We start from the raw sequence: 52,150 nt of genomic DNA, 5'->3' as shown, positions 1-52,150 counted from the left end.
TTGTTGCATCTTTCTTATCTTCTTGTATCTCATTGCGATTAATGGCTTTCTGAATAAGTGTCTCTAACCGTATTGCCAATGTCGATATATCCTCGTCCATTTCTTGTTTGGCATTATAAAATTCTTCCATTACACTTTGGCCCGTCTTCATATCACCAAAATTTGTTTCTTATGTTTCAAGTATTTCTTGCAGGCTTGCATCAGGCTTCAAAGTTGTAAGTACTTTTCTTGGCTTTCCAGCGATGGAATTTCTTATTGCCTGTCTCAAGACATCTTGGTGATAAATGCCAGATTTCATCATACTTTCAATTTTAACTTTCCATTCATTGGAGGTTCGAGGATCAGAAAACTTTGGAACATTAGGCTTGATGACAAAAGGCACTTTAGGTGCACGTACTGCTTTTTTTGTCAATGTCCAAATCATCTGCACAATACTCTCCCTCTAGAGAACTTAAAGTGCTTTGTTTCTCCAACAGACTCTCTTCTAACTCTTGCTTTTGCTGCAATAGTCGTCTTATTTGTTGTTGCTTGAGCTGTCCCTAAGCTGCTTTTAATTTGTCTGTTTTATTTCTACTTTAAATTGCATTCATCGTTTGTATTTCTCTCTGTTTCATGTCTTCTATCTCCTTCTTTAATTGCTGTACTACTTCATTTTGAATACTGTACTCGTCATCTGAGTTCGTGTCATCACCATCTGTATTATATCTATCTCCCTCCTTTTCAATTCTGTCCTCAGAATTGTTTCCGTATTTATCATGCACATTTCTTTGCACCGTTCTTTGATTTGATATTTCCGTTATTATTATGATATTCATGATCATCATCTATGTTCAGTAGTTCATCATTATACATTTGTCGGTAGTATAGTTCCTCTGAACTTTCAACCTGTCACCACGATCAGGTACAATATGCTTCTTGGCTTTTGTGTCCAGCCATTTCAATTCCTTGTCAACGGAGTCTGCGGAACTATCTGAACAAGTCTCTAAATGTTCCAATTCACTTTCATGGTACTTACTGCCCCTGCTGATGCTACTTATATCATCTATATGTCCATACTCAACTACCGTTATTACAGATTTGCTCATCGTAGCTTTGTGTTTATGTCTCACGTCATCTCTTTCATATTCATTTGTGTTTATGTCTTTAAACTGTGTATCATAAACACATGCTCCTTCGTGTTCAAAGCTACCATCAGCATCTTCAAACGCATCAAATCCTTCGATTTCTAGAATCTGTCTTTCCAACTGCCTTCTTTTTTCTTTCAGCAATTCAATCTCTTTGTCTTCTCGTTAATTTCTGACTTGTTCATATTTGTTTTTCTGAAGGTCTTCATGTTCTTGACGAGCCTTTTGTCGCATTGCAACAACTCTTTTTCTCTGTTTTTGTTATTCTACTAATTGTTTCTCTTCAATCTCTTTGTCTCTTCGTTTAATGCTTGCGATCTTTGTTCTGCTCTGAATTTTACTTCCTTTATTAGCAATATCTAATTTCAATTGTTCCCTTCGCAAAATCTTTTATCTCTTTTAGATAAAGGATTATCCATGATTTAGCTCCTTTACAGCCAATTATCACTAAATATTTAGAAACTTCAATTTAATTTAACTTCACTTGACTTCAACACAACACTTCACTTGTACACTTCACTTGTACCCTTCAATCGAACACTTCTTTTGAACACTTCACTTCGCTTGAACACGTCACTTCTCTTGAACTCTTCATTTCATTTGAACACTTTAATTCAATTCACAAATCACTATTCACAATTCAATTCAAAAATCACAATTCACACATCAATTCACAGTTCAATTCACAATTCAATTCACAATTCAATTCACAATTCAATTCACAATTCCATTCACAATTCAATTCACAATTCAATTCACAGTTCAATTCACAATTCAATTCACAATTCTATTCACAATTCAAATCACAATTCAATTTACAATTTAATTCACAATTCAATTCACAATTCAATTCACAATTAAATTCACAATTCAATTAATTTAATTTAACATTATCTAATTTAATTTAATTTAATTTAATTCAACTAAACTTAACCTATTTTAATTAAATTCAATTCAATTCGATTTAATTTAATTTAATTTAACTTAATTTAACTAAACTGAACTTAATATATTTAATTAATTAACACTCAAATTTATCAAGTTCAATAAATGTTTTTTATTTTAAAACCTACTGAAATCAATACAACCAGATTTGATTTAAATCAAATTAATAAAATTTATTTTAAGCAAATTTAATTAAAAGTATCTTAATTATATTTTAGGTTAAAATGTTTTCAATATAATTTTAATCAAGATCCTTAAGTACAATTCAAAATCTTGAAGTCTTATCAAAGATTATTTAGTTGGCAATTGTTAATTATTTTTGTATTTAAATTATTGTTTTGTGATTACATAATTGAGTTAATTTAATTTGAAATTACTTGTATTTGTTCCATGTAAATTCTGTTTATGTATCACACGTTTTAAGTTTAACCTATATTCTATATCATGCGCCGCTAATATTTGTACAATCTAAACAAACATATAGCACACTACTCCAATTTCAACTTTGTACATACACTAAAAAGAAGTGCACATACAAAAATACGTAACGATGTAAAATATACTAGGTATATTTTACACAACACAAACGGTTTAAAATACGCGATATAAAAACAACGCGCGACCTTTCAAGGATTTGTTCGCAAATCTATCAAATTTATCATTGAAACAGGTGGATCAGACCTCAATCAATGCTAAATAATATATTTAACGTTCAGCACAACCCGTTTAACAAGAATATCAGTGAAACTGATGGATGCTCCCCGATGATGCGCTTTGTCAGTGTATGTGTTAATAAACACCTTAAAAATCTATTATTAGTCTTGGTAACCTTGACCCAGTGACCTCATCAAAAGGTAGAGGTCCATGCAAGGTACCTACATGCCAAATATGAAAGCGATTGGTAAAGTATTGAAGACTTATTGAAGTATTATTGAAGTATTGAAAACGGTAGCAAAAGTGTGACATAAGGAAGTCTATTATTAGCCACGGTGACATTGACCTTGACCCCAGTGACCTCAATCCTCATCAAAAGGTAGAGGTCCATGCAAGGTACCTACATGCCAAATATGAAATCGATTGGTTAAGTATTAAAGGCGCTATGAGAAATGGTAGCAAAAGTGTGACAGAAGGAAGTCTATTATTAGCCTCGGTGACCTTGACCTTAATCCCAGTGACCTCAAACCTCATCAAAAGGTAGAGGTCCATGCAAGGTACCTTCATGCTTAATATGAAAGCGACTGGTTAAGTATTGAAGGCGCTATAAGAAACGGTAGTAAAAGTGTGACAGAATGAAGTCTATTATTAGCCTCGGTGACCTTGACCTTGACCCCAGTGACCTCAAACCTCATCAAAAGGTAGAGGTCCATGCAAGGTACCTACATGCCAAATATGAAAGAGCTTGGTTAAGTATTGAAGGCGCTATGAGAAACGGTAGCAAAAGTGTGACGGAAGGAATGAAGTAAGGAGTAACGGAACTACAAAATGGCAACTATATGCTCCACCGAAAATATTTTCGGGAAGCATAAAAATACGCATGAATTTATACAAAGTCACACGTATCTCCTTTTTTTAATAAAGGTACATATCAATTAAATCATTCGGATATAAATTGCACGAAATTTCACCTTCAAAATGCCACTATAATGATTTTACAACTTACTATTGTGTACACAACTACGCTACTTGACCGATACTCCATTGTATACGGATTAGTTTATGAATGAAACACATTGAGATGAAACGTCAGTTGTCATGTCATGCAGGGCCAGATTTATATCCTATAATTAGTGCAGTGACCAATTTACACGTTCAGTAAAAAATTCCTGAAAATATTAATACAAAAACATATATAACATCATACAAAGGAATACGAATAATGCACCTGTAATTAATGAAAATATTACTTAAATAAAATTACTTAAAACACTAATTAATTAATCAAATCGAATTCACAATTAACTGTCAAATCACTCAACGCAGTAATAATACACAGTCTGATCTTCAATCCATCGACGAAAAGCGTGATCCTCGGACAAGTGCACTATAGCGTAGTGTAACCGATAATCAGGAATGATGTGTTTTGAGCTCAATTGAGCTCAAAGCATGCTATTTGTGGACACAATCTTTTCACAATAGTTTAATATATATATGGTCAGTCCATGGACAGAATACCTTCCACGTAGAAGTCTGTATTCTTCTTTTGGAGTGCTCTATAAACTCTCGCTGTCTTGGTGCTAGGGGAAGTCACGATGAATTCACGTTGGGCGCCATTGTTGCCGGCCTCGCCAGCCGTAGTTGGTGGATTATGAATACCAACAACGGTTGATGTTTCTATATGTAATTCCCCGTGCAGACAATAAATATGAATTATTCTGCAACAGTAGCATTGAATTATATGATGAAGATGAATGGATTAATGTTAAGGAATAGACGATAAATCCTTTCAATATAGCAAACATATAACAATGCAAACAATGCAACCGCATCGACATGTTTAACAACACAATATTATTTCAATATAATTATAATAATAATAGTAATAATAATAATAATAATAATAATAATAATAATAATAAATAAATAATAATAATAATAATAATAATAACAACAACAATAATAATAATAATAATAATAATAATGATAATAATAATAATAATATAATAATGATAATAACATGAAATACCTGCAGATATATGTAAATATAACTGCTAAATGCTGAGCACATAGAAATGGCGTCTAGCTATCTGACTGCCGCAGTCTTTTTTGAAAAGTGGCGCAACGGATTAAAAATCACGTGCTCGTGCGCATAAACGGTGCTAGCATGAACTATAACAATAGTGGTTAAATTCTACCAATACTACCACTACAATACTAATACCTCCTCATTTATTTCTGTGAAATGGGCTATTGACTATGCCTACTTAAAGGTAGTGGCTTGGAACTTAGAAGATTTCTAAGAGAGAACTTTTAAAATATTAAATCTATTTAATCACCCTATGACAATATAATCACCCTATGACATATAGATTGATCAAACAAAAATGTTCGGACCAAGTTCAAGTGAGTTGCACAATAACATGCATTCAAAAAAGCCCTTAGATTATATTAACATGCTTAATCATCTTCTGGAAATAACGATATAGGCCTGTGGTTCGGTATCCTTTTTGACAAGAACTGTGTGAATACGATTGTAAAAGATGGGCTATTTATAGAGTATTAATAAATTTACTGAATGCAATTTTACCTTTATACCGAACCAGGATATTGCCTTATGTTTATTTTATATAATGCTATTGTATAAGACTATTGCAACAGAATACATTGATACTGTATTCCTAATGTATAAATAAACTTAAATTACGCATTACTGTTTTAAAACTTACATCAGACTAAACTGAGTATATCCCTCATACACAAGGCCGCATAACTTGTATGCGCACCATGTTGTGTTTTTTCCGCTAACCTGACGGTGCGCCGATCCCGTAGTACATTTGGTGATATAAACGTTCTAATGGTTTATCCGTGTTAATATATTAGAATATACTCAATAACTTGCGATAGTGTTTACTACGTTATATCATATGAGTGCGAATACAATTTGTATTAAAACATAATTATTAATGCAAACAAATGGCAAATAAATATTGGACACATATGTATATGACCTGTGCTTTGTGAAAAGGGGGTTAAATACATGGCAGTAAAGTGTCGTTCCACATTAGCCTGTGCAGTCCGAAGAGGCTAAACAGGGACGATACTTTCCACTTGTATGATATGTTTTCGTTTAAAGAAAGAAGCTTCTTAACAAATATTAAGTTTAGGCGAAAGTGTTGTCCGCGAACACTGCGCAGTAAAACATGTATTATAATCAACATTATATTGGATTTAATGTGATCACTCATGAGATCTGTATATGATCTAGCACTTAATTCAAATTATATTTCATATTTAATTAAGCTGTTCATGTGTATTACATTTTAGAAATTAATGTTTACAACTTGCTGTGTTGAAAGTGTCATACCTGTTTCAATTAATAGCTGAATAGTACTGTTAGCTGTTAAATAAATTATGTGATGAATGTGCATGTTTTCTACAAATGTGTAATTTATATTCATAAGTAGCATTTACATACTGGATTGCAATACTATGTGTAAACATTTTGTTTAACGATATCACACAAACTATAATGCCTAATATAAGCATATATTGCTTGAATAATGCGTCTCTTAATATTCAGGTATGTTCGTTATTTCAGGAGAATATGGTGTCTTATATAACATGAACTCATCGATTTAACATTCCGCCAGGACGGAAATTAATGTATTCATTTGAGCTTACACAGATATTAATAAACGTTACTGTACGGTTACTTATGTTAAACTATAGTAGAGCGTAGTATAGTTTCAGCTTAAACACGGTATTGGTGCTCTCTCTCACTTACAAAATTTGAAATGCTTGATAGAACATTTCAATGAAGCTAATTATATACCCTAGTCAGATCAAGTTAAACAGAAGATGTAACATTACATCACATAAGATGGAAATTTCTATTGAGACAAGCAATGTTTTAATGACAAGTAGAAAAATACTCTTATCTTTCATTTTTATACCTGTTTGTGAAGGGTCTGTAACTTTTTATTGAGTTGCTGTTTTTCAATGGTGCAATACAGCACCACCAATTGTGGCCAACTTGGACATCACATGGATACACATGAGCCTTTGTAGGATTTATACGTTTCCATAATGAAACAACAAATTTTTGCCATATAGAAAGGTTACAGACACTACCAAATTTAGAACTGGAAACTACTGACGGTTTTTTGCGTATAAAATCCATAATATTTAACCAATTTCTTTAATTTAAGAAACATTGTTTGCAGTGTATAGTCCGCAAAGGCTAATCAGGGACGAAGACATTTGCTTCGATGCTACTTTTTGTTTCAAGAAAGCCAAGTCTTAGCAACAACTAAGTTAAGGCATAAAGTATCTACCCTGATTAGCCTTTTCGGACTGCACAGGCTTATCTGGGAGAACACTTTATTTACATGCATTTAATCCCATTTGTGGAGAGTACGGCCAAAATACGAAATACGAATACTGCGCTTGTATATGCTATTTGATTTTAGATAAGATTTATTTGTGAGATTGAGATAAGTTCCATATTTGCTTTAGAGAAGTATGTGTCAGTATGATTCCTCTATCATACAATGAAGACAATCCGTCACAAGAACCTTCTTCCTTCCTATATATTCATAAATGTCATCCAGTTAGACAATAATGACATGTGGTAATTAAAAATATGGAACGCAGTCATGTTCCTCACGTCTAATGTATCAAGTACATGTACAATGAACCAATGAATCTACACATAAACTGAGTGGTTTTGACGTTAGTTTGTGTGTATTGTAATGTGTGTATGTGTGTGTGTGTGTGTGTGTGTGTGTGTGTGTGTGTGTGTGTGTGTGTGTGTGTGTGTGTGTGTGTGTGTGTGTGTGTGTGTGTGTGTGTGTGTGTGTGTGTGTGTGTGTGTGTGTGTGTGTGTGTGTGTGTGTGTGTGTGTGTGTGTGTGTGTGTGTGTGTGTGTGTGTGTGTGTGTGTGTGTGTGTGTGTGTGTTTGTGTGTGTGTGTGTGTGTTTGTGTGTGTGTGTGTGTGTGTGTGTGTGTGTGTGTGTGTGTGTGTGTGTGTGTGTGTGTGTGTGTGTGTGTGTGTGTGTGTGTGTGTGTGTGTGTGTGTGTGTGTGTGTGTGTGTGTGTGTGTGTGTGTGTGTGTGTGTGTGTGTGTGTGTGTGTGTGTGTGTGTGTGTGTGTGTGTGTGTGTGTGACGTACGCAGCGATTTTGGGTATTGTTGCGCAAATGACGTTGTTGAGAAAAACGTGATTTTAAAATGTCAATTAGGTTACCGCCAATAACACACTTTTCATAACTGCAATTCCATCTAAAAAAAGATATGCATACCCTTAATTACTAATAATAATACATCACACGCACTGGCAATATTGTTCCATGACATTTAATGACCATAAACTACGATATCGACAACAGACCTTAAAATATTTGTCGGAGTATTTGCCCTTGTCGGATGTCCAAAATGGCGATGTCAACGAGTGAGAGCGAAATAACTGGCTTAGTGTTAATAATACGTACATGACACGGCTGATAAATGGAAGGATACATCGGCATACATCTCAGAAAGGTATTTATTGATTTTACGGCAGTTGTCACGTTAAAATTGTGTTTGAATTAGTTAGAAAATGAGCAAAATAATTAACCCGGAAGTGAAATTCTGATATTTTTAGGTCAAACTTCTTTGTTTACTTATCCATAGCAACATCAATATAAACGGAGGGAAATGTCAAAATTAAAAAAAAAATGTCACAACAAAGTCATCGCTCCACGATTCCTTATGAATATAGCCAAGACAGTATTTTTTAGATGAAATTAATGAGGTCGAATCTCTTTACTTTGGTGATAGTGACTTACAACCCCAATGCCCAATCAAAGCCATACATGAATATTCAGAATATTTAGTATCAGATGAAAGTGAACCTGATGAGAAAAGCGATGTAGGTGATGATTCAGATTATTCGGATGATGATGATGATGTTCCCTTAGATTTCCATCAACGTGATAACGCTTCTTCCATTGAATGTTCTGCACAAGACATCAATAACAAAAAACAAGTTGAAGAATTCTTTGACAAGTCATGTTGCTGTAAGCATCTGTACCAAAACCCTTGCAGTAAAGACATTAAGCAATGAACATTTAGATTTGGTTGTAAAATCAGCCATTCTATGTCATCGCAACACTGCCAATTCTACTTGTGACTCCTGCCAAGTCAGTAAACAACGACAACGACCTAGTCAAAAATACTTTATTAAAGGAAAGCAAGTCTGTAAAGCTACATTTTGTTTTGCTTATTCAATAAGTAAAAACAAATTGCAAGCCATTGCTACTTCACTTGACAATGATGGACTCATACCAAGAATACATGGTAACAAAAACAAAATGCCACATAACACCATACCGTTTAATAAAAAAGTGTATGTTGTCAAGTTCCTTAAACAATATGCTAGCGACAATGCTCTTCCATTACCTGGCAGGCTGCCACATATGAGAAAATTGAAAGTTTTATTGCTGCCCTCAGATAAACTAAGCTATACATTTTTCATGTTCTGCAAGAGTTATCCGAGGACTCCAGTGGCACATACAGTTCATTCTGCAGGTTATGGAATGAATTTTGTTCCAACATTATCATTGGTCAGCCAAACTCTGACTTATGTAATAAGTGTCAACATTTCTCTTCTTCATTGACTCAAAGTGGGATGCTTGATGATAATGAAAAATCAGAAATACTTAACTTGTATGAAAAGCATGTACATTCTGCAATAACTCAAAGAGAGGCGTATCGAGCAAAGTGTGCAGATGCAAAACTAACTTGCTCCACACACAACATATTTTTATTGTCCTAATATTTATTAGTTTCCATGTCAACCAATAATACTTCTTCTTTGATATTCTTATGATGTGATTTATACAAATGTTTCTGATTTGCAATGGCAATAACACACATATTACACATATGTTGAAATGTGTGGTCAAACACCTCAAGTGAGCATGTTATGTTTGTGCATTTACTGCCCACTCAAAAAACATGCTGTAGTATTATAATCGATGGTATACTCATGATATTTATGAAATATAAAGATTTTATGTTATTATGCCCCCCTTCGAAGAAGAGGGGGTATATTGTTTAGCACATGTCGGTCGGTCCATCGGTCGGTCGGTCCATCCATCAGATGGTTTCCGGATGATAACTCAAGAACGCTTAGGCCTAGGATCATAAAACTTCATAGGCACATTGATCATGACTGGCAGATGATCCCTATTGATTTTCAGGTCACTAGGTCAAAGGTCAAGGTCACAGTGACTCGAAACAGCAAAACAGTTTCCTGATGATAACTCAAGAATAATTAGGCCTAGCATCATGAAACTTCATAGGTAAATTGATCATGACTGGCAGATGACCCCTATTGATTTTTAGATCACTCGTTCAAAGGTCAAGGTCACAGTGACAAAAAACGTATTCACCCAATGGCTGCCTCTACAACTGACAGCACATATTTCATTCATTGTATGTGTGTGTCCAAAAACTTTAACCTTGGTTTGATAACTTTTGCAATATTGAAGATAGCAACTTCATAATTGGCATGCATGTGTATCTCACTGAGCTGCACATATTGAGTGGTGAAAAGTCAAGGTCAAGGTCATCCTTTAAGGTCAAAGGTCAAATATCATTGTATTTGTCTTTCCTAAAACTTTTTGCTATTTGGTATTTGAGTCTACTTAATGAATTATTAAGACGCGCAGTATGGGGCATTGCGTTTCTCAAACGCTCTTGTTTATTTATTTTTATATATATAATTTCAATACGCATTTTTTGGGTATAGTAAATTTAATAGTTACAGAAAAATCATTGTTATATCGAAAAAAAACATTTTTCAAATTCTGTTACCATGGAAACCATATTTATAAAATGGTATTACGGGACACAAATTTATTGCTTGTATGTGTAGAATTAAGTAAAAAATGCTTGTATGGAATAAAATATCATATATTGCTGCATATTGTTCATTTCCTAGTGTTTGTCTTATTTTTATTTTTAGGAAGCATATTTGCAGCAAATGAGTCATTTTGCACTAAACAGTGGTCTTACGTTTAGTTCAATACCTCGAAAACTAACAATAATAGCAACCTATTTTTTTGCATTTTGTTTCTTAAAGATAGCGGAACTGAAATATGTAAAAACCTGAAAATGTGATTTTTGAACCATAATACCCATTTTTGCAGCGACTGTCACATATATATATAATTCGCATACACATAATTAACAGTCAGCAACGGGAAACAAATATGACAGAAAGCGGTAATATAACAAATTATCATCGATTTTAGTACAACAACGTTCACAAACAGTCAGCGAGATGAAAATCACCGTGTGCATACATATGGAAAAAATGGAACATACTTCAAGCAGGAAAACCTATGCAGTTAGCACTCTCAGTAGGGAATATATAGTTTCAAGGAGTTTCTCTATTGGATCCTTCTCTTTTGCAATTTGTATCCGGGTAAAGAAAATTGTCTACGCCAAATGCCTTCCTTCCATTCCTATATACGTGTACGTATCTGTAAGCATCTCACTTGAGAGTAAGTACTTGATATTGCCTTTCTTGCTTTATAACACATCTCATCGACAAAATGCAGTTATTAACCAACATTAACATATAGTTGTTGAATGTGTCTAATAAAAAATATGTTTTAGACCTTTCTTATGCAAGTACCGGTACATGTATTACCTCTTTTTTAAACAATAACAATGACTTGCAACCCTAAAAATGATCAGCCACAATGATTTTCTTCCAAAACAAACGGATAAGACAATAATTCCAAAGACCAACAACAGTTCCAACTTGTCAAAAAATACTCCCGTTTAAGGTCACTCAGTTGATCGTTTTCTAAGCCCCGTTTTCTCGAGAGTTGTATACAAAAACTTTGAATAAAACAGTGTTATTATCGGGAACGGTATTTCCGAGAAAACATGCCATGAATTAAGCCACAAAGGCAACTTAACAAAACGCGCGATTGTCTCTATCAATTACGTGCAACTTGTTAGCTAACTTTTTCGTGTTGAAAATGCGAACAATAAACTCACATGTACACTATATATTCACTCGCTTGTGTTCTCGTTCATATGACATGAGTGTACTATATTGTATCAAACAACACGATTATATAACATCATCTTTAAATTAATAATCTCTAATTCCGTGTGCTTTTGTTAAAGGGGCATTTTCACGTTTTGGTTAATTGACAAAATAAAAAAAAAGTTTTTAAATCGCAAATTTTCGTTGTAGTTATGATATGTGTGAGGAAGCAGTAATACTGAAACTTTACCATGCTCTAAAATATACATTATATGCATCTTTTGACGATTTAAAATCCTGGAAATTATAAAGCGAAACGATTTAATAATTTGGAGAATTCTGTTGTTGCCTTTGTATTTTGTGATACTACGAGGACTGTAAATATAAAGTTTAAATTTCATCACTAATTGTATGAGCACGGATAGCCAAGTGGTCTAAGCTATTGACTTTTACTCCTGCGGTCAATGGTTCGAGCCCAGTTGAGGATTTCTTTTTTTCTTTCTTTCATTTTATTCTAGTTTTTTCACTGAAGCATTTTAGATCCAATGTTTACATTTATCAATATAAAGCATTAAATGACAAACTTTAATACATGCCAAAATCTGTGAAAAGGCCCCTTTAACACCCGAAATGTAGCAATTAGAAAAACACATGTTTACAACCGATTTCTTTAACACGCTTCTATTGAATGAAACAACTAATTAGCTTACTGTTAACGATTCTTCATAGAAGCAGTAAACGTGTCCGTGCTTTTAGAATTGCATGTTTTCATTAAATTAATCACAAACCCAGTCACATTTCTTAATAAAATCAGGATCGTAGCCGCATTAAGGCACGACGAGGCAGCTGTCTCGGCTTAAATTTGTCAAAGTAAAAACTCTTGAAACGCTTGGGATCTTTTTGTTGAAATGTATCAGTTGCCGCATTATCACATACATTTATTGATTAATGGTAACTTTGTATTTCTAAAATCCCAATAATTGTAAAGAACAGTTATATAAACCTTTCGACCGTGTCGAAAGTCCGTAGATGCAACAAATCATAGAAATTTACTGTATGTCATAAAGAATGTCGCTACAAAAAAGACTCGTGTCAAATCTGAATTACCACGTCATATGAGTGTAAAAGAGATAAATACATACATGTAGGTAAAATCATTGGTCGGACTTAAGACGCGCTACGAACGCACCCTAAACTTAGAGGAAACACCATTGTCGTATAAGGACAAAGAGAAACGGAATAAAGATTGAACAAAAGTGTGACAAACATTGTAGGGATGCAGGCTTGGACACACGACTACCAAAAACATGGGCGCTGTCACCGCAGTAAAATTTGCGGCAAGCTAATAGACGTATCGAGGACGAACTTTGGTCGCCGATGAGTCCCGAGCGTTCCACAAAGCATTTCTATGGGATTATAGGGTCTAAACTAAGTCCACACTGCAAGTGTCCCTTTGGCGTTTATTTACGTTCCTGACAATTTGCATCTGCAAAGACACTATCCGTTAGCAGAAAATCGGATTTGACTTACAGGCCTTCAACCGGTCCTATTTGTTCCTACTTTTCCTACTTTTTCCTACTTTTTTATTTGCTTCCTACGTTTTCCTATTTTTGCACTAAAACCTCCTATAATTCCTACTTTTTGCAGAAGAATTTTTTTTTTGTAAGTTGCATTTTCAGAATGTATACGCTGTAAAAATGACAAGTTTCTGGTGAGGAAGCATCTCCAGCCATCTGATGTAAACTGTAGTTTTTGAGGTCAGTATTGGAGTTATTGATTATATAGGACTGCTAGTTGTTATATGGGTACATCTCCAGAAGCATCCGGAAACACTTAATAATATATGTAATCCAATGATGCACTGCTGAGGGTATTTAGTTACTTTTAAATAGACAATTCTAACATCAAATATTATCAACAAAAATACTATATGATCAGGGTGACCACACATTCTGGAAAACAGGGAAAATTATCAGTTAAAAAAATCCCTGCAGAGAAAAATCAGGGAATTTCAAACAATTTCAAAATAAAGAGTTATTAGGGAATTATACACAAATTGGACTTCTGGTATTTTCTCTTCCTGATATTCAACAGATGTAAATCTTCAAACATCTCAGTTATTGGTGCAAGCTTGAATATATTTGCCTTTAAAATGTTCTGGTTCATCTGTAAATGTAACAAGTAACAATAAACAAAAACAATTTGGCCACTATGAAGATGCTTCCATTTAAGTTTAAACCGATATTATTATAACTAATTATCCGTTTGTGTGTTTAACATTTGAAAGCAATCAATTTCTTAAAGCTATGACCAGCACATGATGCAGCTTTATCGGTTTTTCTGTCACTTACTTGTAACATTATCCTGGTTTAAGGTGATGCAAATACTGCATGCTACTAATGTTCTAACAATAATTTTGTCCTAAGATTATTTAAAGGAATGCAAAATATAATTTTGGACTTATAGTTTAGTTTAGATAAGGTTAACACGAACATTATATGGTAGTATGGATTTAACATGCATTGAATATGCTCCTGGAGTTGACCCAACTTGATTTTTTTGTAGAATATTGTTATTTTGATAATGTGAACCTAAATGCTTGAGTACAGACTATTGTACGGCATGTGTTATAATTGAGTAAGCTGTGTGCTGTGAGATGATCTCTCAATAATGAAACAACATTATAGAAACATGACTCTGTAATCATGTTACTAATAAAATGAAAAACATTGTAGGTTGTGAGCATCAGATGGCTGCACCTTTCAACTACAGAAGCTTGTCATGCAACAGCAACTAAGATATCTACAACACATTAGCTTTCTTAATTGTGAGAATAATCATCTGTAAAGGTAAGAGTTGGTTTACACAGATAGATAAGATGTGGATATCCTTCCTATTAATCCTACTTTCTTTGTTGATGATCTTCCTACTTTTCCTACTTTTTCTTCAGAAAACCTCCTTGTTTTCCCTAATTTTCTTTCAGAAACCAGTTGAAGGCCTGGACTTACAAGTTGCCCGAAATCTGAAGTACTTTTTTGGCGCTGATGCTTTCTCACCACGCAGCGGATCTGTGGTCAAGTGGTGACGTACTAGCTTCACAATCAAGAGTGTAGGTTCGATTTCCGCAAAACCTAACCAATGTATCGTGAACAGCAGTATACAAGGTGCTTCACATCGGGCATTTAAGTCGGTCATCTCTGGAAAGTCTTCAGTATCTCTTACTATTCCCGTAATAAAAATGAAAATACTTGTGCTTATTTTAATAAAAGCGTTTTAAATAGGGGATGACGAATTTGAAATTTGAAATGCTGATAGATATGCTAGGAGTTCTAGGAATATTTGTTGTATTCATGGCTTTCTTTTAAGAAACGTTTTATGAACAGTGGTAATCGTTTGTTTCTAGCGTATGTTGAAACTAAAGACAAATAATTAAATTGTTATGAATCTTTACTGCAACAAATTAGTAAGGGGCGGATTTTCATAAACGTCACAAGTTTTTCCTCTTATTGAATGGTGTTAATATTGACGTCAAAGACTCACATGGTGACTTTGTATTCCTGACGTCCGAATTGACTGGCATCGTGAACAATAAACTGCATCAACCTAGTAGTAAACTTTAGAAATAACTTACGTTTTGTGTCTATTAGTCGATGCATGCCTCCTATCTTATATTTATGAGTTATATTTCACTACCACTACAACAACCAACTACAATTTCTATTTAATTACAAAACTCACTGAAACCACACAGCACCAATCAGTTTTCATTTTTTTAATCACTAAGGAAATATAATATCCATTTTAAATGGACACAAACTATTATTTACAGATGACAAGATGGTAAAAACCAATGCATCACACACATTAAAAATACACATTGAGCATTTATTTATTCACGAATTCTTACATGTTGCCTTACATTTAAGTTAAAATCAAGCGATTAAATATTAAAATACATTAAATAATTATACAAGAAGACTGATTGTACAGTACATAAAATATATATATTAAATAACTTTGAAGAATTATTACTAAACATATTATGAATATCTTATTATCCAGGCCTTCCTCACAAAGTAGTTTTATAATCATAAATATTTTCTTTTATTATTTTGTATTTGTCTAAAAACATGTATTCATCATAAGCCAAAACCAAAGTCACATTCAATATGTCGCAATCAATACTGCATGTTATAAACACATACATAACACTTACTTGCTTTTCTTACAGGCATATAATCTGTATACATGCTAAGTTACATTAGTTAAGAAAAATTCGGCTTTTCAGTGATATACGTTGACAAAATAGTCATATACAACAGAGAAATATGGACGGTCCGATATGATGATTATGAGAAATGGTAAATAATATGTACTCAACTGGCATCATTTTGATATATAAATTATGAATCACATTTTTAGAAGAATAAGTTGACACTAATTGGTATATTGCTCTTGACCTTGAACAGATATGTTTAAGCTGTTGGTTACTTTAACCTTATACGGATACTGATAGAAAAATATTTGATGCACTTACACCAATCTTGTTATCTTGAAAAGGTTGTTCATTTTCAAGTATTATATCAACAAAAGAAATGATATTAAAGTAAATATAATAATATTCCGGTTTATTCATAACCCTGATTTATTTATCTATCAGTTATACAGACATACCCGATGAAAAAAGAGCAACATAAATGTGTACTTCAAAATAAAAATGTTCAGAAAAACATTTTTGGAACACCATACAGGACAGTCAATGTGCCTTTGATATCATTCTCTTTGACCGCCAGTAAACATTATTGTGCTTTTTTCACATCACCTTATTGATTCTACAACTAATAAAACAAAACTAGACAAAACATATTTCATATATGTCAAATGAAATGTACATTGCACCTAAGGGGCACATTATGAAGGGTCTAGAGATGGAGACGGTTTTATACACGTCTATTGTTATCTGGCACAGCAAACATTTATGACGGATTAAGTAATTTTCTTTAAAAAAGCTCAATCCTGTCGCAAGAGCTAACAAACTGATTTTTGAAAAACGTAAGATACCGGTACTTCAGTGAAAACATGCTTTTCTTATGTTTTGGTTAAACCTGCATATGAGTTAGGAAAGCGTTGTTTAGGGAATAACTGCAGATAATCAGTAGATTTAGTCTCCAAAATCATATTTATCTGTACACAACGAGGATTATAATGTGACAGGTAAGTATATGAAATAACGTCTTTTTTTATGTATTTGCCTAAAGTTCATCCAAAACAAAGTTGTATTATATTCATTTAAAAAGTAATGTTGGCTGCATCCGTTTTATTAAGAAATGGCAACACATATCAGAGTTAGTTTCGAAATATTCGGTTATTTAAGTATTTGAATATTCGAATAATCAGGTATTCACTTTATGTAAACAAGATCTGAAAGTTTAAAATAATTGATTGTGAACGAAATTGCAACATATATTGTATGACAACGTTCAACAAAATACAGTAAATACAGCATATCGTTTTGAAAACATCAATAGTATTCGCGTATATAGAATTTCAAAAGTTGACTTATAAACTGACCTTTTCCATGATTAACGTTCTCCTCAGATATTTTAAGTAACTCACTTTAAAAATGGCAGCCTTTTGACGCACAGGTATAACAGGGGTGAAATTATATGTGTTGATTTGTTGGCAGTGTCAATTTTTAAATATGATTAACGATAAATGTCACAAAGCATGTTCATATCACTGAATTATAGACACATTAGTGGGATAAATAAACAACTAGACATCTATCTTATGAAATCCAGAGGCGAAATGGAAATTACTGACTAATAGTAGTAATTTACGTACCTGATACGTTTATTTTTAAAACCAAACAAAAAGGAACTGGCATTTGCGCAACAAAAAAAAACAAATATGTCTTATTGTGTGAATATTTGAAAATTCGTTGATATCCGAATTTTTTGTATGTAATTGTGCATGCAATTTCTTGTTTTGTGAACTTAACAAAATGTAAAGAATATTTTTTTTACGCGCAATCTCTGTTTATGCCAATGAACGAAGGTTGGAAAACAAGATGTTTCAATACATATATGCAGATGCAATCCCCACCCCATGGGACACTTGCAACTGTTGATTCATTGGAATATACCAATAAGTATCAGTCCAAATGTTAATAATTACGTAAATCAAACAACTGACTAAATTTACACTTATTACACAACGGAAACCACTTCAATATTTATTCACTTATTTATGTTGTCACAGAAAGAAATAAAGTTCCTGATGCTTATAAGTGCACTGGCCATCGCCCGCTTGATAACTACAGCTTTTATAGGTACAAAATAACACTTTTGATGGTGTTTTTCAAAATATATTATAATTACACATAACCATGCAACGTTATGCTCTTTTAAATTTAAATGTGATTATTATTATGTCCTCAACATAACCAGAATTTTACAATTTCTCTTAATAGTAAGACCGTTTTCAAAATTTGCTAAAAACCGTATGTATATAATGTTTTAACTTAGGGAAATATATTTTGGTTTAAATGTGGTTTTTAATGTGACCTTAACACAATCCAGCGAAGAGATGTGTTATGCGTGTCTTGTATAAAACGTTTAAACGCTTAAGACATTTAAAGCTCCAGGGAACCAATGCAATCCTCACTTCCATACTACAACTCCTGGACTGACCACAAGCACAAGTTCGCCACTTGCATCGACACCAAATATAATGTTTCTACATTACCACTGCCCACAAGAACAACTTCGCCTTCTGCATCACCAGCAACTAATGTTTCTACACTACCACTGCCCACAAGCACAAGTTCGACATTAACACCATGAGCAACTTATGGTTCTAAATCAACACTGCTCACAAGCACAAGTTCGACACATGCACCACGAGCAACTGATGCTTCTACATTACCACTGCCCACGAGCACAAGTTCGACAGTTGCATCACGGGCAACTAATGGTTCTTCATTACCACTGCCCACAAGCACATGTTCGACACTTGCACCACGAGCAACTTATGCTTCTACATTACCACTGCCCACAAGCACGAGTTCGACACTTGCACCACGAGCAACTGATGGTTCTACATTAGCACTGCCCACGAGCACACGTTCGATACTTGCACCACGAGCAACTAATGGTTCTAAATTTCTACTGCCCACAAGCACAAGTTCGACACTTGCACCACGAGCAACTAATGCTTCAACATTACCACTGCCCACAAGCACAAGTTCGACACTTGCACCACTAGCAACTAATGCTTCTACATTACCACTGCCCAAAAGCACAAGTTCGACACTTGCACCACAAGCAACTAATGGTTCTACATCAACACTGCTCACAAGCGCAAGTTCGACAATTGCACAACGAGCAACTTATGCTTCTACATTACCACTGGCCACAAGCACAAGTTCGACAATTGCTCCACGAGCAACTAATGGTTCTACATTACCACTGCCCACCAGCACAAGTTCGACACTTGCACCACGAGCAACTAATGGTTCTACACTACCACTTCCCACAAGCACAAGTTCGACATTTGTACCACGAGCAACTGATGCTTCTTCATTACCACTGCCCACGAGCACAAGATCGACACTTGCACCACCAGCAACTTATGGTTCTACATTACCACTGCCCAAAAGCATAAGTTCGAACCTTACACCACGAGCAACTAATGGTTCTATATACCACTGCCCATAAGCACAAGTTCGACACTTGCACCACGAGCAACTAATGGTTCTACATTACCACTGCCCACGAGCACAAGTTTGACACTTGCACCACGAGCAACTGATGGTTCTACATTACCACTGCCCACAACCACAAGTTCGACACTTGCAACACAAGAAACTAATGGTTCTACATAACCACTGCCCACGAGCACAAGTTCGACACTTGCACCACGAGCAACTGATTCTTCTACATTACCACTGCCCACAAGCACAAGTTCGACACTTGTACCACGAGCAACTGATGCTTCTACACTACCACTGCCCACGAGCACAAGTTGGACACTTGCACCACGAGCAACTGATGGTTCTATATTACCACTGCCCACAAGAACGAGTTCGACACTTGCACCACGAGCAAATTATGGTTTTACATTACCACTGGCCACAAGCACAAGTTCGACACTTGCACCACGAGCAACTATGGTTCTACATTACCACTGCGCACGAGCACAAGTTCGACACTTGCATCACGAGCAACTAATGCTTCTACATTACCACTGCCCACAAGCACAAGTTAGACACTTGCACCACGAGCAACTATGGTTCTATATTACCACTGCCCACAAGCACAAGTTCGACACTTGCACCACGAGCAACTAATGGTTCTATAATACCACTGCACAAAAGCACAAGTACGACACTTGCACCACAAGCAACTAATGGTTCTATATTACCACTGCCCACAAGCACAAGTTCGACACTTGCACCACGAGCAACTTATGGTTCTACATTACCACTGCCCACAAGCACAAGTTCGACACTTGTACCACGAGCAACTAATGGTTCTAGATTACCACTGCCCACAACCACAAGTTCGACACTTGCACCACGAGAAACGAATGGTTCTACATTACCACTGCCCACGAGCACAAGTTCGACACTTGCACCACGAGCAACTGATGCTTCTATATTACCATTGCCCACAAGCACAAGTTCGACACATGCACCACGAGCAACTAATGGTTCTATATTACCACTGCCCACGAGAACAAGTTCGACACTTGCACCACGAGCAACTTATGCTTCTGCATTACCACTGCCCACAAGCACGAGTTCGACACTCGCACCACGAGCAACTGATGGTTCTACATTAGCACTGCCCACGAGCACACGTTCGACACTTGCACCACGAGCAACTAATGGTTCTACATTACCACTGCCCACAAGCACAAGTTCGACACTTGCACCACGAGCTACTAATGCTTCAACATTACCACTGCCCACAAGCACAGGTTCGACACTTGCACCACGAGCAACTAATGCTTCTACATTACCACTGCCCAAAAGCACAAGTTCGACACTTGCACCACAAGCAACTAATGGTTCTACATCAACACTGCTCACAAGCACAAGTTCGACAATTGCACCACGAGCAACTAATGCTTCTACATTACCACTGGCCACAAGCACAAGTTCGACAATTGCTCCACGAGGAACTAATGGTTCTACATTACCACTGCCCACCAGCACAATTCGACACTTGCACCACGAGCAACTAATGGTTCTACACTACCACTTCCCACAAGCACAAGTTCGACACTTGTACCACGAGCAACTGATGCTTCTACATTACCACTGCCTACGAGCACAAGATCGACACTTGCACCACCAGCAACTAATGGTTCTACATTACCACTGCCCAAAAGCATAAGTTCGAACCTTACACCACGAGCAACTAATGGTTCTATATTACCACTGCCCACAAGAACGACTTCGACACTTGCACCACGAGCAACTAATGGTTCTACATTACCACTGGCCACAAGCACAAGTTCGACACTTGCACCACGAGCAACTATGGTTCTACATTACCACGGCGCACGAGCACAAGTTCGACACTTGCATCACGAGCAACTAATGCTTCTACATTACCAATGCCCACAAGCACAAGTTCGACACTTGCACCACGAGCAACTATGGTTCTACATTACCACTGCCCACAAGCACAAGTTCGACACTTTTTTTAATTCAATATCATACATACAATGTAAACATGTATATGATCATACAACATAGTGATTGTACAAAGCAATAAAGTTCAGACATGTTATACAAGATATGCTAATATATTTTAAAAAAAATGAGAGAAAAGAAAAGAACAACAGAGGAATAGTTATGAAAAATGATGAGTTGTATAAAGTCGGGAGAAAGCATACTGGACTTGTGTGTTCTGTTGTGTATTCACAATGATCTTGTCAGATTGAAAAATAAAAATAAAAAAAAATAAAAAAATAAATAAACAAAACTATTTTAGAGAGATAAACTAACATTAGAGTGAAATGTATATAAGTGGACAAAACATTATGAGAATTTAATCCGATTCCATTTTTGTTCAAAGATTTGTAATGTGTCTTAAAGTTTACTGAGGGCTATTTCTTTCTCAATCTGGATTTTTAGTTTAAGACTGTGGACAAAACAATTAAAATTTGGTACTTGTTTTTTGTACTTCATGTTTAAGATAAAATATTTCATCAATATAACCATAAAATTCACAATATTATTACAGTCTATTGATTTCAATGAGTTAATTCCGAAACTTACATTTAAGAAAGATAGTTTAACGTTTAGTTGATGTTGTTCAAGAAAAGATATTAATTGATTCCAAATAGGCTGGATGTGTTGCACTACCAAAAAAGATGTTCTATAGTTTCAATGTTTTCACTGCAGAAGTCACACAGATTTGAGTTAGATAATTTGCATTTAAATAGATATTTATTTGTAGCTATAATTCTATGGATGTATTTGTATTGAAAATTTCTCAGTGTGCTTTCAATAGTTGCTTTATATGGCATGGTAAATATGTGTTTCCAATTAAGTTCATTTTCTCCAAAAAGGACTTGCCATTTATTTTGGATTTTGGAGTTTTCTGTAGGGTTTTTAATTTGTAGTGTGTAAAATATTATTTTTTTTCTTCCAAGTATGTTTTCTACAAATGTTGTTTGAGTACATGGTGTATTATTTGTATTGATTTCAGATTTTATATGTATGGGTATTCTTTTGATTAGTGTGTAGTATTTCAGAAAATTATTTGAAGGTATTCCATATATGTAACATATATTATCAAAAGAGTAGAAATCCTTAATTCTGTAGTCATATAATTGGTCGACATATTTAATGCTTTTTCAAACCAGTCTTTATAGAAAAACGTCTTATTGTTTGAAGTTATTTCTTTATTGTTCCATAAAATTGTTTTACTGCTGGTTTGGGTTTCTAAGTTATGAGTAACATCACTCCACGCTGATAGAACATCAGACAGAAATATGTTTTCGTTTGCAATTTCATGTAAGATAGTATTGCTGATGTTACATTCAAAGAGTAAGGAGTCACCATATTTTTTTAGGATTTTCTGGTAGAATAATTTCCATTTACTCGTATTGGTATTATCTGGGTATCGTTTAACCCAGCTGCATTTGATTGCATTTAAGAATGAGTCAATGTTCGTTAATTGGATACCTCCATTTTCTACAGATTGAATTAACTGAGTTCTTTTTATTTTATCAGGCTTACCGTCCCATATGAAATTAAATATTGCTGATTTTATATCGTTAATTACATCATTTGGCGGATTTGGGAGAACTGTTAATACATATATTAATTTAGGAAGTGCAAACGTTTTCAATACTGTGTTTTTTTCCGATTAGTGTAAGTTTACGATGATGCCATGATTTTAAGCAGTTTTTAAAATTCTGTAATTTAGGTAGTATGTTTTTAAGAACTGTATCCTTTTCATTATTTGTGAATGTAATTCCTAACGTTGTGGCTTCATCAGATGTCCAATTAAATTTCATTTCTTTTTTATATTGAACATTACTTTGTTTTAATTTACCTACTCGTAGCACAGTACATTTACTTTTGTTTAGTTTAAGACCCGATGTCATTCCGTAAAGGGTTAGCGACTCTATTAGGTTATGGAAAGAATCGTAATTGTTATTTAAAAAATAAGTTGCATCGTCAGCAAATAGGGATTGTTTGATTTCTTCGTCAGGTTCTAGTGATATGCCTTTTATGTGTTTATTTGATTGGATGTGATGTGATAGGTACTCGATGCAAATAATAAATAGCGATGATGAGAGTGGACATCCATGTCGAACCCCTCGTTCGATATTAAAACTGTTTGAAAAGAAGCCATTGTTAATGATTATACTGTTAATATCGGTATAGAATAGTTTGACCCATTGAATGAGACTTTCACCATAGTTCATATTTTCTAAGCAAGAGAACATAAATGAGTGATCAAGCGAATCGAATGCCTTTTCAAAGTCTGCAAAGAATATTAGACCAGGAGTATTTGAATTGTTGAAATAGTTTATGCATTCTTGGATTAGACGAACGTTTTCACCAATGTAACGTCCTTTTATGAAACCAGATTGAGATTTTGAAATGATTGATGGTAATATTTTTTTTATTCTGTTTGCTATACTTTTAGTTGCAATTTTATAATCATTGTTTAGTAAACTTGTCGGGCGCCAGTTTGATAAGGATTCTAAGTTTTTTCCCGGTTTTGGAATAAGTGATATAATACCTTGTTTTTGTAGCGTTGTTAAGTTTTCGTTGTTAAATGAATAGTTAAGTGAATTGATTAGATGTGTTTTTATATCATTCCAGAATATTTTATAAAATTCGATTGTGATGCCATCAAATCCTGGGCTTTTTTTATTTTGCATTTCTTTTAGGGCTAATCCACATTCATATTCATTAAGCAATCCGTCGCACAGTTGTTTTTCCTCCTGGTTTAAAGCGTGATGTGTATTTTTAAAAAGAGTGTTATTTTCAAAAAAATTTCGTTTATAGAGGGTTTCGAAAAATAATCGTTGTTCTTCTAGTATTTGAGTTCTGATTGTTATATCTTTGCCATTGACTACTAATTTGTGAACAGTTTTTTGTTCACTTCTACGTTTTTCAATGTTTGCGAAATATTTTGTATTTTTTTCATAGTGTTCAACATGCTGTGCACGCGCTCTTAGTATTATTCCATTGAGATGTGTATGATAGATTCCATCTAATATTTGTTTTTTAAATGTTATTTCATTTTCAATGTCGGTGGTATCATTTGTGTTTGTTTGAAGCAATTGTTTTTCAAGTGTTTCAATGGTTTTGATGGTTTCAGTTTCAAGTTTGTGTGTTTCTTTTTGTTTAAATGATGTGTTTCTAATTGTTGTGTTACGTATATTTCCTTTAATTACTTCCCATAAGGTGTTTGGGTTTGCATCTTTATTATTTTCAACTGTATTTAATATTTCCTGTTTTATTTGTGTTTGATATTGTGTATCTAATAAGATGCTGTTGTTAATTTTAAGTATCCTGGGCCTCTTTCAGGTTGTATATTGTGCAGTTTAAGTTCAACTAGAGAGTGGTCAGTCATAAATCCTGGTTTTATGTTACATGTGTCAATAATGTTGCAAAGAGATTCAGATATTAAAAAATAGTCTAATCTACAAAATATTGTTGGTTTTGTGTTTGAGTGCCAGGTGAATTTGCTTTCGTTTGGGTATACTGTACGCCAGATATCTATCATATTGTAGTTTTCAATTATGTTATTTAAAATGTTTCTATTTTTAGTATGAGTATAAAGGTTTCCATTCTTTTTATCTATTAATGGGTTCAGGACAGTATTGAAATCGCCACCGATTATAATATTTTTATCTTGGTTATTAATTATAAAGGATTGTAATGTTTCGTAAAAAGTGGAATCGTCTATGTTAGGGCCGTAGACGTTGATTAATGTTATTTGTGTTTCGTGTATTTTGATATCTATACTTGCTTGTCTGCCAATTATTATTTCGTTAAAATTATCGACTGTGATCCCTATATTATTTTTTATCAGAAAGGCAATGCCTTGTTTATTAGTATATTGTCCACTGAGATATATGTCTCCGTCCCATTCATCTTTTAAGTTTTGTGCTAAAGTATGTGTCAAGTGACTTTCTTGTAATAGGCATATACTATAATTTTTTTCGTCTAACCATTTGAAGATTTTTATGCGTTTGTCTTTATTGTTTAGCCCTTTTGCATTTAAACTACATAATTTAATCATTTAAAGAGGTGTATGGAGATGTACATGATAAGTTGTGTGTCCAGTCGGTTTCTATTTTAAGACATAAGATGTGTATACATACAAAGAAAAAATAGAAAACAAAAATTAGGGATTCAAAAAACTGAAATTTCCATAGAAATGAAGAAGTAAAAAGAAATATCACAAAAGTGAGAAGAAAAAACAAAAAGGGAGATAAACACATAGCTCCTGCTTTATAGATGTTAGAAGATTGTTAGAAAATTGTTGGAAAGGTAGTCTTATTTCAGGTAGATACAGAAAGGTGAGTTTGAGTGATGGTAAATAATAAGTGTATATCGTAAATAAAGATATGTGCAATCAAATTTACAAAGAAAAAAAACCAACAACAACACAAACTAAAAGCTATACAAAAAGGCAATTAAACAATACTTGCACAGGTATATATGATATGTATATAGTTTACAATAGTTACATGATTACATTGTTGACTTTTTTGTTTTTTGTTTGTTCAAGGTGGGTATTCTTAAAAAGAGAGGTTGCGTACTTAAAACAATTTTTTGGATTAGATTCGTCTGCCCATACAAATATGGCAGCAACATTAAATGTATATTTTGTTTTCTTAAGATAACTATAAAACAGTATTTAATATCAGTATAACTGCTCTGTCTTGCTTGCTATTCAAGATATACTATATCATTTAATAAGGTGATGTCCAAAAGCGTTAAAAAGTATTTAACTGCAAATACCGTACATATATAGACATAGAGATATGTAGACATATTCTCATTACAAATGTAGCAGTAGAATTAAATGTATATTTGATGTTCCTAAGATAAGTATATAATAACATTTAATATGAATATAACTGTTCTGTCTTGCTTGCTAGTTAAATATACTTTGTAATTTAAATAGGCGATTTCAAAAAGTGTTAAATAGTATAAAAAAGCAAATACCGTACATGTATAGACTCAGGCATAAACGCCAAATTTTACATGCATTTTGTATGAGCTTCTGTTAGTATGATACAACATATACAGTAACGCTTACACATGTAGACATGTGCTCATTACAAATGTAGCAGTAGAATTAAATGTATATTTGATTTTCCTAAGATAAGTATATAATTACATTTAATATGAATATAACTGCTCTGTCTTGCTTGCAAGTTAAATATATTTTATAATTTAACTAGGCGATTTCCAAAAGTGTTGAATAGTATAAAAAGGCAAAAACCGAACCTGTATAGACATAGGCATAAACGCCAAATTGTACATGCATTTTGTATGAGCTGCTGTTATTATGATACAACATATACAGTAATGCTTACACATTTCCTACTTTGCACACGAACAATAGAAATGACATCAATTGCAATAAATAACAATTAAATTACCATAGCAATCAACCGAATTAAACACTTAAAAATAGTTTACAGAGTTGATCTATCAATTAATTACAATTTTGCTTTTTGTATAATAATCATATAATTATTTTACAACCATATGCATTCATATTTGTAACTGTCTAACATAGTATGCTTTTATACATTAATAATACTTCATATGTGTTGTAATTTATGTTCATTATTTACGGTATTGTCAACAACAATTTTTTTTAGCTGTTTTTTTTTTGAAGGTTGATAAAAATTGCTTATTTAACACGTAAGGCATATGTGATTATACAGAGCGATCAATAGCCTTCCAAAAGAAGCCGAATTGTATGAATTCGTTTGCAATTATTCAGTTTACCAGCAATGTCACTTGATATCAGAGTAAACAGAGTTTAATCAGTTCAGCTTTTCGATTTAATATCACGTGTTAGAGAAAAAAACTCTATTATGATAACAGCAATGTAAATAGAGTGACACATATTTGCTTCCCTTTCATTTTAGATTTAATGATTTATTTGTCCAGTGTGCGTCTTTGCATGTACTGTTAATGTTTTTAACAGTTTAAACACAGTAGTTGTCCTTATATTATATAAGGACTCCTGTCAAGGATAGTGGTAACACATGATTTATTGGATTTATCTCTTACCTTCGAAATCTAAAAGGGCAAGAGATAAATACATGTACATCGTTTTTGAGTATTTGACTGCATTACAAAAATGTATATACGTATTTATTTACAATACATTTGGTCAAAAAATTTAATACTCCTTAGGTACACCTTGTTTATAATAGTACATATATATAGATAATACATGGTGCATAGATGTAACAAAATCAATGGTGTGTTAAATTTAAGAATGTTGTCAAACATATGCACCGATATATAACATGCATTTAATTTGCTTGCTTTGCATTGTGTACACATGCTAACGTAAATTGTAAATACACTGTATTGTATTGTGCATTTGATTGTCATGGTGTGTCTGAATAGCCACTAATCCCTTGAATAACCACTAATCCTTCGTCTTCATTGCACCTTGATAATGGACAACAGTTAATAATAGTATACTTCCCAAAGTAGAAACGTTTGTAAATGTTATGTCTATGACCATGGTAGACTAAGCCAATAATTGAACTCCTTATAAAGGACCCTGTGGATGATTCCGTTCCGGTTTTTGTAGACAAGTTTTCCGCTTCTACTCCATACTGATTCTACAGTATCTTTTTTCTTCAAGCGGAACGAGTTGAAAACTGTTTGGTTCAACTGTGTTAGGTGTTCGCCTGCATAAATTTTAACTTGTTTGAGTTGCTTGCTCATTTTAAGAATTTGTATTTTCTTAGATCTAGAAATGAATTTTATAACAGCTGGTCTGCTTTTGCCATTTTCAAATCTTCCAAGCCTATGCCCGTAATCGATTTCAGATTCACCAAGTTCAATTCCAGTGTGCTTTTTGATGGTTTCTACTACTAATTTAATGGTTACGTCTGGTGTTTCTGCTTTATCTCTATCAGGAAGGCCATGAACAACTACATTGTTAATTCGACTGTATTGTTCGAGGTCATTGAGATTTTCTTTGTTTGACTCTTTTTCTTTTGTTAACTCCAACAGGATCTGTTTCTTTTCTTCCTTTTCAAAAACAAGTTCTTTCTGCAAATTATCTATATCCTTCTTAAGATTATCACTTTCTGTTTCTTTTTCGAAAAGTTTATGTTCAAGCAGTTCGATTCTGTGGAGTAGGCTATTTTTCATTTTTCCTACAATTGTTTCTATCATATTTTCTAGAGAGCTGTCATCTTTTAGCATCACTTTGGACAGCTTGACATTTATTTCTCTCAAGTGTTTTGAGATATCAACAATGCTCATGTTTTCTGTATCTTTGGTTCCTTCAGCTTTCTGTTTTTCGTGTTTTGCCTTTTTCTTTGCTTGCTTTTTGCTTTCAGCTTTTGATTCGCTTATACTAAGTTCATGTTCGCTAACACTGCTTATGTATTTGCGTTTGGTTTTGTCTTGACTATCACAATCTTGGTTACTATCAGATACTTCTGACTTTTCTAAGTCAATTTCTCCTGGCTCAATTGACTGAGTTGACTGTGTTGCCATATCTTTTTTGAATAGTATATAAACAATTTTTCAAAATTTTAAACAAGGCTCTGTTTTCTTCATTTACAAGCTATTTATGTTCATACCTTGTGTGTAACCATCCTGTATCCATTAAACAATGTCACTCATTTATTATCATCAACTTTCCAACACTAAGATTAATAAATCCAATTGCATTTTTATATTTTCAAGTCCAAAGAAAAAACACTTGCTCACACCAAATGAATGGTTCTACATTACCACTGCCCACTAGCACAAGCTCGACACTTGCACCACGAGCAACTAATGGTTCTATAATACCACTGCCCAAATGCACAAGTACGACACTTGCACCACAAGCAACTAATGGTTCTATATTACCACTGCCCACAAGCACAAGTTCGACACTTGCACCACTAGCAACTTATGGTTCTACATTACCACTGCCCACAAGCACAAGTTCGACACTTGCACCACGAGCAACTAATGGTTCTACATTACCACTGCCCACAACCACAAGTTCGACACTTGCACCACGAGAAACGAATGGTTCTACATTACCACTGCCCACTAGCACAAGTTCGACACTTGCACCACGAGCAACTGATGCTTCTATATTACCACTGCCCACAAGCAAAAGTTCGACACATGCAAAAGGAGCAACTAATGGTTCTATATTACCACTGCCCACGAGCACAAGTTCGACACTTGCACCACGAGCAACTAATGGTTCTACATTACCACTGCCCACAAGCACAAGTTCGACACTTGCACCACGAGAAACTGATGCTTTTACATTACCACTGCCCACAAGCACAAGTTCGACACTTGCACCACAAGAAACTAATGGTTCTACATTAGCACTTCCCACAAGCACAAGCTCGACACTTGCACCAAGAGCAACTAATGGTTCTACATTACCACTGCCCTCGAGCACAAGTTTGACACTTGCACCACGAGCAACTTATGGTTCTACATTACTACTGCCCACGAGCACAAGTTCGATACTTGCACCACGAGCAACTGATGCTTCTACATTACCACTGCTCACAAGCACAAGTTCGACACTTGCACCACGAGCAACTAATGGTTCTACATTACCACTGCTGCTCACAAGCACAACTTCGACACTTGCACCACGAGCAACTGATGGTTCTACATTACCACTGCCCACAAGAACAATTTGAACACTTGCACCACGAGCAACTGATGGTTCTACATTAGCACTGCCCACGGGCACAAGTTCGACACTTGCACCACGAGCAACTAATGGTTCTACATTACCACTGCCCACGAGCACACGCGCGGCACTTGCACCACGAGCAACTGATGGTTCTACATTACCACTGCCCACAAGCACAAGTTCGACACTTGCACCACGAGCAAATAATGCTTCTAAATTACCACTGCCCACAAGCATAAGTTCGACACTTGCACCATGAACAATTGATGCTTCTTCATTACCACTGCCCACAAGCACAAGTTCGACAATTGCACCACGAGCAACTAATGGTTCTACATAACCACTGCCCTCAAGCGTAAGTTCGACACTTGCTCCACGAGCAACTGATGCTTCTACATTACCACTGCCCACAAGCACAAGTTCGACACTTGCACCACGAGCAACTGATGGTTCTGGATCACCAGCAACTAATGCTTAATCATAAACACTGCCCACTTCTACCATTTCAATGCCTGCCACAGCGTCTAATGAAACAACTCATACAGATACAACGTACAGTACAACTGTGCCTTCTAAAACTGTTCCAACAACGGAAACAAATGCAGAAAGTCCTGCAAGCTCTACACTAACCTCAACAACGACAACACCCACCGTCCGTAGAAAGAGAGCGGTCGATGAGAGTGAGTGTGTGGCTAACGCCGAGTGTGTGCTAGACGGGGACACGCACTTGTGCAAATGTAAGGAAGGATTCACAAATCAATCATCAGAGTGTGTTCAAGGTAAATATGAAAGCAAGATTAGATATATATATATATATATATATATATATATATATATATATATATATATATATATATATATATATATATATATATATTTATTTATTTATTTATTTATTTATTTATTTATTCATTTATTTATGTATTATATATATATTTATATATATACAATGGACATTAATGTACTCGTTACTTAAAACATGGGTAACTTGACTCGTTTGCGTCTTTTTGTATCTGGAAAAAACGGTGGTTACTTACATAATTGAAGTATGGGTCATATTTAAAGGCATAAATTGATAATACAGATATATATAGAATCAAAATAGACGACAGTTCATTAAGGTTCAAATATATCCCCTCTTAAATTTGTGTTTATTTATGGTTTCGAAGGCTCCTCCTTTGCCAATCTATGGCAGCGATATGTGAGGGGACTTGTACATTTACACTTCTAAATTCTATAGGTGCTTGTTTTTGCAGACAACATGTCATGGGGCCAAAACAAAGGAACCTCTGTAAGATCCTTCTTTGTTGTACACACATTGACGATAATAACTGAGACGGTTCCATAGAGATTTGGTAACTTTATAGTCAATTATTGGTTTATTGGTCTTTCTTGTGAATCAACCCATGTATTAATTAAATTTGGTAAATAATATGGTTTTATCTTAATGAGCTCATTTAAATTACTGATATAACGTACCCTTATACTACCGCTTTGCATAATTCAAATATGACAAATGTAACTTATTGTTTGCTTTTCTAGGGAAAATCGTTTTTATATATATAATTATTGTGTCATTTAATTAATACAATTTTTCAAGAAACAAAACATTACGATAATATTTTAGTTTAGGAGATGACGTAAAAACTACATACCAGCCTCAGGGTTTAAATGAACTTAGAAGGATAACTTTTATAAAAACAAATGTTTGGAAATGCGTACGTCCACTCTATCTTCTGTTTAAGAGTATGTTGAATGATAATTTTTAAAGATTAAACATTCTAAGATATACTGAAATGTTTTCTATTTTCAGATCATCAAAGGTGGGATATGATAAGGAGGGCACAGCAACACAGTTTTTGTTGTAAACATATAATTTTCTTCTGACTTTTGGCAGTTCGTTCAACTGTTAGAACCTCTGTTTCAAACGAAAATAAATCTCTTAAATGTTTGTTCATGTATATGCACCATTCGAATGTCATGGGTTGTTTTATACATAAATAAATGTGTTATTTTTTCTTATTTCCAATCATTTTATCACCCTCATTGGCAATCTGTCAAATTTTGAACTCGACGCCGCCCGATGCTACCAAATAACCCGGTGTCCGTGCGATCATCGGCCGGGCGCCAGCCCGATGATCGTAAAAAAACGTTGTCCGCTGATCGGACGGTGATCGGTTTCTTTTTGTGACTGAGGTATCGCTAAAAAATTTACCCGACGTCGGGCCAGGCAGGGAATCGAGTTGATATCGAAAAAAAATCGGTCGATCAACGCCCGGTTATCGACTGGCGACTGCCCGACATCGGATTCATCGTACGTGTATCTGCAAAAATCAAAGTATTTAACAGGGACATATACATCGGCCGGCGACCGTCTGATTGCTGGATGTCCTCTGCACAATAACTAACGGACGCCGGACGGAGCTCGTCGTGATACACGTACAACGGATCCGATGTCGGGCGAGCGCCGGGCGATAAACGTGCGTTGATCGTCCGATCTTTTTTTCGATCGCAACTCGATTCCTTCCCCGGGCCCCACGTCATGTTAAATTTTGAGTGAGAGTTAAAATTAATCCGGCGTCACCCGATGCTACAAAATGACCCGGTGACCGTGCGATCATCGGCCAGACGCAAACCCGATGAACGGAAAAATACGTCGTCCGCAGATTGGACGGTGATCGGTCTCTATTTGTGACTGAGATATTAAACTGTCACTCATCTTACGGCGGACGGCTCCGACGTGTCCAGTCTTCAAGATGCCTGGAAATCGGAAACATCGACCGGCGACCGGATTATTTGTAACGGAGTCATAAACAAGAAGCATGGTAACCACATCATCAAGCAATGTATAACTTGGAATCCTTAGATTACACTCGCTAACCTTTATACAACAAATTAACATTGGTATTGTTCAACTAAAATGAACTTAGCAAAATTAGTTCTGACCATGAGCACAGCATGAACGTGTTAGAATCAAGATAAGTCTGATTGTTGATAGTAATCGATAAATAAATAACTTTCTATCCTGTTAATGCAAGGCTGAGGTGATGTAATAAACAGTGGATAAAATCATTTATCCTACAGCTCAATATTTTTATAGAAGAAATCTCTGGGTGCAGCGTCGTAGCCACGCTTAGGCACGCCGATGCAGTTGCCTCGGCTATAATTTGCAAAGCAATTTTGAGATTACAAGGGGAAAAAAGGAAAATTTATGTCAAAGAATAAAATCTTTATAAGAAATTGAGGCAATTTAATGAATTTTAGGCACTATGGTATTCACAAACAAATAGTATCATTAATAACAATTGGTTCATGTTGAGGCAGATAATTAATTCAATTTAATAACTTCAATTGATGCCAAAATGATTTGGAAAATCCGTATATTAAACAAAGCAACGCACTGTACACTTCGATGCTTTAATCATGGTGGACATCGGAACGTACCGAGCTAGAATCGGGTGTTTTACGGCAAAGTCTGGGTCTATTTCGGACCTAGACACTCTTTGGGTGGTTGGCGTTTTCGGCTTTATTGGTATTCTCCTCTTTATGGCCGGCGTCGAGTTAAATCCTGGACCGTTTCAGGTGGTAAGAATCTCTGTTTACATTAGAATTTTCAAATTATGATATCACGCGTATAAAACTTTTTTGATATAAAGAAGTTCAAGTCTTTTCTTTTTAATAGTCAATATTGTTGATGATAGAACTGACAGAAAAAGATGACGCAGTGCTAAAACAAAATTTGAATGACAATATTTGTTTAGTTCCTGTGCAAAATGAATTAATGTATGCATGCACGCAAAAAACATACGTACGAAATAACAGGACGGGGCGAAAGTTTCATTAAATTTAAACCCCACCCAACAAAAAGTTACATTCTGGAGCCGGCCTTGACTTGCATACACTAACTCTACTCTATTTGATGTAAGGAGTCTGCTCTGCAAACACTAGGGCCACGTTTGCCCTTCACCAAAGGTCATGGTACCGGGTTCTCGAACACTACCTTAAAGGGATCTTTTCACGGTTTGGTAAATTGACAAAATTGAAAAAAAAAAATTCAGACTCGCAAATTTTCGATTTAGGTATGATATTTGTGAGGAAACAGTATTACTGAACATTTACCATAGTCCAATATAGCCAGTATATGTATCTTTTGACGATTTGAAAACCTAAAAATTATAAATCGTTGCAACGCGAAACGATTGAATAATTTGGAGAGTTCTGTTGTTGTCGTTTAAATTTACGAAACTACGAAGATTGCTTATATAAGGTATAAAATACTCACTATGTGTATACTCGGCGGAATGGCCGAGAGGGCTAATGTGTTTTTACTTCAGACTAACTCCGGGGGTCACTGGTTCGAGCTCTGGTACCGGCTACTTTTTTTTCCTTGTTTTAATTTTATTTTTGATTTTTTACTGGAGCTTTTAAGATCCAATGTTTACATTTATCAATATAAAGCATTTAATGACAAACTTCAAAATATGCCAAAATCTGTGAAAAGGCCCCTTTAAAAATGTGAGGGGACTTGACCGCAAATTCGAACAACCACTGATATTTTGACAGAAACATCGAGTACCCCGGTAAATTGGTATTTATCGATGCTTTCTACATCGAACTATTTAAACTTGAAAAAGGGACTTTTGCACCGTATGCACTGATATTTCCGCTTTCTGTCGGGCTATTTCCGCTTTCTATATTGTTTGTATCCCGAGGAACTATACTTTCTGAGATCACTCAAAGACGAATTTCCATTCGACGATGTAATCGTCCACACTTTTTGTAAACATGTTGATGCTTTGTAAATCAAATGTCCATTTCCATTTGATTGATTACACGCATACCCGGTTTATTTAAATCGCGTTAAAATGTCGATTTTGAGATTAAATGTGGTTAAAATTTGTGCAACGATTGCCAACAATTGCAAACTCGAACTTTTTAATACGCGAATGACCACACTCCAAAAGTTTTGCAAACGTTTAACAACAAATGTAGCAAAAGAATAAATTAAAACAATAAAAGAAAACTTCTTGTTTTTGATGGACCATTCCAATCCGGACAAAGCCACATTATTCGTATGCCGTTATTGTGACAATGTGGGTAAGGTAAATAAGTCACCGCGCCAGCATGAAATAAATTACACAGGGGCAGTGATGAGGTACACTTGCAGTCTCAGCAGGGCGAGTCAATTTTGATACATCAGCAATCTTTGGAATCCTCCGTAAGATGTAACAAGAAATATCTTTAAAAAAGATATACGGCGTTGATTGTGGTCGAAGTTTATGAACGATCAAAAATTATCTCTATGAGATAAAAAGTAGCGGATGCCTTTTTTTCTGCGCAGTTCTTAGCTACATCATAAGCAAATCAATTACGGGGTGTTGCGCCAGATTTCGTGGCTTATTTTGCTTTATGTGATATTATTACTCAGATATCTATATTTACAGAAAAGAAAAACACAAGAGACATGAAAATAAACGAGTGCATATAGGTCAGCCGGCAATACTCGAATCTTATTTAATTGCATAATTATAGTATTGCGAATTATTGTACTCATGCTTAATAAACTGATCTAAATTGATAAATATTTCTAATTAATTTTATCAAAATTGGTCCTTATCATGCAAATGTTGAAACCATATTAAAAATCGATGATTGACATACCACAATAATATCGCCGAATATCTTTATTTAGTATCTTTCTGATCAAAACAGACTTCAAGTGCACAAAGTTTACGAGACGGCGTTTATATAAAGATTTCTGCAACTGACCGCAAACTGACCTTGATACCTTGCGGATTGGAATGCAATGCATTACAGTCACTACGTTATGTCAGTAAGACCGGTGTAACAAATTGATCGCAACCCCTTCTGCGAACTCCGGTGATGAACTGTATATAAACTCTGACTTTCACAAATGGCCGCGAATTGACCCGAACCTCGCGGGTTGAAATGCAATGCAAGTAAGTACTAAATATGACAACATAGCCTTTAGTATAAACGCTTTTGCGCTGGTAATTCTCTGAAAATAAAAGGTGAACGTACAAACTGTATTTATGTCGAAAATTGATTGTAAAACTGTTCTATCTATTGAGCCTTTTCATTAGAGATAAAATTGTTTCATGCAGTAAAACAGTGTTACAAAGACGCGGATATGTTTCCAATGTTCGGGTGTTATACTCAAATCAGCCAATGGAATAAATGAAGTGTATTCATTCGTATCTAGCCGCGGGAAATTGAGTATTTGAGTATTATTGGACACTTACAAAGGTCAAGTCAGGGTGAAAAGCTGGCTTAATACAGCTTACGCGGAATAAATTAAATACCGATAGGTAAAGGTACGCTAATTCTGAAACGGTTAAGTTTACAATTTTCGCAAAGAAAAAGAATCTAGATTAATTCTGAATAATCTGTACCAAATACTATTAATAACTAACTGATTAAATGATTATTTGCAAGGTGATGCACATGGCTGAATAATCGATATTCTACTGAAATCTTGAAACTAATAATATATTTTTCGACGTTGATATAACTGTACACAAATTTATCTTAATAAATAGATATCCAAAAAAGATATAACCACTTTCAACACGTATTTATAAATGTTAACGACGTGTGTGAAGTTAGCCTATTTAGCAAGTTTAGTACATAGGTTGAATCATGCATCCTATTAAGTCTTTTGAGCACCCTTTTAGCCTATTTACCCTATTTAACACGTTCAGCACATAGGTTGGAAAATACATGATAATTAGCCTATTTAGTTTATTTTGCTTTTGTTTGGTACATATTTTGAAAAAATAAATCCTAAAAGCATATGTACCAGTATTTTTCGCCTATTAAGCGAAGTTAGCAGGTTTAGTACATGTCTGAAATAAAATACATCCTATTTAGCATATCAAGCATATTAAGAAGCCTTTCAACAAGTGTATTAAATAGGTTGAAACAAACATCCTATTTAGGCTATTTTGAACCTATTCAGCCTATGCAGTCTATTTAGCTTTTTAGCAATCTTATTGAATAGGTTTAACCATTCATCATATTATTAAGTTTAAGTCTATTTAGCAAGCCATTTGCATTATTTACACAACCAATTTTGTATGAACCGTTAAGTGCCCCTTTCGAACATACAAGAATTATCCCAAGGAAGTGGCATAGCGCACGCTGATCTACCTTCGGCTGCCTGTCGGGCTGACCTAGTTTCGGCCCAGGGTTTTAGTTAGGGTTTTCGTCAGGAGGACGTTCGTCAAGCCTATTAAGCGTAGTATACGCAATATCTACGGCAAGTCGATATGCAACTTTTAGGGCCCCTTTCGGAAAAACAAGATGAAGCGACCTACTGCACGCTGATCACCCGGCGGCTGTCTGTCGTGATTACCTACTTTCGGCTCGGAGTTGTAATTAAGGTCGGCATCAGAGGGACGTACATGAAGCCTATTTATCGTATTATGCGATACATCGACGACGAGTTGGTATGCACCTTTAAGGGCCCTCTTCGAACAAACAAGAGTTATCCCCCGGCAGCGACCTATTGCAAGCATATCTCCCGTCGACTGCGTGTCGGGCTGACGTATTTTCTGCGCGGGGTTTTAATTAGGGTCGGCGTCAGGGACACTTTGATACAGCCTATTAAGCATAGTATGCGATATATCGACGACGAGTGGGTATGTACCTTTAAGGGCCCCATTTAGGACAAACAATAGTTATCCCCCGGAATGGACCTAATTTGCGCTGAACTTCCGTCGGTTGCCTGTCGGACTGACCTACTTTCGGCTCGGGGGTTTAATTAGGGTCAGCGTCAGAGAGACGTACATACAGCCTTTTTAGCGCATAATGCGATATATCGACGACGAGTGGGTATGCATATTTAAGTGTCTTTTTCGGACAAACAAGAGTTTTCCCCCGGAATCGACCTAGTGAAGACAGATCTCCGGTCAGCTGCCTATCGGGCTGACCTTATTTCGGCCCGTGTTTTAATTAGGGTCGGTGTCAGGGGGACGTATTTACAGCCTATTTAGCATATTATGCGCTATATATACGGCGAGTAGGTATGCACCTTTAAAGGCCCCTTTCGGACACACAATAGTTATCACCGGAAGTGACCTAGTGCACGCTGATCTCCAATTGCCTGCCTGTCGGGCTGATCTAGTTTCGACCCAGGGTTTTATTTAGGGTGGGCTTCAGGGGGACGTACATACAGCCTATTAAGCGTTTTACGCGCCATATATACGGCGAGTGGATATGCACCTTTAAGGGCCCGTTTCGGACAAATAAGAGTTATCCCCTGGAATCGACTTGTTCACGCTGATCTTCCGTCGGCTGCTTGTCGGGCTGACATAGTGTCTTCCCTGGATTTAAATGAGGGTCGGCGTCAGGGGGGGGGGGCGTACGTACAGCCTATTTAGCATATTGTGCGCTATATCCACGGCGAGTGGGTATGAACTTTGAAGAAACCCTTTCGGATAATCAAAAGTTATCCCCCGGAAGCGACCCAGTGGAGACTGATCTCCCGCGTTGATCATTACAAACACCATCATCACCATCACCACCACAACCGTCACCTTCAAAACCACCTTCACCATCACCATCATCCCCAGCACCATAACCACCAACACCAGCAACATCATCATTTCCACAACCACTACCACCATCGCCACCACCATTAACATCATTATAACCACGACCACCACCATCAGCATCACCATCACAACCACCGACACCAAACCACCACCATCACCACCACCATAACCACCACCATCACCACCAATATCACCGCCACCATCAACACAGCCACCATCAACACCACCATCATCACCACCAGCACCACCATCATCGGCTAAATTGAAGAATCTTCGTGGCATCCGTAAACGTTGCGCCATCCTTCTCCAGCAGTGGAACCGGATCATGAAAGAGTCCCATCTGACACGAACTGTAAACTGAAATGAAAATAAATTTAAAAAACTACTTTATTGTAAATATACACTCTAGTATCATTTTAACCAACGATAATATTAAGGGGCGATAACAGATAAATAAAATAAACACGTGTATCATATATACCGGCAGGTAAATTTGAATACGTGCATTTGCAAGAAAATGTCAGAGTTAACGTTAACAGCTGCACTGAAAAAAGGGATAAGATGATGTAAGACCTTAGTTTCTGCCTTTAGTTAACCGTATTGCTGTTGGAAAACAGAAAGAAAACGCTATCGAGTAGACTTGATTTTAAGAGATAAGGCGTTTTAACAATGCTTAAGCTAACTCGGACGACTCGGACTCGCTGTACCAGCACCGCGACCCGCGTCAGTGTTTACGCTAGCGGGCAAAAAAATGTGTCCCTCGCAGTAAAACTGAGGAGCCTTGCCAGAGTTTGAGCAGACAGACACACAGACAGAGCGTCAACACCATTAAAACGTCCTAGCTCTAGAAATCAAGTCGAATGGACAGTGTTGTCTTTCTGCGTACCAACAGCAGTACTGCTTACCATAGGAACTAAACGACAATCGCACATCACAAATGTCTCTTTAATCATACCTGTCTACCTGTCTAACGTCAATTTCAAACATATATATTATCACTTATCTTTGTATTTACAGCAGTGGCAGAGACGACATTTCAACGATCCATACTTCGATATGTTTACTGTAACCTCCAGCAGTTGGTCACGCTGTATCCGATCCCATCGCGAGTTACTGTCTGTATCCAAATAAACGGACAGCTGTTCGAAAAAGATGTTAGAAATGACACCCACGACGTATATTAAATACAGACAAAGGACATGTCGCCAATATATTTTGTCGAAATCTATTGATTAAAGTTTTAAAGTGTTCCAAACCACAATGTGATTTCATTTTTCCAAATTAGTTGCAGCGGGACAACCTTTTATATACGATAAAAACTGTCAGTTTTGAAAGTTCAAAAGGAGTGGATTCCGTCAAAGTATTCATACACTTTTGGGCGCACGAGTGCAATGTTAAATGGCTATCGTTTTTATGTGGAAAACAACAAACATATAAATGTGTGTTTATGTTCTGCTTAAATTCGATAATATACTCGTTGTTTTCAATACTTTTAACGGTATCTTAGTCAACATATTATTTGTTCGTTCTTTTTCGTTTTACGTGATACATGTGTATTTTTTTCATTTTCGTCAACCAAACTTTTTAACACTTATCACACGTACAAGCACTTTCACAATTGCAAAGCATACGCAAATAAGTAATAAGTAATAAACATTTACATTTACCTAATCAGGCGAACTGCATATCCGTTTATTTCAATATCACAACAACCATTGATCAACCTGATCAAGTTTCACACCTTGATAAACCACCTGATCACATCTCAGAAAGGTGTAACGTGCCACTAGCTCAAATTAAAAAAGTAAAGAAGTGATGCAAAGATGGGCACTGTCAATTGTATTTAATACAGCAATTATCAGCTTATTCACACAACTGAAGCATTGTGTCGAACTGATAATGTATGATTTAAAAAAAATAATACTTTACACATTTTGTGATTTTAAGTCTGCATTAACTGTAGTCCTATGAGCTAATACTGGGTTTGAAAGCGTATGTAACGTATAATTAGTATATAAAAAAAATCGCTGAATGAAACCAGTCGAAATTTAACGAATCCTTCAAACGTTAACACGCCTAGTGATATATATTTTTTTATTTTGGCCGCACACTGTCAGATCGTCGATGTTATTTTTGTTTGATCGGACGTAGGTTATATACTGTTAAAACATCGTCCAATTTCGAATAAGATCGTGGCGACAAATTATGCAACGAAAGGCACTGAGCAATGTTCAATAGACTGATACATGAAAATCAAGAGTTTAGAAAACCCCACTAATCACCCCGGTACAAACAACGCTGGTCCATTATTTCAACCAATTAAACAAAAGATAGCTTACCGGTACTTTAAATAATAACGATTCATACGGTGTGTGACTTAGAAAGGATTATAAATGGGACATCTTTATTTGTACCTGCAGATTAGTGTGTTTTTCCAAAAAGTTCCTTTTCCGGGATACATAAATTATCGTCAAGGTATCGGACGGCCACCGGTACAGTCATTCAAAGGCCCTTATTTTACGGGCGGCGGTAAAATCGATTCATCTTTTAGTGAATTTCCTTTGCAATAATCATGCATGCGCGACGACCCTCACATTCACATCGGTACATTTATACTGTTATAAAGATTGAAATGCATGCCCCATTAGAAGTGCATTACATGTATACATGTAAGCGTAAAATATATATAAATATAAACGTGACATTGACCTACCGGTCGCGATCCATTTCGTCACAACCCACTTATCAGACCCGCAGACTAGACGCACGCAAGAACGCAGGACAAATACATACATTTGATGAAACTTTGTGAAGTCAGCTCGGACACCGTTAGGCTGACGCAAGGGTACCTCACATTTAACGTACGTTTATTAATTTAAATAACGACAGAATTGGATCTGCGAATAATGCGGTTGACATGCTGCACCGTACGTCAGTCGGTTGTTGTGAATTATGTTGTTTAATGTAAACAACCCCGAATATACTACCAGAAAAGAAAACAAGAAATATCTCCTTTTTTAAAGATATTCTGCGTATATCCTGACTTTGAAATAAAGGTAGAAAATTGACGTTTCTAAGATATTATATTAAAAACAAAGGTTTTAGTATTGCTGTGCTCTTTTTTCACTGAATAGTCGCATATCCACCGCATGAAATGTTTGTAATGAAGTGAACGAATATTAAACCACATAACAGTGTTCGTAAATACAAACAAATTTTACTACGTGAGATCACATCACAAGGTTTATTATGAATTTATTTCATCGTCATCGAACCATGTGGTATGTTGATATTTAAATAAGACGCAGTTTTCTTAGCATACATTCAAATAACACGGTAACATCCGCGTCATGCGAAAATGGGTCTTATGGCATATGCGGAAAGCAAATTGAAGTCACACTGTCTTATTTATAGCAAACTGGCAATTTTCGGTAGCCTATTCTGGCTTTCATACGTCACACATGTGTGGCTAAATAATTAAACGATTTCCCTTTTATCATGGATACTAATATTTCGGTTGTTTTTTTCTCACAATACAAACCACATGTCATTCACCGATACGTTTTCACAATATAAATGAACATGATACTTCTTTTCATAATAAAATACTTAAACAAAAACATACAAGAGCACCGCCTTGCGGGTGCAGACCGCTCATCTATTTTCTTTTTAAAGGTGAAGGGACTCTCAATTTAAATCACAAAGGAGGGAGAGGTGGAGTGAAGAGGGGTGTATAGTGTGGGGGTGTGGACATCTATTACATTATCTTCCAAAAATGCGGAAAAAAATGAAAAAAAAATCCGGGGGGGATTCTTGGGTGCGATGGTTGGACGGTAATTCAAAAATAAAATAATAAAAATAAATATTTGTGTTTTTTAACCGTTTCAAAAAAATTGGGGTGGGGGTGGGGGGGTATAGTTTGAGGGTGTGGTGGTCATTTGTGATATGATCTTTAAAAAAAATTTAGGAGGGGGGATTCGGGGGGAGGGGAGGGGGTAGGTCACGGGGGATGGTTTGGGTGGAGTCTATTGTGGTATGTCAGGTAGTGTCAAAGTATCAATCAAATCTAATCATAAATAAAGAAGTTATGGCAATTTTAGCAAAATTTAATAATTTTACCTTGAGAGTCAAGGTCATTCAAAGGCCAATGTAAAATTCAACTTTCCAGGTACAGTAACCTCATGATAGCATGAAAATTTGAATTTTGAAGCAATAGCCTTGATACTTAAGATGTAGAGTGGATCGAAACACAAAATTTAACCATATATTCTAAGTAACTAAGTCAAAAAAGGGCCATAGTTCCGTTAAAATTACAACCAGAGTTATGCAACTTGTCCTTTTACTGTCCCCTTATGATAGTTTGCGAGTGTTCCAAGTATGAAAGCAATATCTATGATACTTTAGGGTAAAGTGGACCAAAACACAAACTTAACCAAATTTTCAATTTTCTAAGTATAAAGGGCCCATAATTCCGTCCTAATGCCAGTCAGAGTTACATAACTTTGCCTGCACAGTCCCCTTATAATAGTTAATAAGCGTTTCAAGTATGAAAGCAATAGCTTTGATACTGTAGGAATAAAGTGGACCTTAACACAAAACTTAATCAAATTTACAATTTTCTAAGTATAAAAAGGGCACATAATTCTGTCAAAATGCCAGTCAGAGTTACATAACTTTGCCTGCACAGTCCCCTTATGATAGTTAGTAAGTGTTGCAAGTATGAAAGCAATAGCTATGATACTTAAGGAATAAAATGAACCTAAACACAAAACTTAACCAAAATTTTCAATTTACTAAATATAAAAAGGGCACATAATTCTGTCAAAATGCACGCCAGAGTTATCTAACTTTGCCTGCCCAGTCCCCTCATGATAGGTAGTAAGTGTACCAAGTTTGAATGAAATAGCATTGATACTTTCTGAGAAAAGTGGACCTAAACGCAAAACTTAACCGGACGCCGGCGCCAACGCCAACGCCGACGCCAAGGTGATGGCAATAGCTCTTTTTTTTTCAAAAATAGATGAGCTAAAAATAAAATTCTTCCAGATCGGTATCGTGTAAACATGTGTTTTACATGTCTGCTAGCCTTTACACAGCTACTACAGGACTAGGACTATTTGTTGGCAGTTATTTCCGGTTTAAAGTCACATGTAGTTAAAACGTGTAGACGATTTAACTCGTTTAACTGTATCAGCTTACTATTTCGTTTGTTCTTAAATTTCAATCGTAACATGCATTGAATGTATACTTCAAATCAATGTTAAGTATAACAATGATAGGCTAAAGTTATTAATCTATAACACCATTTCTATTGTTTTTTCCTTTACTCATTTCAAAACATATCGCCGAACTGCACGCGCTTGCCTACTGAGAAAATTATTTGATAGCACAATTCAATGACGAATTCAATGTTGGGCATTGTTAAACTCACTTGTATTAAAGTATGACGTATTTGTGATTTAAGGATGGATTATATTATAAAATGTGTGTAAAAGCGTCGGAATATATGACCGTTGAGATTGCATTCTAGATTTCTTTGACAATGTTTAATGTACTCCAACAACGTGATGTTTTAAATCAAGACTTTAAGTGTTTGTGTTGAACATGAGAACAGTGTCAGTGACTTTAACGAGTGTTAAATCTTATAATTGTATTGACTTGTTCTTTTACTTTCCGACGGGAATAGGGGTGAAATTTTAAGGGTATTTTTTGTTTAATTGGTTGTTCATTTTTTGTTATTAAAGAATGTCTATCCACAAACAGGGCTTTCACTGGGCAAATGAAGATGTTGCACATTTTTGCGATGTAAAAAAGGTTCATGTCAGTTAATCGGACCTTATTTTAATCGGTAAGCTGTTTGGTCTCCGCTGATTCTCGAGCTGTTCTATGTGATCATACGGAATTCTCCTGCGTCTGGTCAAACTGTATGTGTTCCTAAAAAATTGTATCTGTAAAGACGCCATCATTGAGCCAAACATCGGTTTTAACTTCAAAATCGCCCGAAACCATAATCACTCTTTTCGGTTTTTATGTTTTCTCCCAAAGTAGTGGATCTGCCGCCAAGTGGCACTGAACAGGCTTCACAATCAAGATCTGTAGATTCGATTTCCGCCTTGCTTTGCCCACGTATCGTCTACAGCAGTGTACTAGGTGCTTCACATCGGGCCTTAATGTCGATCTTCTCAGGAACAGCGTCTCCTGTACTTGCACTATCCCCCGTTACCCAACTATTAATTCTTCTATGTTCTATCGCTATGGAAGTAATTTGCTAATTTTCTTCACGAAAATGAATACGCACATTAATCTTCATGAAAATATCTGGTTACAAACACCAAACACCAAATACAGATGAATGCAATTACGTTACTAAGTGTTTCTCGATGCTAACTTCGTGAAATATACAAACGGACATTATGGCTAAATAATATGTGATGATAACCATGGATTAAATAAGGTCAAGTGGCCACCAAAACGCACCATAGGTTGTATGTAAACACAACGTTCCATGAGAGCGCCCTCATCAGACTGACTCTGTTCAAATATGCCTCTGGCTTCGGAGCTGCCATTACCTGTTAATCAACGTTAAACACATACACTTTGTTTTCATAGCTGAATGCCAATTTTTCTATTGTCATTAAAAATATGTTTGACTTTCTGATACAAAATGCATGCGAAAAAAAAACGTTCTTTCTCAAGCAGGTATTTAATTTCATGTTGTGACGACTCATTACCGTTATATGCACTCTTGTTTAATGAAAACAGTGTAATATTGTATCTTTAACGCTAACTGTAAATACTTTTTTGAGGTGTGCCTCTTTAACATACGAAATAGCATTGAAACATGTTTTCAAATTATACATTTTTGATATACGTTATTTATGTATGGAAATAGTTTTAGGAACTATGTTTTTTCGGCGAAGTTGGAATGTGATTTTACTTAAATGGTTTACGAACCATAGAAATCATAATAAATCTTAACGAACGGTGAATAGTATACTTTATTTACAAGCATCGCTGCATGGACATGAATATGCATTGCTTACTCTCCACTAACATGTATATACTCGATAGCGATTGCACCAGTGATAATTATGTTCATTTGATTTTCAAACTCGTTATAAATAAGAAATGGCGAGATAGAAACCATTTATATGTTGAGATGTTGAGTAAAACGCAAGATTTCACATAATAACACATATGAACATATTTTATAAGTTTGTCCGGATTATTATTATTTGTATTCATAGCTTCCATTTGAGAAACGCCATCGATGCGGCATGTTGTTTAGGTAGGCGACATCATTATTGCCATTATGTAGCGCGCTCACGTACGATATTGTCCATGAAAAATGCATGTTTTAAAAGTTTCAGGTTATTCTTTAATATAAAATTTATTTGGTAAACTGATTGTTTCAATTGTCAACTTTTGAAAGTGCACTTTCTGTAATTACCCTGCGCTTTCGTTACTTTGCGCGCTTTCGGTAAATCTATTAACCGCGTTTTATGAGCTTTGGTGATGTTGTTTCCAGCGTTTGTTGTCAAAAAGAAATATCAATAAACTTGATAGATCTTTGGTTGTAACAAATATGTACAAATCGTTAATTCGAACATAATAGTCAGCAACAAAAGCGTATTTTCATAATCGCCATAATTAACTTTTTCCTCGTATTGATAAATGTTAATTCTGACGTCAGAGACTGATGATGTCGTTTCCCTGGCGTCCTTCCTAATTGGCAGATCCCAATCAGTTGTAGTCGATTGTATTAAGTCTGACCAAGTCCCGGTTACCTCTGGAGTGCCCCAGGGATCTGTTCTCGGCCCTCTCCTCTTCCTCCTATACATAAATGACCTCCCTTCCCTTGTTACATCCCAAGTACGCCTCTTCGCTGATGACACTGCCATCTATCTTACAGTGACATCCGAGGCGGACTGCCAAAGGTTAGAAGACGATCTCCGTAAACTAGAGAAATGGGAGGAGCTTTGGGACAGGGAGTTTAACCCTGGCAAGTGCCAGGTTGTCCATGTCACACGGAATCGTAAGCCCATTGCGTACCAATACAAACTCCATGGTCAAATCTTATCCCCAGTTAAGGACGCAATATACCTTGGTGTTGACATTTGCCATGATTTAAGTTGGAACACACATATCTCCTGGATCACAACAAATGCAAACAAAACATTAGGTTTCCTCAAACGTAACAGCAAGACAAAACATGAAAAAGTCAAATCACTATCATATCAAACACTAGTACGTCCCCAACTTGAATATGCTTCCCCCGTATGGTCACCACACACTCAGGCCAACAATCACAACATAGAAATGATTCAGCGGCAAGCAGTCAAATGGGTCAAAAATGACTACCCTCATTACACCAGTGTCACATATCTGCAAAACACACTCAACTGGTGCACCTTCGAGAACAGACGCATAGATGCCAAACTCGTCCTTTTCTACAAAGTCATCGTGAGGTCATATCCCTCCCATCTTATCTTGAAGTCCCAACCAGGTTAAACAGACACATGCATCCCCTCAGTCTCCGTCAAGTCCACACAGGTTACGATTATTTTAAGTACTCTTTCTTCCCCCACACCACAGTCCTGTTGAACAGGTTACCCCACCCCGTCGCAATGCTGCCTGATCTTGAGAGCTTCAAGCAGTCAGTAAGCACAACTCGGCCACTAAATCCATGGGAATTGTTTTATCCATTTTTATCCCTTGTATACTATATGACTTTAAATCTCTTAACCACCGAACAACACTCTCCTTGTTATTGTACAAATTCTTACTTTGCTAAAAGATATCTTTCTCAGCTTTTTCTCTTTTACTTTACTAAAAGCCAACGCGCATCCTGCCCATAATTAATACTCGCGAGAGGCGTGAGGCAGTACTACGAGATAGATAGAATTGGCCGTCGTTACGTCCGTCTTGTGATCTCCGATATATATCCAGGCAATGTGGACTGTTGGTGAAAAATTTAATGTATCAATGCAATAGTAAAACCATAACATAACGTCACTAATAGTGCATTTGTTTCATGGACCTTAGACCTTACCTTTTGTGAGAGTCCATGCATGCATTTTGTCGTTAAAGGGACTCGTTAACTGATTTTCGTATTTTTGAAAAATCATGTCTAAATATGTTTACTAACAAATCTATAATGTTTTGAATAGTCTTTACTAATAATGGCAAGAACGTAAGTTGAACATTATTGCCTGTCCCGGAATTTGAATCCGTCTGTTAGCAAAAGAAGGGACCCATGTATAGGTTTCTGGAAAAAGCTACGACGCCTCCAGCGCGCGAAGCAGGCTCTCGTGATATTGAGTGAAACATACGTTCCACTAAATGTAATCGACGTTTTTCTCTCCAAAATATTAAGGAAAAGCGAAACAAACGCTGTATTATTATACAGATTTGAATGATGATTATCAGTTAACGAGTCAATATTTTTAAAAAGGGGTGTTATTTCGCTTATTCAATACACATTCTTTATTATAATCTAACAAAATTCCTTAACTCGTTTAATAAACAATGGCTGTTTGTAAAACATGCATGCCCCCCCATATGGGCTGTCTGTTGTAGTGGCAGCCATTGTGTGAATACGTTTTTTGTCACTGTGACCTTGACCTTTGACCTGAAAATCAATAGGGGTCATCTGCCAGTCATGATTAATGTACCTATGAAGTTTCATGATCCTAGGCCGTATTATTCTTGAGTTATCATCAGAAAACCATTTTACTGTTTTGAGTCATTGTGACCTTGACCTTTGACCTAGTGACCTGAAAATTGATAGGGGTCATCTGCCAGTCATTAGCAATGTTCCTATTAAGTTTCATAATCCTAGGCGTAAGCACTTTTGAGTTATCATCCGGAAACCATTTTACTATTTTGAGTCACTGTGACCTTGACCTTTGACCTAGTGACCTGAAAATCAATAGGCGTCATCTGCCAGTCATGATCAATGTACCTATGAAGTTTCATGATCCTAGGCGTAAGCATTCTTGAGTTATCATCCGGAAACCATTTTACTGTTTCGAGTCACTGTGACCTTGACCTAGTGACCTGAAAATCAATAGGGGTCATCTGCCAGCCATGATCAATGTTCCTATGAAGTTTCATAATCCTAGGCATAAGCATTCTTGAGTTATCATCCGGAAACCATTTTACTGTTTCGAGTCACTGTGACCTTGACCTTTGACCTAGTGACCTGAAAATCAATAGGCGTCATCTGCCAGTCATGATCAATGTACATATGAAGTTTCATGATCATAGGCGTAAGCATTTTTGAGTTATCATCTGGAAACAATTTTCCTATTTCGAGTCACTGTGACCTTGACCTTTGACCTAGTGACCTGAAAATCAATAGGGGTCATCTGCCAGTCATGATCAATGTACCTATGAAGTTTCATGATCCTAGGCCTAAGCATTTTTGAGTTATCATCCGGAAACCATTTTACTATTTCGAATCACTGTGACCTTGACCTTTGACCTCGTGACCCGAAAATCAATAGGGATCATCTGCCAGTCATGATCAATGTACCTATGAAGTTTCATGATCCTAGGCCTAAGCATTCTCGAGTTATCATCCGGAAACCCATTTATAATCTAAGGCAATTATTTTTGTATTTGTCATTATACCAAACTGCGACCAATAAATCCATGCGTGATATTTCACTACCACTACAACCAGGACCACTTCCTACTTAAGTATGCTCTTTATAATAACAGAAAAAAAACTCATTGAAATCACACAACACCCATCAGTTTTCATCTTTTAATCACTAAGGAAATATAGTATCCATTTAAAATGTACACAAACTATTATTTACAGATGACAAGATGGTAAACAACAATAGAACACACAAATTTAAACAACACATTTAACATTTAATAACTCATGAATTGTAACATGTTGGCTTACATTTAAACGTTAAAATCAAGAAATTAAGTATTAAAATAAATTAAATAATTATACTGAATAGGCTGAATTTACAGTACAACAAGAAATATAAATATTAAATAACTTTGAAGAATTATTACTAAACATAATTTGAATATCTTATTATCTAGGCCTTTCTCACTAAGTACTTTGAGTTTTGTAACAAGAACTTTTACGTTGTTGTTTTTATAATCAAACATTAAATTCATCATGAAGCAAAACCAAATGCACAATCAGAATTTTGTAATAAATACTGCCTATTATTCACACATACATTACACTAACTTGCTTTTCTTACAGGCATATAATTTATTTACACGCTATGTTATATTAATTACGAAAAATTCTGGTTTTCAGTGACACATATTGACATAATAATTATATACATCAGAGAAATATGGACGGTTCAGTTTGATTAATATGATAAATTGTACACAACATGTATTCAACTTGCATCATTTTGATAAATAATTATCACATTAACATACTTGTATATCAAAGCCACAATTCAAAACATGCTTAATGAAAATCAATATGATGCATATTATATGGCATAAAACTTGGCAGTAAAGGCAATTTTTTTAACCTACAGAGTCATGTCATGTACATAGTATTCATTTGTTTGCACACACATAAAACTTTTGGTCCCAAATATAGGCCAAAAATTACCAGCAAAATCACAGGACAATATGAATGTAAGTCAATGTAATTAATACCTTCTAGTACATTTCAAATTCAAACCAAATTTGAACCACACAATTAAAAAAATCTCCGTCACCGCTTTAAAGCAAGGCCAATGTTATTGATCACAAATCAAATAAAACCTGTGAGCAGCCGTGCTATTGAAAAAAATTATCACAGTCTGTTTTATTAACAATTCACTACCTACAAAAATAATTAACACGCTTTCTAAATCTAAATCTGCATACATATAAAGTGTTCAAACTTACACTATTTCCTTTCACATATTTAATATAATTTCACCAGTCAAAAATTGTCCCAGTACTCACAACTATGTAGCATTTCTTCAGTTTTGTTCCTAGTAGATGCACTAATTCCATGGTAACCAAATTTATTCCCCATTATGGTTACCAACACCTAACTCATTTGGTCAACACTCAACTTCCATGCTAACCAAGTCATTAAATTTCAACATTCTTGGTAACCAAGTATTCAGCACTCAACTTCCTTAGTTACAGTGTTATCAACACTCAACTTCCTTAGTTACCAAAAAACTGTTATGACTGGCAAATTCATGGCAACCTTACTGGGTTGTCTTTCATTGCTTAGCGACCAAATACTAACTGGCATATAATCCTCTGTTGTTAAGCCACTGCAGTAGTTTTTTAATGTTCTCTGTCGCTAGGCAAACAATATTTTACTGGATCTGGGTCGTATCCTAGCATCTGTTGGCAAGCGCTGTTTCTCTGAACACATCTATCTCCAGGCCTGGCGTAAGCTGCTTCTTTTACCTGCAAAGCATTATTCATAGAATTATTAACCCTTTGCATGCTGGGAAATTTGGCGTCTGCTAAAATTTTCTTCGATTTTTTTCAAAGAATACTATAAGAATAGCAAACAGTTTGGATCCTGATGAGACGCCACGTTCTGTGGTGTCTAATCTGGATCCAAACTGTTTGCAAAGGCCTTCAAAATTCGGTTCCAGCACTGAACAAGAGCTGTCACCATAGGATGACTTATGCCCCCTATAAACGCTTGATAGAAGTTATGAGATTTTTTCGAAACCCAAACACAGATTTCGAAACCTAAACGCGGACCCTAAGTTCAAGGTCAAGGTTACAGGGGTAAAAATTTGTGTGCGTATGTAAAGGCCTTGTCCGTATACACATGCATACCAAATATGAAGGTTATATCTCAAGGGACATAGAAGTTATGAGCTTTTTTCAAAACCTTAACGCAGATTTCAAAACCTAAACGCGGACCCTAACTTCAAGGTCAAGGTCACAGGGGTAAAAAAATTTGTGCGTATGGAAAGGCCTTGTCCATATACACATGCATACCAAATATGAAGGTTACATTTGTATATCTAAAGGGACATAGAAGTTATGAGCATTTTTCAAAACCTAAACGCAGATTTCGAAACCTAAACGCGGACCCTAACGTCAAGGTCACAGGGGTACAATTTGTTGTGCGTATGGAAAGGCCTTGTCCATATACACATGCATACCAAATATGAAGGTTATATCTCAAGGGACATAGAAGTTATGAGCATTTTTCGAAACTAAATGCAGATTTCGAAACCTAAACGCTGACCCTAAGTTCAAGGTCACAGGGGTAAAATTTGTTGTGCGTATGGAAAGGCCTTGTCCATATACACATGCATACCAAATATGAAGGTAATATCTCAAGGGACATAGAAGTTATGAGCATTTTTCGAAAACCTAAACGCAAAGTGTGACGGAAAGACAGACAGACGGACAGTCCGATCAC

The 52,150-nt window shown here is 35.6% G+C and overlaps 2 protein-coding genes across 2 annotated transcripts in view; both read right to left on the bottom strand.

The window, feature by feature from the left end:
* Nucleotides 1–29,428: 29,428 nt before the first annotated feature.
* LOC127854533 (uncharacterized) lies at nt 29,429–38,853 on the bottom strand. Its single transcript, XM_052389598.1, has 3 exons — nt 38,676–38,853; nt 29,996–30,639; nt 29,429–29,932 (listed from the first exon to the last, which is right to left on the bottom strand). Exons 1-3 carry the CDS (start codon nt 38,851–38,853, stop codon nt 29,429–29,431), a joined length of 1,326 nt encoding a protein of 441 aa, XP_052245558.1.
* Nucleotides 38,854–49,629: 10,776 nt separating this feature from the next.
* The window catches only part of LOC127855708 (A-kinase anchor protein 9-like), a 477,990-nt gene continuing 475,469 nt past the window's right edge, over nt 49,630–52,150 (bottom strand). Inside the window, exon 68 of the mRNA XM_052391486.1 lies at nt 49,630–50,797. The gene's annotated coding sequence lies outside the window, so the exon portion shown is untranslated. The remainder of the gene's footprint in view (nt 50,798–52,150) is intronic.

The sequence above is a fragment of the Dreissena polymorpha genome, chromosome 13 (assembly GCF_020536995.1).
Source record: "Dreissena polymorpha isolate Duluth1 chromosome 13, UMN_Dpol_1.0, whole genome shotgun sequence".
Classification (NCBI taxonomy): Eukaryota; Metazoa; Mollusca; class Bivalvia; order Myida; family Dreissenidae; genus Dreissena; species Dreissena polymorpha.
This window is presented reverse-complemented; position numbering and strand designations above follow the sequence as displayed.

What these genes read in the sequence shown, in the direction of transcription:
- LOC127854533 (XM_052389598.1), bottom strand. Translation starts at nt 38,853, where the DNA reads ATGTTAATGGTGGTGGCGATGGTGGTAGTGGTTGTGGAAATGATGATG. An exon ending in GGGAGATCAGTCTCCACTGG is followed by an intron (nt 30,640 to 38,675) that starts GTCGCTTCCGGG and finishes CTGGTGATCCAG; the next exon opens with AACCATCAGTTGCTCGTGGT. An exon ending in CAAGTATCGAACTTGTGCTC is followed by an intron (nt 29,933 to 29,995) that starts GTGGGCAGTAGT and finishes CTTGTGCTCGAG; the next exon opens with GGCAGTGGTAATGTAGAACC.